We start from the raw sequence: 62,362 nt of genomic DNA, 5'->3' as shown, positions 1-62,362 counted from the left end.
TGGTTTCCTTTTTTCGGTTTTCGGTTTCGGCCAAGAATTTTCATTTCGGTGCATCCCTATTAAAAAGTCTTTGCAAAATTGCATTTAAAGGACCAGTGTGTAGATTTTTAGCGATATCTAGAGGTGAGACTGTGAATTGCAACCAATGGCTTAGTCCACAGCTTACCCCTCCCTTTTGAAACACATAGTGAAGCTATACGGTAGCCGCCAGAGGACAAGTATGTTATCATCTGAGACAACGCAGTGAAAAAAGTAAACTGTTTAGGGCTACTTCTATGTAAAGGGATCCTCGGCGTATGTAGATAAAAACGACTCATTTAAGATAATAAAAACAATACAGTTCATCACATAAGGTTTTTATACACCACAGATAATATAGTTATGTATATTAAATTGCATTTCTGTCAAAAGATCCTCCTAAAAGTAACACAATGCACCTATCCATTATGTCCAGTCATGCTATGGGAATCAAACCCATCCCCTTGTTGCTATCCAATGTCTACCAGTAGAGCTACAGAGACACAATGATTATGTGAGAAAACCTGACAGCAAACAATACATTGTGGAGCTCACACATTTTCAATAGGACTGTATGTGTGGTTATGCTTTGGGTATTTCGAAAAAGCTTTTGCGAAATACCAAAAAATCCAACTTAGGTTTTACAACAATAAGTGCTAATCCGTAAAATATTTGTACGTTTCGCTATCCATCTGTTACTGTACACAAGGATAAGGATGACAGGAGGAAAATACTTATATAAACATTGGATCCTGCCGTCCTCTTCCTTGCAGCTTTTGGAAGCTGATAGATTTCCATGGTGTAGTTGCCAAAGAAAAAGCAGTGATGCTGGAGAAACCATTGGAGACGATCCCAGACCTACAGATCAGAGTTTGCAAGTCTTATGACCAAACTGGGAACCAAATTAAACAAAGCCTTCTACATTGCAGGCATTATAAATTTACAGATTTATCTGGATAAAACCATTTCCTAACATTTGACAGGTCTCTTTAAAATTCCAAGGGCCTTTTAAATGTATACAGGGTTGAGATGGAATAAATGATAAAAAAAACCTCAGTGTGCATTTTGCACCCTTGATGCCATTTCCTTTTTGAGGAAGCTAATAGGTGCCAGATTGGGTGGTAAATGGATATCCTACGGACAGTACCATGGGTGAGGAAACTATTTGGTAAACCCACTGCTGCGAATCTGTGACACTAAAGCAAACCAAAGTGCCAAATAGAGTTGCCCCCATTTATCTGTAATGAGACCCCGAGAACTCATCGCTTAAACATTGTCTTTTGTCTGTTTAGTCCAAAACAATCTGTTTGGAAATCACAGATGTCTATAGCTGGTTCTTGTGTACTTTAAAATAAAAGTCCTACATGATGCCATTTTGCCTGCATGGTTCCACATTGAACCTTTAATCTAGTTTGGATCTTTTAATCTAGTTTGTTATTAGTTTTAACATTTGGGTTATTTCTGGAACTGCAGGAATCTTCCTTATTGAAAGTTGCTGCACGTTCACAATGTTGTTTTTCTGTCAAAAAGTCTGCAGAAACGCTAGGGGGTTTGTGTCATTGCCGACATGACCTACCAGTTCATTTCCACTGAGCTGTCTGCATTCTCCGAGCCCCTTCTCCCAGATAGCTGCATACCTCAGCCGTCCCGAATTATTTTCTCCTTATGAAAGCAAACAAGACCAATCGATTCATCCTCTCAGCAGGTAGAGGAGCCCCGCGGAAGGCCTGTCAGTAAAATCGTGAGCATCTGCAGGCATGAGAGATTGAAAAGGCTGTGTGAGGAGTGCAGGGCAGGCTTATGACTGACTCAAGGAGGTAAAAGGTCTTGGGCTCCATCGGAGGGTGACCTCCACACAAAGGACCAAACTGAGACATGGGATTTGTTTTGAAAGTACACAGGGTACACACACACTCACAGACATTAGACGTTGTATTATGAGGACCTCTTTAGATTGACGCAAGGATTTCCATACCAACCGAAAAAATTGCTATACTCATACAGTAACCCTCATTAACATTTGTAGCTCAGTTGGTAGACATTGAATTACAAGTGTAAAGGGCATGGGTTTGATCCCAATGAACACACAAACAGATGCTGTAAAATGTAGACTTTGTAATGCACTGTACGCTGCTTTAAATCAAAGCATCTGCCAAATGCATTAATGTAAATGCAAACATAAACTATTAAAAAGCACCTATTTCATTGCTAAAAAACAACGTTATTTTGTGTATTTGGTATGATACAATGTGTTTGCGTGGTTTATGTTTAAAAAAAACATTATTTTCCACATACCGTACATTTTTGTAGCTCCAGATTTTACTCTATTCCTGAAGTGCACAAATTTTAAAGCTCTGTGTCCCTGATTGGCCAGCTAATCTTTACGTTGTGTATGGTCTGAATTGATGTCAGCCGGAAATGTGACGCTCCTTACCATGTTTAAAAGATTCGCGCACAATGCAATTATAACAGGAATTAACTTACAGGCTTTGAGTCCGAAGCGGGAGGAATTATGATAATGTCGGTCTTGTCTACATCACCAAAACCAGGAAGTAAACTGTTGCCTACAATCTGTGTGTTTGTTGTAGTCCAAGAAAAGAGATTCATCATTTAGCACGTCATTTTTTACTTTGGGGTATTTACCTTTTCTATATCATTAACATGTACGAATGCACACCAAAGGAAATGTAAAATCGTGAATCGGACTATTGGTGTTCTTTTAAAGCGCAATGTGTATGTAGCCCTAAACAGACAAACTGTACTACAGAGTGCATTTCGTCCTTACGTTGTCTCGAATGACGACATATTTGTCCTGTGGCAGCTAACGTAGCTTCTCCTTGCGTTTTGAAATTGAGGTTGGTTGCAATTCGCAATCTCATCACTAGATGCCGCTAAAACCCCACATTACACCTTTAATAAAGAATTAAACCCAATCTAAACAATTTAAGAGCCTCCTTCTAAAAACAAAGATGTTTTACTATATTTGTGAGCACATTTTCAATCATTTGCCCATGAAGTATTGCCAAATCTGTACACACTGACACACACAGTAGATGAATCCAAGCGTGCCCTGTTGTGAATGCCGTCTTTAATCCTTTTCCTAGTCATCCTGCTCCTTTCGTTGTGGGCCACCGAGGCTGGACTCTCAGGAATCCCAAGAATTCCCAGACTGCTTTTTACCCTGTTCCCGCATGGAAACACTGGGCACAATGACAACATCGCCCTGTCTGTGTACAGGGTCAGAACCCCCTGAGAGCCTGTCTAATTCTGTGACACCCTTTTTTGATTTCTACTCAACTGTGATTTGCCAAAAACCTGTTGGTTATTGTTATAGTGACATACAGAGAGTACAGCAGAATCACGGGACAGTGAAGTCAAACAGATATGGTTTTGTTGTCTCTTAAGTCCTCGATGTCCTCGCATATTGTACAGGTGCTTTCTGTTCATTCATAGGTTAATCAAGAGACCTCCACCAGCAAAATGCACCTGATTGGTTCACTTATATTTCTAAATGTACAACGGACAAATCACACAGCGTAGCTACACGGTGAGGTGCACAGCTGCTATGTTTATGGTGTTTAGGTTTTCAGAACATTCTTTATTCAGCCCATAAGGCAACCGTAAAGCTACATTAAACACAGATGTGTAATTATCTTCACACGGAGAGCTGGATTATAGATTTATATTCAGAACATAGAAACACAAATTATATAGCTTTATTCTTGGGTCCCATTTTCTAAATTGTAAGGTTAGAAAAGTGCACAGCTTAAATTTAGAGGATTAACCATTACATAATTTTTGACTTAATAGACTTTTTTCCATGGTCATATTAATACAATTTTAATATTTCCAGAATGGAATGTGTCTTTACTGACTATAATTTCTAAAATTTTTAATTCAATTTGATTCTTTTGAGAATGAAATTTAAATCTTTTCTTGAAGGATTAGTCAATTTTCTTAAAAAAAAAAAATCCAGATCATTTACTAACCACAATGTCATCCAAAATGTTGATGTCTTTCTTTGTTCAGGCAAGAAGAAATTATGTTTTTGAGGAAAACATTCCAAGATTTTTCTCATTTTGATTGACTTTAATGGACCCCAACTATTAACAGTTTTAATGCAGTTTAAAATTGCAGTTTCAAAGGACTCTAAACAATTTAAAATGAGGCATAAGGGTCTTATCTAGCGAAACGATTGTCATTTTTGGCAAGAAAAATAACAAATATGCACTTTTAAACCACAACTTCTTGTCTTCCTCCGGCTGTGTGAAACTGAATGAGTGATTGTCATCCAGCTAATAAATCAGACCTCACGTAATTGCGTAATGACGTGGAAAGGGTCACGTGTTACATATATGAAACGCACATTTAAGGACCATTTTAAACAATAAACTTACACAAAGACATTAATTAGAATCATTCCACATACAACAACGTCGGAACGGTCCTCTTTCTCCACACTTGTAAACACTGGGGGTAGTTTTGCATACGTCCTGCATGACCTCTTGATGTGATGACGTAATACGTGAGGTCACGCTGGCGGAGAAAAACGAGAAGTTATGGTTTAAAAGTGCATATTTTGTATTTTTCTTGACATGAAATTACAATCGTTTCATTAGATAAGAACCTTATGTCTCGTTTGAGATCGTTTTGAGTCCTTTGAAACTGCAATTTTAAAATGCATTAAACCTGTTAAGTGTTGGGGTCCATTAAAGTCTATTAAAATGAGAAAAATCCTGGAATGTTTTCCTCAAAAACATAATTTCTTCTCGAGTGAACAAAGAAAGACATCAACATTTTGGATGACATGGTGGTGAGTAAATTATCTGGATTTTTTTAAAGAAAATGTACTAATCCTTTAATGAAATCTAAATATTTTCAGAAAAAATGTGAACCTTTTCAGAATCAAAACTGAATGAAAATTTTAATTGATTTCTTTAATGCAAATCTTTTCATAATCTTTACCCGTTCATTTTAAATATATGCAGTAGAAATTGAGATTATTTTCAGTAAAGATTGTTAAAGCATTTGACAGAGCTTCACTTTGATGCTCCGTTTGACATCAGAGAGAATTAAATATGAGGTCTCGATCACTCCTACTAGAAGGTTTATTATAAACCATGTTACCTGACACCAAGGCTAATAACTCCAAGTTAATAATGGGAACTCCATGTATTGTCTTATAACGAATGATTCCCTCTTTGTAAGATTAACTAAGAGGTCTGATATATTAGCTGGATGACAATCACTCATTCAGTTCCTCAGTCAGGCAGTGGGTAGGGTTTTTTTCTCTCTCTGTACTGGCTGGCAGGGAGCTGGTTAACACTGACACGGCTGGCTGGTTTTAATAGGGAGGTAGCGGAGAGAGGGCGAGGTACAGCACAACACATGCGACACCTGCAAGCACTTGACTGGACTACTAAAGAGACTGTGGACTACTAACGGATTAAGATAATATTCCCAAATGATGACGATGCGTAACGATATGTGAAAGTTGTTTATTTTAAGTTATTTACAAAGGCTATCCGGTTCATGGACATTGTACTTCAACTGCGACGTCTGGAAACTTTAGCAACTCGGAGAAAAACAAAAAGCGATACAAGCTTACAGACAAATGGACACTGACGCGTTTACTTGCGTTTTGCTACTGTTTTGTTAATATCGGACAGCTGTGTGCCACGGAATGTAACATCTGCCCACCTTAAGTTACCTGGACTCAAGTAAGTACTTCGTTTATGAAAAACTGAAAAATGTTGATCAAAGTCATGATTTATGTTTATATGTTTGAGAAAAATGAAGCAAATCAGTATATACATAGCTGTGTTGGCCTGATTGATACGCTTTATGAGTTATTTTGCGTTAACATTCATCTGAAGGTTGTTACCTTAAACCAGTCAGCAACCAAATAGACAGCAATTCTGACATCATTACCCTCCTATAGTAGTCGAAAACTGCAGCTGACGCGCTTTTGATGCCACTGTGGCAGACTCAATAATGATCCAGGGTCCGGTGTCTTGAGAGATGCCACGAGTTTCCCACATCAGCTACTCGTCCACTTCACAAACAAACACCAAAGTCGCTCAGGAATTGTCAGTTTCCCGTTAAAGCAAACTTAGCAGGCAACTTTCAAAGAGCACGTGCACTTTAATTAACCAAAAAATTTATATAGTAGCCTATATTATGCATTTACAGTCCTGACTGAAATGGATCTTTATATAACAGCTTTTTCTAATGCCTTATAAATTCAGATAAAGTTATACACTCTTAAAAGTAAATGTTTTAGAAGGCTTATTTCAGTGATGCCAAAGTTTTGGTTCCCCAAATACTTTTGAAAGGTGCTTCACAATGCCATAAGAGCTATTTTTTTGCTAACCAGTTCCATAAAGAACACAAGAATGTTCTGTTGCACAAAATATTTTTAGTAGTGATAAAGGTTTTAGGTTAGGAAAGAAATCGTTCAATAAAAACAGAATGGTTCTTTGAGGAACTAAAATGGTTCTTCTATGGCATTGCTGTGAAAAACCTTTTTCTTGCATTTTAAGAGCAAAGAACTTTATGGAAACATACATTCATAATTCAATTTGGCTATACATTTCTAAGCCAAATGAAAGAGATACCTAATTTTTTAGTAGGTTTTGTAGTTGGTACGTAGTTCAAGAATAGGTGTTTTAAGATCGAATTTCGTTTAAGATTAATTGGTGTGTTTTTTCGGGTGCTTGTAAACCTATTTTAGGTCTGTATCTAAAAAAACACTTGAGATTTCTGATAGTAAACTCTCTCCGATATAGTGTTCCCCACTTATAATGCTCTCAAAATCCTGACCAAAACATGAAAAGGCTCTTAGTGGTTTGAATTTTGAAATTCATGTCCTATGAAGCCGGTTAAATATAAAAAATGTATTTCACTACATGCTCCTTGCTTTAGAAACATGAGGATGGTGTTTGATGTCAGGTTTTAAGAAGATGTCAAATGGAATTGATTGGTAAATCGATTCTTGTGCCTGTGTGTAAATATGTTTCAGATTCCTTTGATGCATCTCATCAAATATAAACTTTCGTGTTAATTACCTGGGCCCTTACATGAGTAACCTCGTGTTGGTGTTTTTCTGGTCTCTTTTGTACTTTTTTAATTGCTTGCTTGGACTATAGGGTTCAAGCCATGTAATATTTGCACAACCTATTGAAGTTATTCATTAAAACCAACCTGATGCTTGAAAGCCTTGACCGTAGAATTCTGGGATCCATGTGGATTGTTTCTCATCAATAATTGAACAGTTATTGAGGCAGAAGAGGAAAGAAAGTCTGAAATCGATTGAGAGGCATCTTGCCCTCAGGGGTTCACTGGATCTGCCTTTATTTTGGTATTGTTGACCAGGCTTGGTGAAAAATTATTCTTGCCAATCATAGATGCACTGACTTATACAAGCTGTGTTGTCCATACTAAAATCTCCTTGCAACATTTATTTAAAAGAGGCTTTTTATTCTATTGACTATTTAGCTGTATGACATTATTTGATATTTGATTGTTATTTCAGCCTGATTTTACAGGATTTTGTGCTTACTTTTATGAGTTGGCTAATTGGTTAGAAGTGAATCATACAAAAATAAATAAAACCTAACCTGCTCCAAACTCCAACGTCACCACAGCAAAAGCAATCATACAAAAACGTATGGTTGTACGAATTGCTACCAATTAGACAACTCGTAAAATATGTACGAATTGCGTTTTGAGGTTTTGCTTAAAGGCATAGTTCACCCAAAAAGAAAAAATTCTACCAACTTTATAAATGTCTTTGTTCTGATGAACACAAAGGAAGATATTTTGATGAATGTTTGTAACCAATCAGAGGCCCCATTGACTTCAATAGTATTCTTTTTTCCTACTATGAAAGTCAATGGTGCCTTTGATCAATTTGATTACAAACATTCATCAAAATATCTTCCTTTGTGTTCATCAGAACAAAGACATTTATGCAGATTTGTAGCAACATGAGAGTGAGTAAATGATGAGTGAGTTTCATTTTTGGATGAACTATACTGTACATTTTGCCAACTCACCAGTATTTCTTAATGGCCTGAGGCCGGGATTATTCAGATTTAAAGCGCAAGTATTTGATGAAAGCATTCGGTGCATCTCACCTCATTTTTGACATATAGGTGCATTTAGAGCCTTTCGCGTGATTTGAGCTCATTTGTGTTTCCTAAAGAAATTTGTCCACACACAAAAAACTGCATTGACATTATAGAATACATAATATAAAACAAATAGCATCTGCAACAAATTAGGCTTGGCCACTTTTAACCGACTGGTCCCAAGTTTCAAGCAACTGTTATTGGATGTAGTCATTTCCCCAATTTAAAAACACGGGTGTCCTAGTTTTATAATTCAAAACAAACTTCAAGAAATGTGCTTGTGTTTTATTCAGAAAATATCACAGGTTTAATTGTATGGACATGCATGCATTTAAAGTGGGATTTCAAATCAGTAGATTTCGTATCCCTGTTTATTCACCTTTTTCCTTTTTAGATTTTTTATTTGTCATTCGGATGAAGCTGATGAGAAAGACTGAAATAAGACATTGGAATCAGTCACTTTATTCTGGTTAACAAACACTATGAGGTCATGTTTGGGAAGAGAATATGAGAGAACTGTAGGCTCATGTTTTATGATTAATGTACTTGGAAAGCTAAGAAGGAGAATCATGTTTCTATAAACAGCTCCTTAAAGACGCATAAATACTCGCCAGGATACTTTTCCAAACTTATTTCTAAGAGTCCAGATAATTATAATTAATACCTATACAAACATGTTGACATAATGTTCTGAGATTAATGGGTCACATTTGTCAGGTGAACAGAAAGTCTTAAAAAAAAATTATTGGCTATAATTTGCGAATTATTTATGTTTTTAGACTCCTCCCTTTCTTTGATTTCTTTTGATTTTTAAAGTTTATTCAAGTCAACCAGTATGCACAGAATCAGGTATTTTAACCCTTTTCGTACCGTTGGGGAAATAACTTATGGCTATTTTGATTTTTTTTATATTTATCATAAAAATTTAAGCTTATATCTCTGCATAATTCAGGAAAATGACTTTTTTCTGTTTTTTAACTGCTTTGTTCACCACATAAATTAAACAAATATCTCTCTTCCACACACCCCCAAACATAGAGAGGGATGCAATCGTGTACACTTCTCACCCTCCACAAATACAACAAGCCTCTTGAGACGGTTGTCATGACAGCGTCAGTAGTGCTGGGGGGTCAAAGTGGGGTCAAACCGGACTCTAGGGGTTGACGAAGGGGGGGAAGCTCTGGGGCACAAGTGATAATTTAGTGATGCTGTGTTTGAGATGCGAGTCTTCCACCTTATGAACAAGTGCAGAGTTTACTGTGGACTTGATCTCTGTTGCCTTGAGGCAGTTATTCACTCAAACATGAGTGAGATAATTTTTTGTTTGCAAGTGAAATTTGCCCTTAAGTTAAGATTTTTATTTTATTCAAACTTTTATTATTCATACCTTAATAATATGTAGGGATGTTAGGATAATCCTGTGGGCATTTACATTCTATTATTAGTATCATACAAGCGATCATATATCCTAAGACAAAAACACCTGACGTGACTTAATAACGCTGACCTCCGTTACCCCTCTCATGCCCCCGTCCCGGTCGTGGTGCCACAGGCCCAGGGAAAGGCACAATACGTGGGCATGAATAACGGCGAGTAGGAGTCTCTAATCCTTGCAGCTGTCAGCTCTGAGAGCATTAAGCCTCCATTCTGAAGATTCCTGGTTCTTGGCCAGCCAAAGTCCAACAGTGGTTTCTCTGATGACCAGTTGACCTGTTGTCTGAATGGATAAAAAAAATCATATTTTAAGTCACAAATGGACCAAAGATGCAGGGCATAATCTGTGATGTCACCCTAGTTTTTGTGATGCTTGTGGTTGTGTTCATGAAGACGAAGGGTATAATAAAGAATAAAAATAAATATGATGTCAAGTGTCAAGACATGAGTGAGTGAAGTAAAAAAAATACACTGGGTTGTTTCAAACCCTGGCTGGGTAAAATACGAAAAACTATGTTAAATACAATCCAAATCTATGGGTTAAACAAGCCATCATTTTTTGACAACGTTAACAATGGAAGCATGTAAATCTAGTGATTTTAACCCTATCCATCTCATTTCTAAAACTGCTTGTTATATTATCTGAGTTGTCCTTAACAAATCAAAATGCCAGCGAAACCAAGCGCTAATGGATTGGATCTCTTTATTCTTTTGATGCAGTGCATAACAACATTGCACCCCATCATGAAGTCGCCTGATGCTGGAAAACAGCTGCCGACTATGAATAGCTGGGGCCATGCTGGTGGGGGTAATTGTAGAGGAATTCGGTGTTTATCATGTAAATAAAAGAAGACGGGCTATCGAAACAGGTGTCGGTATGCATGGTGAGGGCCGTGTGCTGTTTGGCCCTCCTCTGCGTAAAGACCCTTTAATGCTCCTGCTCTCGATTTGTAACATTACAACATGCAGGAACCACTATGAGGGATTCTGGTTTTGCCAGAGGGGAGGGAAGCATTGTGGTGGGGATTAAAAAGAGAGACGGGTATGCATGTGTGTGCGTATGTGTCCATGCATTAATATTGCATGATGCAAGCTTTTGTTATTTCTATATTAGTGGCTCATTCTTTCCTGTGGAGACCGATAAACCCGTAATACATGCCGGGCTGCTGTTTATCCTCGTGTAAGGAAATGGTTGTCGATGTAGCCCGGCGACCACACAACATCGTCGCAGTGGACGCGTGAAGGTCAGATGTCGTCGTGGTAGCTGCCGGCGGTCACTTCAAAGAACTCCAGATAAGATGTTGGGAGCTTAGTGGCCTTTGAAGACAGGAGCTGAATCCGGTTCTTAAGGGTGGTGAAGCTTAGCCAATGACTCCAAAGCACTCTGCTCCACCCGCTTTAAATGTTGAATCCAAGACCTGCGAGTAGGAAACAGCCAAGAGTAGAGTTGGAAAAGGTCCATAGTTCCCTCAACAGTGGCGTACACTTAGCTCCCTGACACTAGAGAGCATATGTGCGTTCATGAAAACCTTCCCTCACATACTAAGCCCACAACGTGAACTTACTTTGGACCTGGCCCTGAGTAAGACAATCTGTTATACTTCAGTATTGGCCATCAGCCATGTTTGCAGGGTAAGACCAAAAGCATACTGCAAAAACTATGAATGATGGAAAGCAAAGGTTGAATCAAAACCTTCTGTTGATATTTGATACAGCCACAATATTCCTACTTGCCATCGCATACATTTCTAATGTAAACTACAGATTGCAGGGCACAGTGTGTTACAGAGGTCTTGAAGAAGCAATATTATGTCATTTCTAGCTAGATATGTATGTAAAAGTAATATATATCACTGTGGAAAAACACTTATATTTATTATTTGTAAATTATCACATATGTACGGCCCGTGGTAACCAGTTTTTCATCACACTACAATTATGTGGAAAACCAGACTAATACACATCATCATAAGAGTATTTTCAGTTTTAATGCATTTCCTTTGTTTTTCCAGGGACTTTGAAATCATGGAAAAATTAAACGCAAGCGATAAATCATATGGAGGCGACATTAGCAGTGATGTAATAATACCACAGACTACAAAATGTGCAATGTGTATGTGCAAAACATTTCAAATGAGAAAAAAGCTTTAGTTTCGATCATAACTGAAGATGAAAAAACTGCGGATACAAATTCAAAGCTTTCGCAGATCAGCTGTTCTCAGACATTATAGACTGGTAATAACAAAAACTTAAAATAAAATAATTCAAATAAAATCCTTAAAACATACAACCCTACAAAAGCTAAGTGCAGTAACCACGCAAACACTGAAATCGAGGAAATGGGACAAGATTGAACCAGGAAACATCAGATCTCACAAAGCCATTTAAATCCTTAACTCAGTTTTGACCAAATGCATAGTTACTGCGCTTTGCCTTTAGGGCAGCATAGTTAAATATACCTCGAAAAGCTGGTTGATAAAATGCTAAGAGTGCCTTTATTAGAAATAATCGTATAATACTGGTTCTCAGACTGGGGGCCCTGAGATGGTGAGTGGGGACCCCAGTTTAAAGGGATAGTTTGGTCAAAAATGATATTAAACCCATGATTTACTCACCCCCAAGCCGTCCAAGATGCGTATGTCCATAATTTTTCAGACGAACAGATTTTCTGTTATTTTAGAAAATGTTTTAGATCTTTCAGTTAATTAAATGTGAAGTTACAGGTTACACGTCCTTCAAGTCCAAAAAATGTGCATTTATCCTACCCCAAAGAAATCCAAACGCATCTAGGACAACTGAGAGGTATCGTAAAACTGGAAGTGCACATTAAATAGCGCGAGCTTTGTCAGATACTTCAAAATGCAAAATATACGTTAGCAGCCAATGTTAATCGTTAATGATTTGGGACAATTATGATGTTATTTCATATTAAACTATGTGAGTGGCGCTCTGTGGTGCGACAGGGATTTGAGCAAGTCGCTGGGCACCCCGGACAGGCGCCACCTGTTGACACTGGTGTGCATACACTAATAGAAAACAATGTGTTCGATTTTCGCGGCGCTGAGCTGCGTGTCCGGTGTGATTATTTAACTGAAAGTTAAATAATTCTAAAATAACTGAAAATGTGTTAGTCGGAAAAATGAAGGACATATGCATCTCAGACGGCTTGGGGGTGAGTAAATCATGGGTTTAATATAATTTTTGGCCGAACTATCCCTTTAATGACATTATATAAAATGCATTCATTTATCATAAATTCTGTGTAATTACACCTCAGATAAATAAGGCAACTAACCAACAGCACTACATTGTATCATTTAATGTTTTGTTTAATTCATATGTTAAGTTTTGGAATATTTTATATCATAATTTTTCTTTGGGGTGCCATGAAGGGATGCACCGTACACAAGAGGGGCGCACGGCAAAAAAAAATTTGAACCACTGTAACATATATAATGAATTCAATTGTACAGTATCTAACTGTGAATTATTAAAAAAAAAAATCACAAAATGAATTTATCTGATAAATATATCTCAGAAATAAGACTGGATGATTTCTTTCAGGATTACCAAAGAAGAAGGCAAAACCTTACAGTTTCCAGTTAATGATTAGTGTGCTTCTTCAGTGGTGGATGTTGAAACACGACCCTCTTGACCTCTTTTGCGCACTTGTTAGCCCCTGGGGGCTGTTTTCTAACTCAGTGGCAGCTCTATTGCTGAGCTAATGCTTCACGCTAATGAGCGTTAACATTGACAGCAGGCCGCATTAGCCCCACCCAGCTCGGAGAGCATTCACCGAGGTGATAGGGTTGACTGCTTTACCTTTTCTTCTTCACCTCAGCGCTTTAATTGCTTAGGCTAAAGCTCATGTTACGGCTCTCACCTACTTTTCTTCTTTACTCAGATTTTGTTCTAACTGAAAGTTGGTCACAAAATCTTTAGGAGCCTTGGGGCAATGCGAGTTAGCCGAGAAAATATGTTTCTGGTTCTCACTTTCTTCCTGGTAAATTGAGAGATTTGAAGAGGATTTTCAGTTCCTTGCTTAGCTTTGGCATGGTGTCAAATCTGTGAAAAAGTCTTTGAAGATACATGTATGTAGACTTGTTCATCTGCAGATGTTTTATGTTGTTTTACTCTTAATATATATAGATTAGTTGTCTCATTAGATCATTACAGATCAATGGATGGATAGATTCTTGGTAGCATTTTAAGTTAAACTAAAATAAAATAACTACGGCATATCGATTTGCTTGTAAAACAAGCACAAAACAAAATGATTAAAAGAGGTCACGCTGAGTGTTTGGATTGATACATTCTTATATGATTTTGTCATTGGCCTATATTTTTAATGAATAGAGTGGAAGTTTTGAGCCAAAGTTGAGTACACACAACCACCTCCAGCACCAGCCATGATTATGTGATTATCTCCTTGCACACAAAAAATTATTATTGTTTGCAGATGTACACTGTCAGAAAGTAACAGCTTCAGGATTGAGTGAGTTGGCAAAATGCAGAATGTCAACAGTATGACAACAAGCTCCTACTGTACCCATCTGATTTAAAACTATAAAACACCAATGTGCATCTGGGGATCAGGTGGCCTAGAAAAACATATCTGTCAAACTGCCCAGAAACGAGACACAAAACGATCAAACTCGTGCAGATTTCCAACCTCTTTGTCAAGCTACTCGCCAGAAAAAAGCAAATCCAAAAACAAGATGACAAGATGTTTTATGGTTGTGGTGACGTCGTGTGTTGACATGGAAATTAAGTCTCAAAGCAAATTAAGTCACATTGAATAAAAGTTCTTCCCAGTGGACACTTATAGTTTAACTCTTAATTTTTGAGGATCTCGTGTTTTTTGACATTCAGGGTTTAGCTATCATTACTCATACTTTCATTTAATAATGTGTCTTTGATTAAAGGTTCCTGGGCGCTGCAGTTTAAATGGAGAGTTTGAGTCTGAATAAAATTTTGGCCTGGTTTCAGTTGTGACTGGGTTTCTGTTGTGAATATTAGGCTTTTGTGCCTCATCATATTAATTCAGTCCTCATCCTTAGAAATTATTTTCTTTGTTTTATTAGCCCAGTAACTTGTGTCTCGCGTATTGTTTCCAAGCGCTGCACTTTTCAAAAATGCCAGCAGCTGGTGGGTTTTGTCCATTTATTCCACCCAGCAGGGGCGGAGTGGGACCAAAAATCTTCCGGGAAATTTCGTATACCACCGGCCCTCCGTGGTAAAAAAGGTCTTGTATTTGTAGTAAAACTACGGTAATACAAATCGTAATCAATCTGCAAAGAAAAAAAACATTTTCATAATAATAATAAAATCATCAAATCATGGATAATTTTCCTAAATGAGTAACTATACAAAATGATACCTGTTTGAAAGACGGAGATGCGCACCTCAATCAGCTATTACATAACAGAGCGAGACCAGAGATGAACTTTCTTTACATCTTTGAAAAACTATAAGAATTTTTCCTTTAAATATGATTTTTGTCATATAAAGTTTTGAGAGATAATAATGTTTTTTTCCACTGTTATTGCTCATTTATTTTAACGTATTTGGCGCATTTACCTCAGAGTTTATTTCAGTTATTTTGCTCTTTTTCCGGTAATAATAATACAATTTACATGCCAATCCTACTTCCTTGTCTTTTAATTCATTTCATTATGCTGTTATATTAAGTTATGTGGATATTTATTGCCATATAAGATGTTCATTGCCGTTATATACTCTCGACTAATATTCAAATCATATGCGGAATAATGTGTGCATCTTTAAATAACTGTAAGAATACAGTTAATCCTTAAAAAAAAAATTTGTCAAAGTTTTGAGAAATAATAATGTTGTGAGAATATTTATTGCCATATTGCAGTTGAATACTCTCGTCTATAATATGAAAATCACATAGTAGGAAATATATAATGTGATACTGCAAAGTTACCCTTCTTATTTTTATTTATTATATAGCCATATGGAGACAAACATTTGCAAATGTGCTGATTTGATCCATTCATGTACTGACCACCAAGCTAGAGATTTTAAACATCCTTAATCCACACTTACTATCAAATAGTCTATCTGCTTGATGGATCAATCCGACCGCATATGTACTGCAATAAACAGGCATTCGGCGGCGCGGCTTTTTACATCAAAGGCCGACAGGCTATGCCATTTGGGGAGGTGCCGTTCAATGATCCCCCTATATTTTAAAAAATCCTAAACATGGTTGGAACTGTCGAACAGGTTGAGCACTTTTATGTTGAGCAAAGAGGCTGCACAGTTTGACCAGCGGGAAGCGGCCGCACATCAAGCCACCGGACGGGGTTGCTATAACTCGCAATGTAAAACTATTATCAGACCGACCCTTTCAGCCTCAAAACACTACCGGCCCACCGGGAAATGTCCAGACTCTCCTGATGGCTACTCCGCCACTGCCACCCAGCACAGAGTGCCCAGAGTTAAAAATGATACAACTTGCAACAATGCTAAGCTTAGGGTGGCCATTTGTGCCAGTTTCGACGGACACGTCCCGGCTAGGATTTCAGGTGCGTTTTCCGGATGTCACATTGCTCAGTTAAAATACATTAGATAATTAAGATTTGTTTCTTTTAAGACATACAATCATTGTAGTTTCATTCTTACCTTAAAATGTAACGATTGCTTTTCTGAAACAGAACCCGAAATATTAAACCTTGATGACGTATGCGGTTGGCCAACACGACTTCCGGAGAACGCACCCGAAATCCTGGCCGGGACGTGTACAGCAAAACTGGCACGAATGGCCACCCTAGCTCAGCTCGTCAATAGTCCCTTTCACACACATAGTCTTTACTGGTAAATTGCAGTTAACAGGTCATGTGTGAACAGAACCTTTTTGGTAAATCAGTGCTGCCAATTTATCAGTAAGAGAGGTTGTACGATTACCAGTAATTTACCGGTAAGCGCTATGTGTAAACAAAAAATATAGATTACCAGCAGTTAGAACGGATGACGTCAGACCGTGCTGACAGCTTCAGGCCAAATTTCCACGTTTCTTCATGAAAGTTGTTTAAAACAGCTTACCATCTATTTGCTGAATTGCCGACATCCTTAGCACACCCTCCGTGAAGCCTAATGTGCAAACAGTACTGCTGTTTAAGATGCATGTTCCGTTTGACGTCGCCTAATACGGACTACCGGCACATCCGGGAACTTGACTGTAAATTTCGTCACCGCCCCTTTTTGGGGGATAAAAAGCAGCCCTTCCATTGGCTTCCATTCAAAATAGCGGAACAAAGCAACGTTTTTACACAGACGGCAGGCGTAAATAACTTATGAAATCACTCAGATTAAACATGTCGAGTATTTATCTGTCCACCCTGCCTGCCATGGAGCGCGAAGGATGCATTGACACGTTTAATTTGGTCAATGTAGAAACATGTCCCTTTCATTCTCACAGCGTCAAATTTGTGTAACAACGCCATCCAGTGATTGCTGGAAATATCGCTAAGCCAGTTAGTTGTATGACTCTACAGAAAAGTGCACTCATTACTCTAAATATAAAGACATAATAAATAAATACTAAGTAACTTTCAAATACGAAGTAAAATCATTCACTTGCTTCCCTGTTGACTCGATGAGGTACGAGTAAATGTCCGGGTAAGACACCTCTGGCCAATAGGGAGCGTTGTTACACAAATTTGATGCTGGGAGAATGAGGGAGACATGTTTTTATGTTGACCAAGTTGGACGTGTTGATGTGTCTTTCGCGCTCTGTGGCGGGCAGGGTGGACAGATAAATTACTCAACATGTTTAATCTGAGTGATTTCATAAGTTATTTACGCCTGCCGGCTGTGTACGAACGTTGCTTTGTTCCGCTATTTTGAATGGAAGCCAATGGAAGGCCTAGTCTGATTTCCCCCAAAAGTGGGCGTGAACCTGTTCAGAGACATTCTATGACGTTGCGCCGGTTGTGCGTATGCAATGTTGTTTGGTCACGAGCAACTTCGCAACCATCAGCGTTTGCCACAGATGTGAAAACAACAAAATACGGACAGTGAATATGAAGTCATAACCTGCCATTGTTTACAAATAACAATGGTAACTTCCGCTTTCTCAATGATGTGAATGATGTAAGACGGAACATTACTGCGTATGTGAATAGCAGTCACAATATTTTTGGATTTACTGGTAAATTCATTCTGGTAAATTCATGGTAATTTACCAAAATTACTGCGTGAAAGAGGCTAATGTCACTTTTCACTCAGTCATCCAATCACAGTGAAGGAGGGGCAACAACCAACCGGCTCATCGTACAACGACTGATAAACATAACAGAAGCATCATAGCAACCAAAATGTTGGCTGAAGAAATGCTGGCAAGTTTTTTGTCCACCCGCCATTTTCAGCCATGTTTAAACGCTTTGGTGTACACGCCTGCTTAGGGTAGGGACACACCAAACCAACGGCAACAAAACACTATAAGGTCGGCTCACGTTGCCCGCCTACAGACTGTGTCTGGATCCAAAGATGCCCTGATACACCAAACGGACGGCGGCCACGTAGCACGTTTGGTCTGCACTTGTATGATCTGAGATACTTTCCCTACTAGTAGGTGGCAGTGGTTGGCATTTATTACTCTAAACGTGTAACCAGAAGAGCTTGTGACTGCAGTGAGACAAACACAAACAAAGCAGCGCTCGCTTACCAGTTTAACAAAAATCTCGCTCACCAGAGATGGATTTGTGATATATCCTTAAAGTCTTAAGAGCCATGTGTTTGAAAATATTCACATTTTGGAATTAGAGATGCAAAAAATGAGATGAGCTTTCAGTGCGTTCCCTCTTGGCTTCATCATTTCCTTGCTTTGTCACTTCTATTTTTCTTCTGGGTTTTCAATCAGAATGATCCGATTCCCAGACGAGCACCATCGTCGATTCGGCCAATAAAAGGCAACAGTGACTTACTGTAGTGGACAGTGTTGAACACACTGAAAAACTAAGTCACACAACGCTCAAAACTGTCGTGTACCTAGCTTTACCCAGTAAACCATTAGAACCATTTTAATATTTTCCAATTATAAACCCTATAACATAATAAAGATGATTAGTTCTCTGTACCCTTTTTTTTTTTTGAAGATCACCAAAGAAGGAATACTTTAAAGAACAGACTGGACAGACATGTGAAGGCAAGTTGTCTGTCACTAAGAGATTAATGTGGAGGACCAACCCCAGTCTTAGAAATGAGAAATGGCCTGTCTACTTTAAAGGAATGCGTGGCACAGGGTTATCAGCTCTAGACGAACCTTGAGAGCTCAGACATGACCTGCTAACCGGTTATGATGTTTCTCAAAGTCTGTTTACTTACTGGATGAAACTTTAGGCAAGGCACTCATGGAAATGCACTTTTGTGTGCTTCATATAGACCCTGGGGGCTTTCATGTTACAGGAGGTTTAAATCGCCTGGTTCAAAGAGAATTTGCATTCTTTTCAATAATGGGGGACACAGAGGGTGATGGTCATGTGATCAGTCATGGCTTTCTTTATTCCTTGGGGTTCCACTTGGGAACCTTGCGAAAGGTCTTCCATTGTTGCAGGCCTTATGAATACTGTTTAATTTTTAATAATCCAGTGGTTGGGGTAAAGGTACGTTTCTAAAAATTGGAATAAACTTCTAATTGACCTTGACGTATAGCCAACAAGATGGGATTTCGTGAATCACACATTCTTACTTGTCAATTAGAGCTACTTTAAAGGGTCCACCGAGTGAAAATGCAGACATCAGTTCAGCAGGAGGGAGCCAATGCTGTTGAATCATTGAGGGAAAGTCTCCCAGAATCCTTTGTGTTAAGTCGCCCCATGACCTACTGTTTCCACACACCCAGGCGTCTTAATGGTAAATGCGCTGCGCTATTGGTTGTCTGTATTCATGCCTGCTGCATGGAAACTAATTTCCATTCGAAGAGAAGCTCAGCTGGAGAGAAAAAAACAGAGAAAGTGTAAGAAGTGCATGAATAGAGAGATACAGAGTTTTGCCAACTAGTTGTTTTATTATTTTATTTAGTCTATACTGTTTATAGTAAAGAAATAAGCAGACTCAAACCTAGTATAAAAAGTGACACTGGGGTTGAGCATCCATAATGTCTTGCAGTGTTTCATCAGTGTTTGTTTGTCACTTTTGACACAAAACTTGTGTTTCTTTGTGACTCAAATCATACTAGATGTTGACTTATATTAACTCATTCTCCGCCAGCCTTTTTTTAAAAGTTGCCTGCTAGCATTTTTTTGTGATTTTTACAAAAGTTTTGCAAAATGCCTTCCAGGAAAATTTTCTTCTAAAAATATATAAACATACAAATATATCAATGAAAGAACAGACCCTCTGCCTTCAAACAAACAATAAACAAACACACAAACAAACAAAACTGAAAAAAGTTTCATCCAATCTATATTTTTTTTCTCTGCTTATTTCTCTCAAAATTTTTTATTTTTTTTAGCAAAAAGCTGAAATAATTGCATTTTTGTAAAGGAATTTTGTTAGAGATCAGATACAGAGAACAATTATCAAAACATACACGGAGTGTAAAATTAATAAAAAAAATTTTGCTTTAGTTTTTTTATAAATTGGGTAAGTGTGATCCATCTAGTGGATAATCGCGGTATTACAGATTACCATAAATACCAGGGACACGTTTTTAAATGCAAATGTTTTCTCTTAATTGACGAGATAACTCGTCAATGGCGGGGAAAGAGTTGAGCCAAACAAGTTGAGATCACTTATGCATACAAAGTCATAATTTTTGTTGTATAGGTTCAATCGCACATTTTATATTACGGCACCAAGATGCTACACATAAAAAAATTCAGGGTTATTTTTAACTCGGTCAAAAAAGCTTGGGTTGTAATTAAACCTATGCTGCGTTGTTAAAAATAACCCAGCATTTTTTTTTTTTTGAGTGTAGTACATTTATAATATCAAATAATTGTATGTAACATTGGCTTTTTTATCACTGCTTTTGCTGCCATTTTATTAAAATAACACAGCTTACTATTATGTTTATAAACACACTTTTATCCTAATAAAGACCTGCTTAAATATCTACTGCTGGAAATCCCCAATTTAGATGATTCACAGACCTCCTCACCTGTTTTTTGTCTATCTCAGCCTTCTGCTATATTTCATCCTCCCTGCTGTTGAGCTCATCCTTTCACGCTCATTTTTAATGCCTAACCCATCATCTTTGACCTCTATTTATTCTCCGTCTCATTGTGTGTCCTGTCCATTTATGAGAACCTCATCATTCTGCTGCTCTGCGTGCAGGTGTGGCTGACTTATGCACACACATATACACAAACACACAGTGATAATGACACCCCTGTAGTCACTTGAGGGATATAATTAGAGAGCAGACATGTGCATGCTCTCAACGATAGGTACAGGGCTCACCCATGACTGCACCCTTACATTTACAGTGAATCTCAAAATAAAACGCAGACATGAGGTTTAGAAATACAGTAGTTGTGTTTTTGTACTGTACTGGCATAATTTTTATGTAATGTTAGCCTCGTGCAATATGCAACAGAACTAGCAAGATATTAAAATATACAAAGTATTGTTTAATGTATGTTTTAATTATAATTTTATGTATAGATAACCTTTTCTGTAACTAGGGGTGGTACCTTCAAATGTTCATTTTTGTACCTTTATGGGTATATAACACATTGAAATTTAGCTTTTGGGGTACAATATTATACCCTAAGGACATATTGTGAACCTTTTTAAGGAGCAATTTTGTGCCATTTAAATGTTAGAGGTTTAAAACATTTAAAGGAAAACACCACCGTTTTCAATATTTTATTATTTTCTTACCTTAACTTAGACGAATTAATACATACCTCTTTTTTCCAATGCGTACACTTAATCATTGTACACCGCGTCGTGAATGTGTTAGCATTTAGCCTAGCCCCATTCATTCCTTAGGATCCAAACAGGGATGAATTTAGAAGCCACCAAACACTTCCATGTTTTCCTTATTTAAAGACTTTTACATGAGTAATTACATGAGTAAGTATAGTGGCACAAAATAAAACGTGCCGTTTTTTTAAGCAGATAAAAAATGAGAACTATATTGTATGGCGGAAGAGCACTTGGGGGGGGGGGGGGGGCGTGCACACCAAGGCTTTTACGCCCGCGGCCCACGTATGTTTTCAATTGTTTCCAATGGAAGCTCTGCGGCCAGCAGCTAGCGGTTTTCTTCCGCGCTGAAAACCGGTGCTCTGCGGTTTTTCCGCGTCAGCGCTGAGCGCCGAGAGTTGAAAAATATTCAACTTTGGGTGAAAAGCTCCGCTCGTCAATGTCAGTTCTCACAAGGCCGTCCAATCACAGTGGAGGAGGGGCGGGACATTACCACAGCAACCAACCGGCTCACAGCTACCAAAGCGCTCAGCTGAAGAAACAGCTGGCATTTGGCGTCCTCAAGACATTTTCAACCGCATTTAAAAGTTTTGGTGTGCACGGCCCCTTAGTTTGCATCACTTCGATCTCCGGTACAGTAATATTGACGGAAGTTTGAGTGAGAGAGGGAGTAGTCAAGAGTGATGATGTTACTGCACGCCGTTGTCGAAGTGCTGGAAACTAAGTGCTCTTCCGCCATACAATATAGTTCTCATTTTTTATCCGCTTAAAAAATTGCTACGTTTTATTTTGCGCCACCATACTTACTCGTGTACCTACTTATGTAACAATCTTTTAATAGGGAAAACATGGAAGTGTTTGGTGGCTTCTAAATTCATCCCTGTTTGGATCCTAAGGAATGAATGGGGCTAGGCTAAATGCTAACACATTCACGTTGCGCTGTACAAAGTTTAAGTGTATGCATTGAAAAAGTATTTACATGTATTAATTCTTTTGAGGTGAGAACATAGTAAAATACTGAAAAACTGTGGCGTTTTCCTTTAACTGTACATTGCATTATGTTTTGTATACCCTAAGGTACCAAACAAAACATTAGGGTGCCACCCCATTGACAAAAAAAAGTTCAGTTTTAAACCTTTTTCTGACATGGTGGGTTGAAACAGCCTAGCTGTAGAGTAAATCTAGCAATGTGTTAGCAGTTTTAAATTTTCAACCACGCAACCGCTTTAAAATTTACATTGTTGTACAATCGAGTGTAATGTTGTTGCAGAGCAAAACAGTAAAAATTTCTTCAAAGCAATATTAACTACAGGCCTTAATTTACTCCATAAATCAAAAAACACTCTTCTAAACCCCATTATAAGTTCCAGAGGGAACCCGCGGCCAATTAACCTTCCAAGATGTCTTATAAATTGGCATCACGACTGAACGGCTATATTAAGTTAAAGTTATGCTGCCTTGTCATTGGCATTCCATACATATAAAGCAGCATTGTTCTAGGATTAGTGTCCTTGTCAAACACATGAACATTTTGATTATTAAACTCGCATTCATTTGTATGCATTGTTGTTACGTTATCCCTCATTAAGTATGTAAATCTGTGAGCGCAGCACGCACTGAAATGGCCCACCATATTTAATGCCTCAAAACAAGACGATTTTCTACAGATATGGAGGTACAAAGTCACTTTCAGACCCCTGTCGGCTGAGGCTAAGAGTTTATGATTTAAAGTACGACAGTGTGACATGGATTTGCTGTAGCTGTGAGGATTTGGCAGGCCTATTTAAGAAACCATTGCTCTCTGACTACATACTTCTCTAATCTCCTTTGGGCGCATTTCTCTACCGCTGAAAGACTTACTGCCCTCTCCCACACAATCTAACACTCTATTTTGGTATAAAAAGGCAAATAGTCCAAATATTTATCTTTTTTAAAATACAAATGGAATGGGGGAGATAACACAAGGGAAAAAGCTTAAGGAAACAAAACTGGACCAAAATAATCAGAGTTGCTATGTTTAAATACCTCCACGCTTGCTTGTTTATAGCCCTCACCGTGGATGGCCCTAAATGCTTTTTTTGTTAAAAGAAACTTACAACCCTGTGTTAGTGTGTGGAAACATTTCAGTAGTCAAATATTAAAAAGCAAACAGGCCACCTTTAGTGCTTTTGTTTCTTTTCGCTGGAGCCTCTCTGCTGAAGGTCAGGACCTTTGTGATTGTCAGTGACCTGTGAACAGACCCTAATTTAGGTCAAGGCTTTTCAGGGTGGGTGCTCCTGTGCTAACAAGACAAGTCTGTATTATAGGACTGAAACATCCTTTTATGTGCTGTATGCTGATTTATGAAAACACATTAAAACTTGAAAATCAAAATGATTTAAAAACAGTTCTTGTGGTTTTATGATGTGTTATCACAGCTTCGTCTCTGTTTCTCTCACACTTACAGATCTCAGTGGGTTGACTGCTGTCATTATGATAACCGTGATGCAAACCCTGCTTCTCATCATGAGTTTGTGTGTATGGGGTTGTCATGGCAACACCCGCACTACACCCCGGGTGCACCTGTCATATAAAGGTGAGAAATTAAACGTTTGTTTGTTTGTTTGTTGTTTGTCTGTATAAACAAAACATCCCTTGTTCGAGTCTCGGGTATTTAAAGGGGTCCTTGGTTATGATTTCACTTTTTGTGTGTAATGTTGCTGTTTGAGTATAAACAACATCTGCAAAGTCACAACGCTCAAAGTTCAATACAAAGGGAGATATTTCTTTAAAGGAATAGTCTACTCATTTTCAATATTAAAATATGTTATCGCCTTAACTAAGAATTGTTGATACATCCCTCTATCATCTGTGTGCGTGCACGTAAGCGCTGGAGCGCGCTGCGACGCTTCGATAGCATTTAGCTTAGCCCCATTCATTCAATGCTACCATTTAGAGATAAAGTTAGAAGTGACCAAACACATCAAAGTTTTTCCTATTTAAGACAAGTAGTTATACGAGCAAGTTTGGTGGTACAAAATAAAACGTAGCGCTTTTCTAAGTGGATTTAAAAGAGGAACTATATTTTATGGCGTAATAGCACTTTTGGGAGTACTTCGACTCGCCTGAAAAGTCCGCTCCCCTTCTCACTCTCATAATGGGAGAGGGAGGGTGTTACTGCGCCGAGTCGAAGTACTCCCAAAAGTGCTATTACGCCACAAAATGTAGCTCCTCTTTTAAATCCGCTTAGAAAAGCGCTACGTTTTATTTTGTACCACCAAACTTGCTCGTATAACTACTCGTCTTAAATAGGAAAAACGTTGATGTGCTTGGTCACTTCTAACTTTATCTCTAAATGGCACCATCGAATGAATGGGGCCAAGCCAAATGCCATCGAAGCGTCGCAGCGTCGCAGCGCGCTCCAGCGCTTACGTGCACGCACACAGATGATAGAGGGATGTATCAACAATTCTTAGTTAAGGTAATAACATATTTTAATATTGAAAATGAGTAGACTATTCCTTTAACAGAAATTGCTTCTCATAAGCTACAAACAAATGGCTGTATGGACTACAGTGAGCTTCTTCCTGGGTAAGTGACATCACGAACCCCAAAATGTACACACACCATGCAACAATGGGGGTGAGGTCATCTTGGGCTGCTTTTATGTTGTTGCAAGGATGTAAAGAAAGGATGACGCTGTTTGGCTCTCTTAGCCAGTTAGCGAAATGCTAATTTATTCTTATCTAATAAACGCCTACAAACACCTGCAAACGTCTTTTTAATCCCAACAGCAAACTACGAATGTTGGTGTTTACTAGCGTTTGTGTTATCAGTGTAAATTTATTCTTTGATTACAGCTTTTGTGTAGTGTTTACTCAATTGCTCCTATAGCTACAGGCATGCCAAACATGGTTATGTGTTTTGTTTGGCCACTATAGTAATGCCATGGTTTGCTTTCGGAATGTCTTAAAATTGTCTGACATATCCTGAAAATCAGATTTTTTTCATGTTTAAGTGCTATAATTGGGTCCCCAGTGCTTGTATCAACCTAGAAAATGTGAAAAAGAACAACCCAGTAACTTAGTTTTGGTAAACTATTCTCTGCAAGCATGTGAAAAATAGGTTATTGAAATTTGGCTCCCCTTGTGATGTCAGAAGGGGATAATACCGCCCCTTAACCACGACACTGCCATGTAGATATCAACTCATTTAAAAGGACACACCCAAAACGGCACATTTTTGCTCACAACCTACAAAGTGGCAATTTTAACATGCTATAATAAATTATCTATATGGTATGATGAGCTAAAACTTAACATACGTTCTCTGGAGACACCAAAGATTTATTTTACATTTTTAAAAAGTCTTGTGAAATGTCCCCTTTAAAAAATTATTTCAATTGGTAACATCTAAAAATTTTACTTTTTTCAACTTAAAATTTTAAAATTAAAGTGAAACTTTAAGTTGGAAAAGCATAATTTTAGCCACTGCACTCCTATTTAGTGCAGAGATCAGCTCATTTGCATTTTAAAGAACCCACCCAAAAACGGCACATTTTTTCTCACACGTACAAAGTGGCAATTTTAACATGCTATAATAAATTATCTATATGATATTTTGAGCTAAAACTTCACATACGTACTCTGGGGACACCAAAGTTTTATTTTAACCGTTAATTGGCACTGTCCCGTGAGTGGGACACCTACGTTTATTTCTATATTGTTGGAAAGGTCTAAGAATGTAGTTTTCATATTTCAAAACCTTTTAGCAGTAATAATAATGCAGTAACTGTAATTTATTCATTTGTGACACAAGTATGCAGCAAACCTCAAAGCAAACCAGCACAAACCTCAGTTTTTTGACAATTTTATGTATTAAAAATTATACTATATAGCATTTTTATTTATTACAAATAAATGTAAACTGCTTTAAAAAAAATATTTTCGCCTCCAGACACTTCCCTAAAAAATGTTGAAGTGTCTTCTTAAAAACCAAAAATTACCAAAATTAAAACCAAAATTAGGCTTCTAAACCAAAAAAAAAATGCCAGAGTTATATTAATTTAAAGGTGTATATCACCTTTTCACCAACCCCCCACTCAAAAAGGGCTGCGCCAGTTAAAGGGTTAACATCTTTAAAAAGTCTTATGAAATGTCCCTTTTAAAAGATTTTAAGTATTGAAAGGATGAATTGCATCATTAAATTCATTTGTGGAATTAGATTTTTTATTTATTTTGTATTTGCACTTCATTTCAAAGAAACTTTTAGGAACATTTCTTTCTAAGCCCTTTCTGTCATCTTCAGTGGCTTTTTAATGCATATGTTTTTACTGTTCCCCATGTCATACATTTTCTCCCTCTCTCTATCTCATTTTCTCTCTTCCTATCTTTCTGTGTATATTTTGAATCTGGCACCAGCATGCCTCATCTCCCAATTAATGCCCCAGAGAGGGGACGACCCATCATCGCCTCTGCAGGGGGATGTGTCACGGCGGGGCACAAAGAGATGCAAGCCGAGTGAGGCAGATGTTTGAAGTTTAAAAGTCAAATCTCTCACACAAAAGCATTTGCATTTTTTTCCCATTAAACACACAAACGTCGGTCAAATACCGGGCTAGAAATGATACAGCAGGATCTGTTGAAAAGATATTGTTTTATATGATAAAAGACACTTGGCACAGTCACTTGCAGACACATTCATAAAACTGTTTTGCCCACCCGTCTGACAGAAGCAAAGAAGCGCGACATGAGTTTGCTCTCAGTTCTTAGAAACTGTCACACACAAAGCCCAGCAGGTGTCTCTGCAGTAGAGTTTCATTACGGTGTGTAATCTGTTCAAAAGTGTGTGCGCACACACACATACGTACTGTCTTCTCTACTGGCTATTTTACTGTAGTACACAACCTGATGGCGTTTCAAACTTTGACAGTTAAGCGACCCGACCCATGCTTCTTGGTGGCACACTGATGTCAAGATGTTGGGGTTTCTTAAGTTTGGCGAAGAACAGAGATGATTGTTTACTCAGATTTCTTGGTCAGTCACACAATCAGCCTAAGAAGTGATTCACAACCCTGATTCACCAAAAATATCACTTGCTTTGAAACATGATTCATTCCTGTCAGCGTGTCAGGCTGGCAGTGACAATGACTGAGACAAGAGGTGAAACAGGGAGAGTCAAGGGGCATTCAGTATATCACACCTCATCATATCACTAAGACTAGTATTATAGAAGGTAATCATTTTGATTTCTCCTTTAATGGGTACCACCCAGTGACAGGTGGGGCATTTTTTCTAGCAGTGTATGTTTATCAGCGGCGGCTCGTGACTGCTCTTCCGAGGGGCGCAGATTCAAATATGTGTTCGGAGTGTCGTGTGTGTTGCTCGCGTTTTCAAAATATGCGTTTGTTGCGTCATGTGAACCATGTGCATCAGGTGTTTTGTCAAAATAAGTGCCTGCTGCACACAGGTCAAAATCATTTATGATAAAAGAGATGCTCACATTCCCAAAATACACAAAAGTCATTCCCTTAAAAGTAAACTCTGATTACGCATGAGATTATGCGAGTATCTTGCAAACGCGAGTGTTACTTTTATCATAAACCCCTTAGACGTGTCTGCAGCAGGCACTTATTTTGACAAGACACGTGATGCACATAGATTAACTCGACGCGCCGAACACATATCTTGAAATTACGAACCACACACATGATAGGCTACACACATGTTGTGACGAACTTCTCATCGTGCGCCCTCAAAAAAAGAAGTCACCGGCCGCCACTGTTGGTAGGTAACACTTTACAATAAGATTGTATTTGTTAAAGGTGCTGTGTGTAAATTTTAGCGGCATCTAGTGGTGAGATTGTGATATTGCAACCCCCTCAATTTTAAAACGCATATGGTAGCCACCACAGGACAAACATGTCTTCGTTTGAGACAACGTAGGAACAAAACACGCTTTGTTGAACAGTTTATGGGGGCTACTGGGCTACATTTAGGGCTACTGTAGAAACATGACGCCGACTTTCATGTAAGGGACCTGGGTGTATGGAGATAAAAACGGCTTATTCTAAGGTAATAAAAGCAATACATTTCATTATGTATGGTCTTTAGACATCATTGATAATGTAGTTATGTTTATTATATTGCATTTCTGTCATCTTCCTAAAAGTTACACAGTGCACCTTTAACGCATTAGCTAATATGAACTAATAATAAACAATACTTCTACAAAATGTATTAATCTATACTAATACATACTAATTGATTTTAAGATCAGAAGTTCAAACTGTTCACATTAGTTAATGTACTATACTATGTACTAACATGAACAATTGTCATTAACTAAGATTACGAAATGCTTAAAAACTATATTGCTCATTGTTAGCATAAGTAAACGCATTAGCTAACATGAACTAACAAATACAGCCTATCGTAAGTGTTACCGACAGGTTTATATTTGTCTGTAAAATATATAAGGTGTGTGTTTCAGCATGTCTGTGCACTCAAGTGTTTGCAATGGTGATTATGACCCTGGGTTGTGTGGGGTTATTATGTGCGTAGGTGACAGTGAGATAGATCCCTTTTCTGAGAAACTGGATCGGCCTGTGGCTCTTGAGCTTTATTATTAGCCTGTATGGTTGCTGTGTTTACTTCAGCCAAAGCACAGGGAAGCCCCCAAAGTATGACGGGGATCATTGCCATCAACCTGCTCCAAAATGCCACATAGACAATGTTTGGGAATTCAGCCAGCGTCATCCTACCTGAATCCCTTTCAGCCCCACAGCAGAGCTACTGGCTTTTTAAAGACTGGTAGGATCAGAAATACAGTGATTAAGGTGCAAGATCCAGCTTTGGTCTTAGCGATCCAGCTACTGTTCTAGGGATCTTAACCAAAACAATGAGTCCACAAAGGTTTTGCTCTTGACATTATGTCTTCAATATCATTCTTATTGCTTTTTTAAGTCCATGATTAATGATGTAAATTAAGGAAAAGAGCAACCTTCCATCTTGTGCTTTCTGTCTGGAACCAGGCCACTTTCCTAGAATGCCTTTTAGTTCAGAACTGACAGCACTGGTCATTTGTTAATGTGGGAAACGTCTAAGGAAAGGGCAAGGGGATACATTAATTATATAAATAAGAAAACCAGTGGGACCAGAAATAGAAATGTATGAGGTGAATTCTCATGTATAGTGCATCTTTATGCCCGAGATCTGCAGAAATGAGATGTACTGTACAGGCCAACACTGAATCTGATTCTCCAGAAATCATCTCATAACATTTTTAAACTCTCATCATCAGAGATGCACCGATATATTAAAGAGTAACTAAACCCTAAACCAACTTTTTTAGTTAATGGTCTGTAAGAATGATGCTTTATTAGTGCTGTTCATTGATTTTAGTAAGTTTTTTGACATTTGGAGAGAAAGTGTTTCAATACTACAATATATGGTGTAAAAACGTCTGAGTGCTGCCCTCTTCAGGTTGAACGGTGGCTACTGCAGTTGAATTTTCCTATTGGATGTTGGGTCCAAAAAATACCTCATGATGTAAGCAGGTTCAAGCTCACCACACACTTGTTACGATCTCACCACACACTTGGTATGAGCTTATTTCGTCCCCTCTATCTCCGTTGGGATCTGCCCATTTTTCTTGCATTTTTCAAATATTGCCAGTGGGTGGAGTCAGGCTCTGAGCAGGGGTTTAGTTATGCTTTAAAATTTTTCGGACGATAGTTTAAAACACTCCCGATAGTCATGGTCGATATCCTGTCAGTCAAAAGAGCACAGGAAACTGCAATGAATTTGAGCTCTGTGTATAGTTTCATCGGTCACATATGCGGTGGCGCGATTACGCGTCTGTTTCGAACTTTATTTCCAGTTTCTGTTTGTTTAATGGTCTGACTAGTTGCTGAAACGGAACTCTTAAACAAATACCTCGTCGAAAATAACAAATGTTTTGGTTTCCTAGGTAATCTATGTGTTGTTTATTTTGCTTGTTATATAATATAAACTACTTTAAAAGGACTTTGTTGCTATTTATTCTTAGCGGAGTTTATCGAAAGTTACGCGTTGACCACAAAAGCCGCTTGTTTATGTTGTTACTGCTAAAACCGTTTATAGAAAATGTAAAGAAACATTATTAGTTTAATGTTTAATATTAATGGTCATTACATGAATACATTTTCTGAATGTTATTCAATCTTCAGAATTAAGTTAATGCAAGTTAATATAACCACCAAACTATCGACATTGGTATTGGCATATATCAGCCAGAATAATCGGCTATTGGTATCGATGGAAAAATTTATAGGCGCATCTATACTCTATATTTATAATATTGAATACATTGTGGACTCTTGGGTGGTTGTTTATAAAATATTTTGGCTATATTGATAGATCAGTACAGTACTCTCAGCTACAAATACATGTTTTTATTTATTTTTCTGGCAAATGCTTTCACCCAAAGTGACTTACAGTGCATTTTGTCAGTATGTGTGTTCCCTTGGGATCAAATACTTGATCTGTGCATCACTACACAAAGCTTTACCAAATGAGCAACAGGGGCACATTTGAAGTATTGTGCAGTATTCTGCTGATTTACAGGCTGAGAAAATATTAAATAGTCAGCATATTCCATCTGGACTGGGACATTTATGCAGTTAGCAGACACTTTAATCTTGACTTAAGATATGTGTTTTATTAGGATGCGTGTTCCCTGGTAATCGAAGCCATGACCTTTGCTTTGCTGAAACACAATGCTATATAAAAAAGTATTCCTGGTGGTCATTTAGTAAAGTAATTATTACAAAATGTTAATAAAATTCATACTGTATAGCTGATTTTTCAACACTCGGCACGAGATGCTCATATAGTCAGATACATTTATAATGAGGTCATGTAGAGTTTTTGCTTTTCGTCTATAATCAACATTTCCTTCCCAGGAGAAACTTTTAAAGGAATTCCTCACCAGTGAGACACTTCAGCCTGACGTTATTTTCTGTGAAAAACGCTCTTGGTTTGTCTTTAACTCTGGCTTTGAACCAGTCTTCCATATCCAAGTAATGATCTTAGCCTTTAAAAAAAACTCTGATTTAACAACATTATTAAAAATCACATGTATGAGGATTCTCATGGCACTCTCTGCCCTCTGTCCCGGTCTACTGGAGTTCAGGCTGCTTTTTCTTTGGCTCACAGCCACAAATTAAAGCAATGTTTAACTACAATTAAACTAGTGTTTGAACACTGTCAGAAGCTGCACTGAGGAGTACATCACACTAGAAGTTCATATGATCTGCACTCTTAAAAATAAAGCTGCTTGAAAGGTTATTCACAGCGATGCCACAGAAGAACCCTTTTGGCTTCACAACGAACCATTTAGTCAAAGGTTCTTTAAAGAAGCATTGCTTTCATACGTTTTTATGAAGAACCTTTTTTCACCTGTACTGGGGGTCTTTGGTCCTCCTCTCTGTCTATTAAGGGGTCCTGGCCTGAAAAATGTTGAAGACCTCTGGTGTAGTGTAATGGTTATGAAATCAATTAGATGGTCAAATAAATTGTTGGGTCAACTATAATTCACTTACCTAAAGGATTATTAGGAACACCATACTAATACTGTGTTTGACCCCCCCTTTCGCATTCAGAACTGCCTTAATTCTACATGGCATTGACTCAACAAGGTGCTGAAAGCATTCTTTAGAAATGTTGGGCTGGCCCATATTGATAGGATAGCATCTTGCAGTTGATGGAGATTTGTGGGATGCACATCCAGGGCAAGAAGCTCCCATTCCACCACATCCTAAAGATGCTCTATTGGGTTAAGATCTGCTGACTGTGGGGGCCATTTTAGTACAGTGAACTCATTGTCATGTTCAAGAAAACAATTTGAAATGATTCGAGCTTTGTGACATGGTGCATTTTCCTGCTGGAAATAGCCATCAGAGGATGGGTACATGGTGGTCATAAAGGGATGAACATAGTCAGAAACAATGCTCAGGTAGGCCATGGCATTTAAACGATCCCCAATTGGCACTAAGGGGCCTAAAGTGTGCCAAGAAAACATCCCCCACACCATTACACCACCAGCCTGCAAGGCATGATGGATCCATGTTCTCATTCTGTTTACGCCAAATTCTGATTCTACCATCTGAATGTCTCAACAGAAATCGAGAATCATCAGACCAGGCAAAATTTTTCTAGTCTTCACTTGTCCAATTTTGGTGAGCCCGTGCAAATTGTAGCCTCTTTTTCCTATTTGTAGTGAAGATGAGTGGTACCCAGTGGGGTCTTCTGCTGTTGTAGCTCATCCGCCTCAAGGTTGTGCGTGTTGTGGCTTCACAAATGCTTTGCTGCATACCTCGGATGTAACGAGTGGTTATTTCAGTCAAAGTTGCTTTTCTATCAGCTTGAATCAGTCGGCCCATTCTCCTCTGACCTCTAGCATCAACAAGGCATTTTCGCCCACAGGACTGCCGCATACTGAATGTTTTTTCTTTTCACACCCTTCTTTGGAATAGAAATGTTTGTGCGTGAAAATCCCAGTAACTGAGCAGATTGTAATCACCTTTCTTTCCCATTCCGACATTCAGTTTTGAGTTCAGGAGATTGTCTTGACCAGGACCACACCCCCAAATGCATTGAAGCAACTGCCATGTGATTAGTTGATTAAATAATTGCTTTAATGAGAAATTGAACAGGTGTTCCTAATAATCCTTTAGGTGAGTGTATACTAGAGACTGTGTGTAGTTCGTAATACTTTATTGTTCCTTGAAGCCTAGAATTTTAGAAATGGTATAAACTCTTAACAGAATTTGTGACATATTGATTTATTGTATTTTTATATATCCATTATTGATCTGATGAAGATATGTATACAGAACTTGCACAATCAGAAGTTCACAACTTCTCAAGTGCTCAAATAATACTTTCTGCTGAATAATGAAGTCCTTTAATAACAAAATACTTTCTAAAGCACAACAATTTAGTAATGAATGAAAATGACAAGTAAATATGTAAATGAAACGTGACCCTTTGCATTTGTCATGACCTAACTATTTAGATTTCTGAAAACTATTATTTTGCCAAACGGGTCATGAATTCATAGAGGCAGAGCAGCTGTGTGTTTAGGAAAGAAGCTGTCAGGATGAACTCACAGCAGGAGTTTAGACGAGGCTCAAACTATAAACCTCCAAAAGAAATATACAGACGTGGATGCTTCGCTGTATTTTTCTTACAGTCTGTCTATTTTTCAGAGCAGACTGAACTAAAGTGCTGACAAAGCTACTAACTTGCCAGACTTTTCCAGACTTGTTTTAATGAGGCGTCCGTATTCACACAGGCAGTTTACCTGCCTCCAGCATTTCAATGCTTTGTAGATGCATTAATATTGCATTAAATCAGAGAGGTTGACAGTCATTTTTGGACTGTACATCTGAGTTTGGCTTTACGATATATATACCCATAATGTTTTGGGATGTGTCTGTGTTTGTTAAGGGATAAATCTAGATTTCCACTACATGTTAATTGAGAGGTCTGGCATCTCATTCCTCCCTACAGAATTGCGTAAGCTTATTTACAGGGTCTGTTAATCGGGGGCAAGTGTTTCCAACTCATTGTTTAACATGTTCTTTGGTTATCACCAGCTTGTCTCTGTTTATAAGACCAGAGATTATTATTATAACCACAAAATCTCCTCTGAGACCTGCTTAAGACTCACATGCACCTATAAGTTGTCATGACCTTCCACATTTATGTGTTTTGTGGCTGACTGTGGGTTTGGAGAGCAAACCGAAATAATTGAAAAAATATTCAAAATCCCATATTTTCAAATTAAACGCACTGCGAAAACAACCGTGGAAGGGTCTGTTTGGCTTTGGTTTTCTCAGAACTGAATGATTTCATTTTGATTCCACTATAATATAGCCCGAGTTATTCAAATCCCAATGCAGAACATTGGCACGGTCACAGTAGCTGGGTTTGGCAACCTAGAAATGTTTGGAGTTGGATGGTAGTGAGTGGAAATTTTTACTGCTTTTGTCGTCCATTAACGATGATGTTCTGAACGTTACTGCACTTGCATCTGACTCGTGGCACCACTGGCAAACTAAGCTCACACTAAGAGAGTCACTACTGTAACGGCCAGTTGGCAAACATCTGTACTTTATGCTACCCACAGAACATCTGAAACACACACCTACAGATACTTAAAAGACCATCTTATTTGTAACAGCTTTCAACTTTTTTTTCTTCGTAAATGACATCACTTCCTCTCTCTCTGTGTGCCACTCAAGTGACATTGATTCGTACGTGTTCAAAGGTCAAGGTCTAAACTGACGCTTGCAGGCCGTCAGGTGCTTTTTCCTGAAAAAAGAGAGCTGGCGTCTCTTGCCAAAAGATAGTGGATTTTGTGGATGAAGCCTGTTGGACGGGGATGAGAGAGTTTGCTGAGAATAGATCTGTGGCCCCGGTGCACAGAAAGCGGTCTGGAATCCCAGTCTGCCCCTGTGGGTCGGGCCAGGAAGATTTTGTACATGGCTGGAGGATCACCCACACAGCTGCCAGAATCACACATACACACACACACACATACACACACACACATACCCCAGGGTACTTCGCCACCTAGTTAGAGCCCTAAGGTGAACACCTTACACACACTTGTGGACGTACACAGAAATATATACAAATTCAAAATGTGTGGCATTTCTCCGGTCCTATATATGTGTCTATATGAGATCACATTTTGATAAGTTTATCTGCAAATGGGTGATTCTCACGAAACCATTGAAACACCACGGCACTAATGATTTTAGCTTTAAAATGTGTAATAGTAACATTAAAAAGCATCAGAATTAACAAAATACTGTGTTCTACCTTGCACAATGTGTGATTTCAACATAAGAATTTATAATTGTAAATTTTTATCTCATTTTCTGCTGAAATTCTCATTACCGCAATGTGTCCGGCTGTGTTTGAACATGCGTTATGTTGTAATTTAATCAAATTAACACAAAAATATAAAGAAAAAAAAGAAGTGGATGTTTTGCTAGACTACTTTAGATGACAGAAAAAATATTTACTGAATATTCATGTATAATAATAATGAAGAAAAATTAGGAAAATGATGTGTCCATGCCTGATTTTCTCATCCTCCGCAACACTTTTTGAGAACAGTTTAAGCACACATACAGAATTTTAATAGAGTTTGATTTTGAGTGACCAAGCACATGGACCAGTTACTTCAAGATGGCTACCAGGTAAGATCATTTTTTACAGTTAATTTGGAATATTGTCTTGTCAGAATGCTTACACGACATTTTGATTATCATTACCGCAACATATGCTTATTAAATGTTAATTTAATTAATAGAAGCATAATACTTTGATTTTAAATGCATGTGCAGAATCTCTAAATTATGTTCTTTCAGATTTGTCATGTCATTTTGAAAATATGTCAGTGTTGATGTTTTCTGACTGTTGCGGTAATGAGATTTTTTAGGACTAATTTTTTTAAATTATGTTACAAAAAGTGTTAAATGATAAGTAAAAGTTTTTAAATTAATGTTCCCATTTACTCCAGACTTTGTTTTTCAATGTCTGGTGGGAAAAAAGTAAATTTAAGCAATTTTTACATTTTCATGCTTGACATGTTTAAAACCAAGTTTTCGTGAGAATCACCCAAATATACATTTATGCATTTGTGTACACTTTTTTTCAGTGGGACATACTTTCTTTGTGTGTTCCCCGGGGATCAAACCCATGACCGATGCATATCTACTGTGTGTTACAGGAACACATACCTTTTAAATTCCTTGAACATAATCGAAATTATATTTAACCAAAATAAATAATGTTTTACTGTATTGATCAAATAGTCTATAAGATGGACATAAATGAAATTATTAAAACAAACGTCTCCAATTAAAATCCTACTTTTATTTACATTCAAAGCTATACTAATTTTGATAAATTAAACAAAATAGTTTCTACAATATCAAATCCCTCTTGACATATTTCAGACTCTCTAACTTTGACCTTCCTCTGACCGGCACCATGCTATTTCTGTTCATCTAACGCATAATGCCGGACATGCAGTGCAGCGTTCTGGTCAATAATACCTCTGAGATCAAAGTGGCGTTTGTGGTATGACGCTAACATGGAGTAATTTATAGATTTGGTCTGTGTCAGTTGTGCCGTTCCACTCCACTAAAATCACTTGTGCACTCCCAGAGGGCAACAATGTCAGCACGTCCTCATAGCTTTTATTTATGTTTAAAGTCAACTAGGTTTTTGTCATAACCTGCCGCACCTTTCAGAGAAATCACCCTATTGTTGTATGATGTATGTAATGAAGCATTTGTCACTTAAACTATGTGCACATGGACTGGATATTTGGAGTAGAATGCATTCTTTTGATTGGTGATGTGTCTTTGGGGAAATTAGTGGCTGTATGTGGCAGAGACAGAGAATAGACAGTTAGTACACTGGAGCACGGCGTGCTTAGACAGCTGAAGCCATCTCTCATCTCTGCACCTGCTCTGTTCTCCCTAGTGTACTCCCTCAGATAGAGAGAGAGAGAGAGAGAGAGAGAGAGAGAGAGATGGAAACCACCACCGCCTGCTGTGTGAAAAATATGACAGATACATACAAAATTGATCTTAAATCTGTATCATTTCTTTGAACATATTTTGTATATTTGTGGGTGATTTATGTGCATGTGTCATTCACACATTCATTTACACATGCAAATGTCCTCAAGTTTGGACACTTAAGTCCCATCTTTTTAATATCTCATTTATTTCTCCAAGACATCAAAAGATTAAATGGAGAACAAATGAAAAGTTATGCTTAAAGTGCCCATCTTATGACTGCTTTTCCACAAGTTAAATAGGTGTATTAGTTCCATAAAGCATGTTTCAAAAGTTGTTTGCTCGAAATAGCTTGTAGGAAAAGATTGTTACCCATCTCTAGGAGCCTCTGTTTCAGGGCATTTCAGATTGTGCCGTTTTGAGCTGGTCATTACATATTTATGAGCTGCTGCTCCTTTGATCACGCCCCACTACTAACGTCATGTGCGCGTGCATACACTCTAAAAAAACAAACGGTGCTATATAGCACCAAAACAATTGCTTTGGATCGTAACGATAGAAGAACCATTTAGTGCCATATAGCACCGGTGAAGCACCAGTGAAGCACCAGTGAAGCACCAGTGAAGCACCAGTGAAGCACCAGTGTAGAACCATATAGGGGCCATATAGCACCACATATGGTTCTACATAGCACTATATGGTTCTACACAGGTGCTTCACTGGTGCTTCACTGGTGCTTCACTGGTGCTTCACTGGTTCTTCACCGGTGCTATATGGCACTAAAAATGGTTCTTCTATCGTTACGATCCAAAGCAACTGTTTTGGTGCTATATAGCACCGTTTGTTTTTTAGAGTGTTGTGATGTAGCATTTTCAACAATAAACTCGTTTTCCCTGGACAATGCTAACATATTCCCGTTATAAAACATTTTCAAACGCATTATTTTCGCAAATTACAGAAATTAAGACCCGGCGGGGATGTATACTGCCTGTGGACCGCGTGCTAATTGCTAGAAGCTACACTCTAAAAACAAATGGTGCTATATAGCACCAAAAGTGGTTCTTTGCTCGTAATCATAGAAGAACCATTTTTAGTGCCATATAGCACCAGTGAAGCACCAGTGAAGCACCTGTGTAGAACCATATAGTGCTATGTAGAACCAAATGTGGTGCTATAGTGGTGCTATATGGCACCTATATGGTTCTACACAGGTGCTTGACCGGTTCTTCACCGGTGCTTCACCGGTGCTATAAGGCACTAAAAACGGTTCTTCTATGGTTACGATTCAAATCAACAGTTTTGGTGCTATATAGCACCGTTTGTTGTTTTAGAGTGTAGCGGGAGGTCGGGACCGTAAAGTTATAAGAGGCTCGGGGGATAGCCTCGTCAGAAAAGCCGGGTCGGTAATGCCTGGTCTCGGTTAGTTTGGCAAAAAACTTTTAGTTTGGCAAAGCACTATTACTTAGTTCTTGTAGAATTGTAAAATAAAGCCGTTAAATATTTTTTTACCTTTCGAAACCATGCTGTAAACTATCTAGCCTGCAAAAATATCTATATAGCCTACTGTTTACAACCAATTTTAACATCACTATACATTTAAAAGGTATAATTTACGGGATTAGCATCAATGTATGATCTCTGTTTTGAGATACAGATGCTCTAGCATCATAAATGTAGTATTTTGTGACAGAAGATGACAACATGCAAAATATAACGTGACTTCTTACCTTTTGTGTTGATACAACGATCGCAAATCGAATCCAGTCTGTTTCAGATGTGTGAATGATCCATGAAAGTCCAATAACCACGCGTTAAAACTTTGTTTTTAAAAGTAGGCGGGAGTATAATCCATAATATCCAAATTGCTGTTATTTCAGTGAGACATGATAACAGCATAGAGGGTATCAGCGAAGTGACTGACTGCTCTGTGCTCTCTCTAGCTCCCTGGTGGGTGGGAGTGGGGTGGTGGGCGGGAAAATTCAAACTGAATGTGACGAAACGGCTAGTTACGTAACAACCGAGCTGAGTTTGAACTTGCGCAATCTGAGACTCAAGGCAGAGGACATTCAGAAACCTGTATCTCACTCAAAACAGCATGAATGTATTTTTTTCCAAGTGTGTATGCGTGTGGGAGCATCAGAGACACAAAATAACACCCCAAAACCCAGAAAAAGTGAGTTTTTCATAATATGGGCACATTAAAAGCACACTCCACCTTTTTGAGAAAAAAAATCCACCTCCCCTACCATTTCGGAATCCATTCAGCCGATCTCCGGGTCTGGTGGTACCACTTTTAGCATAGCTTAGCATAATCCATTGAATCTGATTAGACCATTAGCATCGCGCTCAAAAATAACCAAAGTGTTTCGATATTTTGATGTTACGCGGCGCACAAAAATAGTCCATATGCATAGTAATAAAACTGAAAAATGCATAGTAATAATGGTAACTTTCAATAGCAGGGGACTATTTTTGTGCGCTGCGTAATATCATTGCGCCTCCTGCAGTCATGTTACTGCTGCAAAGTCCTTGATTATTACGCCAGAATGAGAGTATAGTTCCTAGCCGTATTGGCCTAGAAAATCGCACATTTTAATTTTCTGTCGGTCTTAGTAAACGATGTAACTACAGAAGAGGCAAGTTTTAAATAAGAAAAATATAAAAAAAACTCTTTGGTTTATGGTCATATCAGATTCAATGTATTGTGCTAAGCTATGCTAAAAGTGGTAGCGCCAGACCCGGAGATCAGCTGAATGGATTCCAAAACAGTAAAAATCAAACATTTAACTCTTGGGAAACTGGAAAATAAGCCTATTTGCAAAAAAAGTGGAGTGTCCCTTTAAGTCTCCTGTGTGTCAGATATTTCTCCTCAGAAAAAGACCCAGAAATCTCTCAAATGTCTCCATTTAGTTTCGGAAGACATCTCAACAATTTCAAAAACTCAACTCTGATTAAAAAATATGCAAAGATAAGTCAATATTATTGAAGATTTCAACATGAACTCAATACAATCTACATTATTTTACAGCTCTAAACTCAATGCATTTTGCCAATTGCATAATTTGTTTCTATTTATATTTCTCCTATTTGTATTTCGCACTTTTAAGAGAAACGTCTGAGACCAAGTTAATATTTAAATTAAACAAATCCAACAATTATCCTGCGCAAAAATGTTTTTCTGGGAAACCGGGATTGCTTACATTCTGAAACAGCATGTCAAAGTCATATGAATAAATTCCACCAGCCTTGGTCATGTGGCAGTACCTACAGATCTTCCTGTGTGTTATGTCAGTGCTATAAATGTGCATGTGCAGTGGTTATATGGATGAAGGACTAAAACATCCATCAGAATTAAACCGCTGCTCTTTTTGAAATGCATTTGTTGATGACCTGACCTGATGTTGTCTTTTTGTTTGTGTGTCTCAGAGTTACTAGAGACGAAAACCATACGGCCGTTCAGTTTTTCCTTCAACACCAGTGACTACCGAATCCTTCACATGGACCAAGACCAAGGCCGACTCTACCTGGGCAGCCGTGAATATGTGGTCTCACTGGACATGCAAAATGTTAACAAAGAACCCCTTATTGTAAGACAATGAACCATTTCTAAAAATATCTGTGACCCATTTTGTGAAAACTCAGCTAAGATCATTTTTGTAGTGATTTCTACATGATGTAAAGAACATTCTGTGAAAATAAATGTTATATCCTTGATATCTTTAATATTGACTGAGTACGATCATCATGTCCTATAAAATATTGTGGTACCATGTATGTTTTGCATTAAAGGGACACTCCACTTTTTTTGAGAAAGGCTCATTTTTCAGTTCCCCTAGAGTTACATTTTTTTAAACATGATATTATAGTCCCCTTGGGAATTGTCAGTAGCAGGGGACTATTTTCAGGCACTGTGTAATATCATTGCGCCTCCTGCAGTCATGTTACGGCACCAATGAGAGTATTCATAGCCATATCGGCCTAGAAAATCACAACTTTTAATTTTCTGTCATTCTTAGTACACGATGTAACTAAAGAAGAGTCAAGTTTTAAATACGAAAAATATAAAAAACTCTGGTTATTTTTGAGCTCGATGCAATGGTCTAATCAGATTCAATGGATTATGCTAAGCTATGCTAAAAGTGCTAGCGCCAGACCCAGAGATCGTCTGAATGGATTCCAAAAAGGTAAGATTCAAATGTTTAACTCTAGGGGAGCTGGAAAATTAGTTTATTTTCAAAAAAGTGGAGTGTCCCTTCAACAATTACAAGGTATTTTACAAAAGTGTGCGTGTTTACAGATTCACTGGCCAGCGACAACACAGAGAAAGGGGGAGTGCAAATTAACTGGCAAAGGTGGACAGGTACACACTTACACTCTTCAAATTTTTTACACAGAAACTTTTTACCAAATTGAACAGAAAACATTTTTCTTTTTTTCTTTCACTTGTGCTCTCAGGGTGAGTGCGCTAACTTTGTGCGCTTGATCGAGCCGTGGAACAGGACTCACCTGTATACGTGTGGCACAGGAGCTTATAAACCCATCTGTACTTTCGTCAATCGAGGCTGGAGAGCTGAGGTACGCACGCACGCGCGCACACACACACACACGTTAGCACCTTGGCTAATGTACTGGTACTGGTACAGACTGACAGCTGGGGCACATATTTTGATAATTTTTCTAACAGTGTATGATGTTTAGAGTACAGTCACACTTAACCATAGTAAGTCCCTTTAAAATGACCCCAATTGAAAAAAAATGGGAAATGCAAAAAAATATTTTTCTTTTTATTTGTCAAAAAAAATCAATGCATCTAGAATAGAATCTGAAAATTTCAATACAGAAAAGTAGGCCTGGTACTAGAGCACAAATGCAATGTAGAAAAGAGTCACAGTAAAACTTACACACACATAAAGACACAAACACACACGCACCCGCCCACACACACACACACACACACAGACACTCACACACTTGCAAATTCAAATCAAAGTTCTGTGGCATTTTGTAAAAAACAGACATTTCAAAATGCATCAAAAACTACAAAAAATTATACTATTTAAAATAATTTTTAGTTTTAATGTTCTTTCTAATGTTTATATATATAAATACATTTACAAAATGTATCACTAAAGTGGTGATTTGAGCAGTTGGCCACATCCAGTGAAATGAATGGGTCTCTATGGGCCTCTGCTTGTCAAAACGATTTATTTTCTAAACTGTAATTCTTTAGTGTTTTTTTTTTCGAAACACCAGATGACCAAATTTAACACATAAAATCTAGATTAATATCTAAAAACAAAATAAATAATATTTAGATCATAATTTACAGTATGTGAAATTTTCATTAAAAATTTATATTTTACAGACAAGCTAATGGTGTAGTTGAGGAATTGAGTGGTAAACAGGTACAAAAGTACTTCATATCTCCAACAACACAGCATTAATGTATAGATGGGAAGTAAACAAAAAAGAGATATTATTTGTATAATTAAAAATTTATATATTTTTTGTAATCACTCTTTTTATTTCTGGGGTCATTTTTACCCCCAAGGAACTCTAACCCATACAGGAAAATCGGGGCTTATGAGGGTTAATACATTTATGTGTGTGTGTGTGTAGGAGTATCTCTTCCGACTTGTTCCTGGATATGTTGACTCTGGAAAGGGAAAGTCTCCGTATGATCCCCGCCAGGAAAACGCAGCAGCTCTGATCAGTAAGATTACCATTACTGTACCTCCAGCTCTTTCTATTTTAATGAATGCTTTTTTTCAAACTGGTTGACCTTATTTATTAAGTGAAACACAAAAAAAGTATTTTGCAAGATGTGTACTGTTTTTTTTTTCTGGTAACTTTATGGTTTTATTCTGTCTATGAAATCCAGGCAAATGTGTCATCATCTTTTTTTGCGAATATAAGCATCAAAGTCAATATTAATGATATCAAGGTTATATTTCTTTACATTTACGTAGGATGATTTTATGAAATCACAAAAACCGACTTTGGCTGGGTTTTCACAGACAGGGTCAGCTCACATCACTTTTATTCTGTCCTTTTCAGATGGGAATCTGTATGCTGGGGTACATGTGGATTTCATGGGTACAGATCCAGCCATCTTCAGAACTTTAGGGGACCGACCCGCTGTCAGAACAGAGCAGTATGACTCTCGGTGGCTTAATGGTATGTGTCCAGATAAGTCAAGTGGGATTTAAACTTACAACAAATATAATCTCTACTTTAAATCCTTTTATCTCTCCATCAGAGCCTGTGTTTATAAAAATCCAGAAGATTCCAGACAGCGCGGAAAAGAACGACGACAAGCTTTACTTTTTCTTCCGGGAAAAGAGCTTGGACGCATCGGGAGGCAGCGCACCGAGCGTTCTCGCTAGAGTGGGCAGAGTCTGTCTGGTGAGAAAATCCAGATACGTTCGTCCAGCTAGACTTCTTTAAAAATCTACTTTAGTTTTGTTATGCAAATCAGTTATGATAATGAGATTGGTTTAAAGCCTATTATTTCATCTGTATGTGCGCTTTCCCTTCAGAATGATGATGGAGGCCAAAGGTCATTGGTGAATAAGTGGACAACGTTCCTCAAAGCACGACTCGTCTGTTCTGTCATTGGTGCCGACGGGGTTGAGACTTACTTTGATGAACTGAGTAAGAGATTTCTTTCTTTCGTTGTGACGTATATCTGCCTAATTCTGTCTCATTGACTGATGTGTGTTTGTTTCGCAGGAGATGTTTTTATACAGAGGACACACGATGAGCGTAACCCCATCGTGTATGCTGTGTTCTCCACAGCTGGGTGAGTAAATCTCTAGTCTGTACTAAGCCTTGTGTTATTTCAAAAACCATATGATTGTTTTCTGCGGTGGAACACAATAGGCAATAAGGCAAAGTATTTAATGCAACGTCCAGACTGCTTGGAGCTCGAAAGTCTGGATCAGTCGTTTCTTTTGTTTTATAGTCAGTGGGACTTAAATGTCTCAGTTTCACAGAAGGAAAAAAAATCATACTCTTGCAGAGGAATGGTGACAGACGTTTTATATTTAGGTGGATGTTTCATATAATTCAGATTTCTGTGTTGATGTAAATGGATTATATTTCTCTCTCTCTCTTTCTCTCCAGCTCTGTTTTTAAAGGTTCGGCTGTGTGTGTGTACTCTATGGCTGACATCAGAAATGTCTTCAATGGGCCTTTCTCTCACAAACATGGTCACAACTACCAGTGGACTCCTTACACTGGTAAAATCCCCTACCCTCGACCAGGGACTGTAAGTTTCCTTTATAAATAAGTGATATCAATGAGATGAAGAATATCTTATAAGTCATTTTTTATATTCTTTTTCTACCATTCTTATTTCTTCAGTGTCCCGGAGGAACCTTCACGCCTGATCTCCACACCACTAAAGCTTTCTCAGATGAAGCTGTAAATTTTGTCCGTGCCCACCCTCTGATGTATCAACCCATATACCCGATACACAAACGCCCTCTGGTGGTCAGGACTGGTGTTGACTACCGCTTTACCACAATTGCTGTGGACCTGGTGGATGCTGTGGATGGAAGATATGAGGTGCTTTTCCTGGGCACAGGTTAGAAATGTTTTACCCCATGAGATTTTTCATGCTTTATTTAGGTTTATTATGCACTTTATTTGGCACTAATCTTATCTAGTGCTGCATCACGATTAGTTGCGACTTGTCATTTGCAGAATAAAAGTTTTTGTTTACATAATTATTATACATAGTACACACATATATTATGTATAAATACACACACGCATGTATATAATTAAGAAACATTTGCATGTGTATATACATGTTTATATTATATATAATTTATATAATATATAAAATAAATATTTATTATGTAAGGGATAATGTAGAGGCAGCCGGTAGTTATCGGGAAATAAGCCCCGACAGTGTATCACACTGAAAGGGCTTATTTCGCGATAACTACAGGCTGCCTCTACATTATCCCGCTTATTACACGGCTACTTGCCACATAAGAGAAAAAACTGGACATGAATATGAATTTGAAACATTTTATTGGCATATTTGTTTTAAATTGACATTTTTATCCTTCCGCGAAACTTTGCACAGATGCATAAAATGATCGTAATACCTTATTAAGATCCTCTGCTTCATACTTGTCTGTCTCCATTTTTATTCTGTGTTAGCCAGTCTTTGAGAAGTTTTAATGCCCATTCTGTTTTTTTTTTTTTTTTTTGGTGTTGGCTTCGTAGCTGTCATGCTCTATTTTGTCAAGTTCAGTCTCAGTACTGTAAGCTCTCTGTGTCTTGTCGTTGTTCGTTCTTCTATCCACTGTTTAAATGTTTTGTTTTTTCCGTACATGTTAAAATTAATGTCAAAATTTTCTATTCTTAATTGTGGTTATCCAGTTTTTGTCACAAGATGGCGCCAAACAGTAATCTTTGTTGGCGCGGAGGGATTTTAAACACACAAGTAGTACCGGCTATTACTTTGGAGCAGTTATTATTTGAAAAGAACGAACCTGCAAATGTCTCAACTGACCAATCAGAATCAAGCATTCCAGAGAGCCGTGTAATAAATAAATATATTTTTTCTAAAAATTATACTTGTATATGTGTTTATTCATATAAACATAATTATTATACACAGTACACACACATATGTTATGTAAACAAAAACTTTTATTCTGCAAACGTTTAGTCGCGACCAACCGTGAGGCAACACTACACTAATTATAAAACATCAAAGAAATAATCTGATTTATTTCTGGTGATCTTTAGATCGGGGAACAGTACAGAAGGTGATAGTCTTACCAAAAGACATTAGCACAACAGAGGAGCTTGTTTTAGAAGAGGTCGAAGTTTTTAAGGTGGGTTTATGTTTGTGCTTGCCTTTTTCCTGTTAAACGAAAGTTTGTGTAGATATGACCCTATACAGATCATAAGCATGTTTCTTTTTCAAATGTTTTAGACACCAGCAGCTGTCAAAACTCTGAAGATTTCTACTAAAAGGGTAAATTAACAAAGTTTATTAAAATATTATGTTTTTTATTAAAAAATGTTTTTTATTTTTTAATTACTGTGCAATGTGTGAACATGACAACCCTACAAAAATACAAAAAATCCACCCACTTAAAAAACTCCATTAACCCAAAGCAGCCTCATTAGGTTAATGTTAATGTGACATCTTACTGTCAAAGCCCCACCCACAGCCACTAACTGACATGTCATGTACTACCATTGTTTCCACCCTTAGCTAATTGTACTGGGGTATTTTAAGCTGAAACTTCAAACACATTTTGGACACACATGACATTAGACCTTGTAAAAATGGGCATAATAGGTTCCCTTTTAAGGTGGCAGGTTGTGGCAGTGAAGTTAAAGGGATAGTTCACCCAAAACCAAAAATTCTGTCATCATGTTCTCATCCTCATTTTGTTCTACACATGTATGAATTTCTTTTTTCTGATGAACACAAAAGAAGATATTTTAAGGTAAACACACAGCAGATAGTGACCATTGACTTTCATAGTTTGAAAAACAAATATTCTGGCATTCAATGGGTACCATCAACTGTGAGCTCACCATCATTTATCACAATATTTTTTCATCATTTATCAAAATACTTTTATAATACAGTATTTGTCTTCATACTGTGGAAGTCAGCTATGTGCTTACTATCATTTATAAAAATATCTTCATTTGTGTTCATCAAAATAAAAAAAACTCATATAGGTTAACATGTGGGTGAATAAATGATGACATAATCTTCCATCCTGGGTGAACTATCCCTTTATTGCTTTGTGATGTAAATATTAATAATGTTGATCACTGAAGATCTAAATGTGTTTATAAATGTTATGTCTTTCTTCTTGGTGATTTACAGCAACAGTTGTACGTGTCATCAGAAAGGGGTCTTACCCAGGTGTCCCTGCACAGGTGTGCTGTTTATGGTAAGGCCTGTTCGGACTGCTGTCTGGCCAGAGATCCATACTGTGCCTGGGATGGAGAAACCTGCTCTGCTTTCACCCCAGCTACAAAGAGGTCAGAGCACATTCATTTACCCAGTTGGGTGACCCTAACTGGTCTGCTTAATGATTAAATGTTATTTATATCATAGTTAACAATTCATTTACAACACATTTATATGACAGAACTACACTGTCTAAAAAAATATGGTCAAAAAGTTGTCCCTAGCTGCCACTGGTGCAGTACCCTTTAAGAAAGTCCTAATACACACTCTAAAAACAAACGGTGCTATATAGCACCAAAAGTGGTTCTTTGCTCGTAATCATAGAAGAACCGTTTTTTGTGCTATATAGCACCGGTGAAGCACCAGTGAAGCACCTGTGTAGAACCATATAGTGCTATGTAGAACCAAATGTGGTGCTATAGTGGTTCTATATGGCCCCTATATGGTTCTACACAGGTGCTTCACTGGTGCTATATGGCACTAAAAACGGTTCTTCTATGATTACGATCCAAAGCAACAGTTTTGGTTCTATATAGCACCGTTTGTTTTTTTAGAGTGCAGTACCGTATCTTCCGGACTATAAGTCACACTTTTATCATAGTTTGGCGGGTCCTGAAATTTATAGTCAGGTGCGACTTATACGTCAAAATTATTTAATATGAACCAAGAGACAACATTAGCATCTACAGCCATGGGAGCTCTATGCTGCTTCTGTATTTATGTAATTCAATGGATTCAGTGATGCGAAATGACTTCGGCACCTTTTGGAACTTGATTTGGCTTATCGTGTAAATTTAGCCTATTCAGCCTCCCAGGTATGTTCTGTATGCTATTGTGTATTGTGTAAATAACTGTTTATGTTACTTTAACATGTACGGACACCTATTCAGGCTGCTGTTTTGTGCTATTGTTTATTTGAATAACTTGCCTTTACAGATTAAATGTCTGTTCTTCGGCTTGGATTTTGTGAAATAATTTTCTAAAAAAATGTGATGTATAGTCCACTGTGACTTATATGTTTTTTCCTCTTCAAAATGCATTTTTGACTCATGCGACTCCGGAGCACTTATAGTCCAAAAAATACAGAATGTATCATTTAGGTACAGGTTTGTGTACATTTTGTACCAGTATGTACCTTTGAAGTACTTAGAGGTACATATTGGTAACAAAAACTCTAAAGATACATATGAGGTATTAAAGGATTAGTATTTTCTTTAAAAAAAATCCAGATAATTTACTCACCACCATGTCATCCAAAATGTTGATGTCTTTCTTTGTTCAGTCGAGAAGAAATTATGTTTTTGAGGAAAACATTTCTCATTTTAATGGACTTTAATGGACACCAACACTTAACACTTAACTCAACACTTAACAGTTTTTTCAACTGAGATTTAAAGGACTCTAAACGATCCCAAACGAGGCATAAGGGTCTTATCTATCGATTGTCATTTTTGACAAGAAAATAAAAATATGCCCTTTTAAACAACAACTTCTCGTCTATCTCCAGTCCTGTGACGCGCAAGTGTTGGGGTCCATTAAAGTCCATTAAAATGAGAAAAATCCTGGAATGTTTTCCTCAAAAAACACAATTTCTTCTCGACTGAACAAAGGAAGACATCAACATTTTGGATGACATGGTTGTGAGTAAATTATCTGGATTTTTAAGAAAATGGACTAATCCATCAACGTGAACTCTTTGGGTACAAAGATGTAATTTTTAAAAAGGTACCACTCCAATGACGACTAGGGACCATTTTTTTGTTTCTGACAGTAGACAATTTGATCAATGTGATCTGCTTTTGTAGAAGTTGACATTCACTGTCTGACTCTTTTGCTCTGAATAAAATGGATAAAAGAAAAGACAAAAGAATATTTCACAGTAAAACCATATAATTGGCTAAAAGCTCTTATTTATTAAAATCTCTATAATTGAATGTTTAGGAGAAGCAGGAGGCAAGATATCAAACATGGAGATCCATTACGACAGTGCCGGGGCTTTAACGCTAAAGGTTTGTAAACAAGCTTGTATATAATAAAGACAAATCTAAGTCTGTGAGATATTCAGATGTTTGACCACAGCTCTTTCATGCCCCTCTCAGTAGAGAAGCGTCTGAGGGAGACGGTGCAGTTTGGAGTCGAAGGCAGCAGCACGTTTCTGGAGTGCCAGCCGAGGTCTCCTCAGGCCACAGTCAAATGGCTTTACCAGAAAGACGGCAAGCGGAAAGCAGTAAGGCGCCAGTTCTTGCGTTACCATCCTCAATGAAGCTGAAGCTATTTCACTTCTGTTTCTTCCACAAATGCATTGCTAAAATGTTTCTGAACTTGACAACTAGAAAGTTTTTGAAAAAAATGATAAAGTAAAAATAGATAAAAATCTAAAGTCACATGAGGGTCACTTCAAAAAGTACACATTTTTACTTAAGAAAGTCCAAATACAATACCTCAAAGGTACATATTAGGACATTTTAAAGGGTGCCATCTCACAAAACTGTTTCTTATTAGAATAAAGAACAATAAATGTATAATAACAATGTTGGGGAAAGTTACTTTTAAACTGTTCCCACACAGGTGTGTACACATAGAATGCATAATGTGACTGTTTAGATTAATTCAGTACATATATATATTTATATTTATTATTATATTATTATATTTATTATTATTATTATTATTATTATTATTATTATTATTATTATTATTATAAATATATATATATATATATTTATTTTTATTTTATCAAATTAATTCAACTAAAAAGTAACTTGCATTACTTTTTTAAAAGGTTACTCAAATATTAATGTGTACATTTAAAAAGTAATGCATTACTTGACTCGTTACTTCAGAAAATTAATATTATTGCGTAATGCACGTTACTTGCAATGCGTTACCCCCAACACTGATAATAAAGCCCCGACCCTAAACTTAACATCACCGATACAAAAGCTGGTCATACAAAATGTAAATCAGATTTTACAAATTCATATGAATAAGCCACCTTGTATAAATTGGCATGAGATTGTTTTGGAAGGAGCAGTATCTGTCACAGCATTTTATAAAATCACTAGAATGAATTATTTTTTTTTAAAGTCTATTTGGCATGAAGCTTCTGTGAATATCAGTATCATACTGTACATCATGTATTTCTTTTCCCCCTCAGCTTAATCGAGATAAAGAAATCTTGAAGACAGGTCACGGCATCCTGATGAAATCTCTCACCCAATCGGATGCCGGTCTCTACCAGTGTCTGGCAACCGAGAACAACTTCAAACACACCGTGGCCCGCATCTCTCTTCGGATCCTGGATCGAGAGATCGTCGATGCGCTAACTGAGACGGACATCCCCGTAGAACCAGATCACCGTCGCCATCATTCCCATCATCACCCTCCACCCCCGCCCCCGCCTCTCCAGACCCTCCCACCCCCTCTCCAGTCCCACCCACAACCAGAGGTGCGTCTCATCAACCAGTACTGCCAGTCCTACAGGCAACAGATACAAAGCCAGGCTCACAAACCCAAGAGGAACAACCGCCGGCACACCGGTGAACAGGAAGAGGAGGAACCACAGGATCAGTGAGTGGAAAAGCATCTGGACACCACCAGTTCATCCTTTGACTTTGTCCCATTCACTGTGTGAACAATGTGTCTCTCATCACATCATTTATTTGTTTGACTTGTTCAATTAGAACGTTTTGACGTACAGTACCTCTCCCAACCAGTTCCTGTCTGGACGTGACATGCATAGCCCCTCATTTGTACTATGTTGAGGTTTGAACAACACAGTGGTTAAAACAACTGCCAATAAATTCCTAAAATATCCAGCTAAACCAGCAAAACTACTGCCATATTATGTAAAATATAAGCTATTCCCACTTAAGGTTGCATCGATGACTTTAGTGTAAATATTATTAGACATCAAATAATAATAATAATATAGAAAAGTATTTAAGATAACACAGTATGGCTTATCTAAACCCCCCAGACCAGAAAATACAGTAGTGGAAAGGCAGAAGAGGATCTTTTGGAGACAGCGTTTGACCTGAGGATTATAGGAATAACTTATATTATATAGATTGTTAATAGGTTTAATGACCATTGAAGTTGGTCAACTCTTTTACCCTACAACTAAAATGAGCAACTTTCATTCTGCACGCCAAACAATGTTGGTGCATTGGTTTTGACTGCATTGGTGCAGTGTGTAAATTCTAGCGGCATCTAGTGGTGAGGTTGCGAATTGCAACCAATGTCCCAGTCCACGGCTCACTCCTCGCTTTTGAAACACATAGAGAAGCTACGGTAGCCACCACAGGACAAACATGTCAACGTCGGAGACAACTTAGTAAAAAAGTTTGTCCGTTGAGGGCTTCTGTAGAAACATGGAGGCACAAAATGGTGACCTCCATGTAAGGGGGCCCTCGGTGTATGTGCATAAAAACGTCTCATTTAAAGGTAATAAAAATATAATGGTTCATTATGAAAGGTCTTCATAAACCACTGATATTATAGTTATTTATATTATATGAATTTCTGCCAAGAGAGCCTCCTAAAAGTTACACACTGCACCTTTAAATAATCAAAATGAAATTGGAAATCATAACTGTTGGTCTGTAGATTTAAAGGGAAAACATATTATTATGGTTTTAAACAACCAGGACTAATTTCACTAACTGCAATGTGATTTGATAATTGCCAGAAAAGGTAAAGGTTTTCAAAGAACATGACTGTGGACCAAAATAAAAGTCATGACGATTTAGTATTTGTAAAACAAAAAAGATTTCATAGGTATTGTTGATCAAAATTTTTCTCTTCTGATAAATAAAGTCAGACATGCTATTTTATAAGCTTTAGTATGGAGTATAATTTGGGATACTTTGCCAATTTTTTGCAATTTGTTTATTCTCAAACCACTATAAGCAAGCTGATCTTTTCTTCTGTATACTGCTGTATATAGGCATAAAACCAAGCTTTTCAGTCTGATCTCCGCTGTCTTTGACTGTGGACTATTACGATAGTCGGACCACTAAGCACATTCTCACTGAGCATTGCTATAAACCATAATCAGCTTTGCTGTATTTTGTATTCCATGATTTGTTAATGGTAAAATGTGGTCAGATTTTTGCTTGTGTATACACGGTATCTGTGCTTTTTGTTGTGTGGCAATGACACATGTAAATAGAAAATGAGTGTTCAGAGAGTCACTAGTCAGGATTAACTCATTTCTTATATTCCTCATCTCTCCTGTGACCCCCCCATACCATACAACATATTTATTGTAAGAGTGTACATATTCATGTAAGTTGTGCTCTTTGGTGATGGGACAGGGCTGGTTTCGGTGGAAAATGTCATTGTATGTATTGTTAATATTCTGGACCAGGGCACACAGAGAGATGCTGAGAGAAAAGAGGTAGATGTTTTTGGAACGGTGATTGTAGCAGATATAAGAGTTTTTGGATAACTGTGGCAAATGTTGTTTAACACGATGTTGATCAAAAGATTAATTTATACAAATGAAATACTATTGATAATGGTTTAAATAAAAAACAAAAAAAGTTTTAACTTAAGGTTTTACTAATTTTGGGACACATCTGCAGAGTATTTAAAGCCAGAAATGTCTACCTTTTTCTAGCACTATCCACAATCTAAAAAAATAATGTGTTATTTTTTACACAGTTTGTGTCATGCCATTTAACACATGTGTTATTTCGTGTTAAAATAAATGAAAGGGACAACACAAGTTGTGTAAAAAATAACACAAAATGTGTTGTTACAATAATAACACAGAGATGTGTTAGTTAGGGACAACACATTTAATGTCTAACACAGAATGTGTTGTTTTTAACACATCTGTTTTTAGAGTGCATAAAATATCACTAGCACTGAATAAACAGGACAGGGGTGAAGAAAATTATCTTCTGAAAACATAAGAAGCTCAGATGCAAAAGCCTCTAAATGCCACATCTGTCAAAAATGAGATCATGATATTAACCAGTGGCGGCTCGTGACTGCGCAAATTCAAAATATGTATTCGGAGTGTCATGTGTGTTGCTCGTGTTTTCAAAATATGTTTTTGTTGCACATGCGCCAAAACCGTTTATGATAAAAGAGATGCTCACATTCAGAAAATACACGCAAGACACTCCCTTAACGGTAAACTCTGATTACGCATGAGATTATGCGAGTATCTGGCAAACGCCAGCATCTCTTTTATCATAAACCCTTATCTGCAGCAGGCACTAATTTTGACAAGACACATCACTCGACACGCAGAACACACATTTTGCAATTACGAAACACGTGACGGGCTACATACATGTTGTGATGAACTTCGCATCGTGCGCCCTCGAAAAAAGAAGTCACCGGCCGCCACTGATATTAACCGAATGCTTTCAGCATGTATTATACATTCATCGAAAACTTTTGCTTCAAATGGGCTTAATCCCACCCTCCGGCAATTCAGAAATTCTGGTTTATGGCAGAATATATTAAGAGTCTGATTAAAAAATGCTCATTTACAAGAAACATGTCAGAGAGGGTTTTGCATCTGAGCTCTTTATATAGTTTGTCCACTGATTTCAGCATCATGACTTTAAGAGCCTGTTTTTCTTTAGGGATATTTATGATGACTATCTATATAAATAGTTCAATAAAACATTTGGTGATTTTTACCCTAGACATGTGGTGTGAACATTTTCAAATAATTCAAAACCACATTTTCTCCTATTCATGTAGATGTTATTGTGCAGAATGATACCCAGGTAAAATTCAACACCACATAAAGTTTATTGTCCTGTTGTGTTTTTATGGTGTTGGTTATCGAGCTAAACAGATTTGTCCTAACTACGTTTGCTTCCTGAATATTTCCTCTTTGTATTCCCAGACATTTGTGTAGTTTTACGTTAATGTGATTATTTGTGATAAATATTATTTTATTATGGTATTGAAGTATGGTTGGGAGTTTTAATAGGTGTTTTTTAAAGCAATAACAATAAACTGCTGTTTTTGTTTTTAACCAGTTATTTCTTGTTTCTTTCAACTTTACCACCTACACATTCATTGATAACAAAAGCCATGAGCATATTTTTTATATTTATAGCCACATTTGCTATATTTATGTGGTTTTACAATTTGATAATAAAATGACATAATCTGATGTCAAGTTAACATCATATATCTACAGCTTAAAGGAATAGTCTACTCATTTTCAACATCAAAATATGTTATCACCTCAACCAAGAACCGCTGACACATCCCTCCATCATCTGCGCGCGTGCACGCAAGCGCCGGAGCGCGCTGTTCGATAGCATTTAGCTTAGCCCCATTCATACAATTGTACCATTTAGAGATAAAGTCAGAAGTGACCAAACACATCAACGTTTTTCCTATTTAAGACGAGTTATACGAGCAAGTTTGGTGGTGCAAAATAAAACGTAGCGCTTTTCTAAGCGGATTTAAAAGAGGAACTATATTTTATGGCGTAATAGCACTTTTGGGAGTACTTTGACTCGGCGCAGTAACACCCTCCCTCTCCCATTATGAGAGGGAGAAGGGGAGCGGACTTTTCAGGCTAGTATGCTCGTATAACTACTCGTCTCAAATAGGAAAAACGTTGATGCGCCTGGTCACCTCCAACCCCACCTCCGATTGGTACCATTGAATGAATGGGGCCAAGCCAAATGCCATCGAAGTGTCGCAGCGCGCTCCAGCGCCCACGCGCACGCACACAGATGACAGAGGGATGCACCAACTCTTCCCAGTCAAGGCAATAACACAGCTCAATATCGAAAATGAGTAGACTATTCCTTTAAAGGAATAGCTCAACCAAAAATGAAAATGTTGATACAGACATGTATCAATTTCCAAGCCGATCATGAGGCCCATTCACTTTCATAGTATTCTTTTTTCCTACTGTGGAAGTCAATGGTGCTCAAATATGGTTTGGTTACAAACATTGCTCAAATTATCTTCCTTTATTAGAAATTAATACAGGTTTGTAACAATATGACAGTGAGTAAATTCATTTTGGGTGAACTGTCCCTTTAATGATTTCAGTTGAAGCATCAGGCTTCGGTTTTAATGGCATGAGTTTGTAAACAGAAAGCAAAAAGAAACATTATTCGTCCCACTCCTCATCTTCGTCATCATCACCACCATCATCATCCTCGTCTTCTGAAGAAAAAAAATTATAAAAATAATTCTAAACACACCGTAAACACAATAATGTTCCATTCATTCTTAAATACGTTCGATGAATTACCTGAAGAATGGATAACTTTACTCCTTTTCTGCATGACCAACATCAAAGCTCCTACAATGCCCTCAGAGGACTCATCTTGAGGTGAAGGACAAGGATCTGTATTTTCGGACACCTGAGACAAACACCAGATATAAGCTTGGTTAGAAACAGCTAATGCTGTACTAAAGTCCCATGCATGACTAATCGTTGACATTTACATTTATGCTTTTGGCAGACACGCGATTTACAGTGCATTCAAATTACATGTGTGTTCCCTGAGGTCTGAACCCTTCACCTTTGCAATGTTTACATTTATGCATTTAACAGATGCTTTTATCCAAAGCGACTTACAGTGCATTACATTTCTTTTTAAACAATATGTTTGTTTCCTGAACTTCAGACTCATGGTCTTTGCGATGCTGACGCAATGCTCTACCAACTGAGCTACAGGAAGACGTTATGTGCTTATACGTGTGACATACATTCTTTAACATTCGTCCACGGCGAATTTCCTCCATTAAGGTTCCTCTTCCTCCGCCACCAGATGGAGGAGCTGGAGCTGAGCTGGTAGGGCTGCTGGGGAAGCTGGGGGCTGAAGACGGTGGAGGTGGAGGAGGTGGGGGAGGAGGGGGAGGTGGTGGACCTCCACCCATAGGTTTATGACTTTGGTTGGGGGGTGGTGGGGGTGGAGGCCCAGGGCGACCTCCAGGTGGAGCAGGTGGGGGTGGGCAGCGATTTGGGGCTCCTGGACTGCGTACAGGTGGCCCTGGACGTTGAGGGGGGCCTCCACGGGGTGGAGGAGGTGCAGGTCCGGACCGAGGGCCTCCCTGGGCCATTGCATCTGTGAAGGAAACAAAGATCAGCAAATAATAAATGGTGAAATTCTCACATTTATGTCTAATAATTACATACGGTGGTAAATTTTAAACATATAAACGTGTGAAATTCAGGCTAGTCTTATAATCGAACTATGAGACTTTAATTTCACTCTTTGACATGGTCTTATATTAGCGTTATCAAGGTTGGATTTTCACAGAATCTTCAGAGCTTCATAAGATGATTTTATGTAGAAAATTGTAAATCACAAAATGACTTTAGCTGGGTTTTAACAGGCAGGATTATATATTTGAAAATGAAAGGCCTAGTTGTAGGGTTTGATTTGTGATTAGCTCACCATTTCTCCTCATTTCCTCTTTTACTGCATCAAGTCCTCCAGATTGCTCAATGAATTCATAAATGATCTTAGATGTTTCTTTATCTGTCAGCTGTGCGTCACTTATTCCAGCAGAATTAAATAGCTTCTTTAGATCAGGGTCGAGATTGTTGGTCTGGAATGGGGAGAGTGAATTGATCCTTTATTAGTTAATTTGTTTCTCTTAAATAAAGAAAATGCTTTGACTATATTGTTTGTTGTCATTTTTACCTAAATCAGAATAAGCATCAAATATTTTAGGTGACTGAATTAGATCTTTGGGTGAACTATCCCTTTAAAGGGACACTCCACTTTTACCGTTTTGGAATCCATTCAGCTAATCTCCGGGTCTGGCGTTACCACTTTTAGCATAGCTTAGCACAATCCATTGAATCTGATTAGACCATTAGCATCGTGCTCAAAAATAAGCAAAGAGTTTGGATATTTTTCCTATTTTAAACTTGACTCTTCTGTAATTACATTGTGTACTAAGACTGACGGTATATTAAAAGTTGCAATTTTCTACAACCCCAAAACAGAAAAAGTTGGGACATTGTAGAAATTGTGAGTAAAAAAGGAATGGAATAATTTACAAATCTCATAAAATTATATTTTATTCACAGTAGAATATAGATAACATATCAAATGTTGAAAGTAAGATATTTTGAAATGTCATGCCAAATATTGGCTCATTTTGGATTTCATGAGAGCTACACATTCCAAAAAAAGTTGGGAAAGGTAGCAATAAGAGGCCAGAAAATGTAAATGTACATATAAGGAACAGTTGAAAGACCAATTTGCAACTTGCTGAATGGATTCCAAAATGGTAAAAATCAAATGTTTAACTTAAGGGAGCTAGAAAATTGGCATATTTTCAAAAAAGTGGAGGGAAAGAAAAAACTTACATCAAAACCAGAGTTTGGATCCCACCCAACATGAGTGATGTGTCTTATGAAAGAGGAGAAGCACAGTAAACATCAACGTCAGACAAAAAACCCAAAAATACAAGTTTCTAGAACCTCCCAGGTAACAGTAGACTCTAAAGCGTATCTGCGTCTGAGTCTGCTGCTGTCTGAGATCTTACTTGAATCCACTTGGAGCACCAATATCTGCTTTTGTAAGCCTGGGGCCTTTCTTCTTTCCCTTTTTGTCCTTCTTGCCTATGGAGAATGAGGCTGCTGAGGGTGTGACCGGAGGTGATCGGTACCTTGAAGCCACTATGTCTGGGTTCTGGATGTCCACCGTTGGTATTATACTTGGCTGTGAAACTGGACCTGTTACACATATAACAAATAAAAATGACTCATCAAACCACTCTTTACTGCACATAGCATGTTCATGGATATGGCAGCACTTGAATTTTTTAATAGATGTTAGAACTTTGTGTTATTTTTGACTTACCGTTTGTTGGAGAAATTTGATTCGGTATCTGTCTTTCTGTTAATCAAAACATTATGTGGTTATTTGGTAAATTTAGATTAAGGATTAAATTTAAAGGGATAGTTCACCCAAAAATGAAAATTCTGTCATCATTTACTCACTGTCATGTCATTGTAAACCTGTAAGGAAGATATTTTGAGGAATATTTGTAACCAAACTGATCAGAGACCCCATTGGCTTCCATTGTATTCTTTTTCCAACCTGATCTCACATATTACGTGAAATATTCACAAAATGTTTTATTAATTTTTCCGTGTCATTGTCACGTATATCCGCCACTTTACGTGTCCGTGCCACGACTTTCTTTTCATGTCAGCCTCAAGTATTGGTTACTCAACTGCCCTTTCCATTTGCATTGTCGCTTCGGTTTGGGGTTAGATTTGCCGTTTGGGTTAGGATGTCACTTTAAGTATTGGTTTATAGCGGAGAGCGGGGGCGAAAGTACATTTTTTCAGAAAAAAGTATTTTTAAAAGATAATGTTATAGACAGAGAAATATTTTTGCTGTGGTCAATAACTCACAAGTGTGGTCTATCAATACCAGGTGGAATTTTGTAAAAATGCAAAACGACTTCAGTATAATTAAACGTAAGTAGTGAATTGTTACTTTCGACCCCACCTGCAGGGACAAAAGTAACACAAGTAAACAAGAAAAAATGTTGGTGTTACACTTGTGTTTATTAAATATACATGACTATGACCTTGTTGATATGTAACTGCAAACATATTTTGTAATTTATCTTTGTAAAAATATTGAAATTACATTTTCATTTTAAATTTCAGTTTTATTAAATGTTTCAAAAGAATAAAAAAAATTAAATCAAATTATTTTCAACATATACAACAGTATTAGCAGCGGGACAAAAGTAACAAGTGTTACTTTCGTCCTGACAGGATCTCCTCACATTTAAACCCGATTTACTTTTATTTCGAAAAAGAGAGGTCAAACTTCAATATGTGTTAGAGCACTAAATAACCTGTAGATTGATCAGTACTTTAACACATGAAACCAGAAACACAATGCTTTATAATGACCGCTTTAGGAAATTACTTATCATGGTTAAAAACACCTTTCTGGAACTACACGCTGAAAAAACGGTGAGTAAATAACGCAATATTTGTCAGCTCTGTCAGAGGTTGTGTGCCTAAAAGGATGTCATAGTTTGGAATGCAATTTTTATCAGGGCTCGGAGAAAATCGCTTTGTTACTTTCGTCCTGCGTTACTTTTGCCCCGGTTCTCCTCTACTATTTTTTCGTATGCTTTTTAAACCATTGTCGCCTGATATTAGGGTTAGAGCTGGGTTTGGGTAAGGATGTCATTTTATGTAACAGAAAGTCAATCTAACCCCAAACCGAAGCGACAGTGGTAAGAAAATAGGAAAAACAGTTGAGAAAACCAACATGTGAAACCGACACAAAAAAGTTGTGACACGGACATGTAAAATGGCGGAAATACCTGACAATGACACGGTAAAATGAGCAAAACTGTTATGGTTTGGACAGATGAACCCAATAGCGGACGATGAAGGGGTTAACAAAAGACTTTAATATCAAACAAGACAAAAACAAAAGCCCACGTGGGGGCATACAGCATAGACAGACACAAAACACTAGACTAGACTTGACAATAAAACTCTTGACTTGACTAGACAATAACTAGATATCACACCGACAATACAAAATGAACCTGCACAGAAACAAGGACAAGAGAACATTATATAAGAGAAACTAAACAAGATAACGAGGAGGGAACAGGTGATGGGAATAAGTAATAATTAACAATAAGCAGGAGGACGAGAGGGCGGGGACAAATGACAAGACACCGGAGGCACATGCCACAGGAAACAAGGCATGAGCGTCCACATAAGGCCTGGGACTGCCAGAACCCTGCCACCATGACAAAATACAAATACAACACAAGACTTCAAGGCAGAGTTCTAACACAAAACGTTTCATGACCATTTCACGTAATATGTGAGATCAGGCTGTCTTTTTTCTACTATGGAAGTATATGGATCCCCGATCAGCTCGGTCACAAACATTCCTTAAAATATCTTCCTTCATGTTCACCAGAACAAAGAAATGTATACAGGTTTTTAACAAATGATTTTAAATTTTGGGTGAACTAACCCTTTAATATAGGCGCATACACTGCAAATGTAGTCCACACATACCTTCAGCGGGAGCATGTTGTCTTTTATCTACAATAAACAATTCACAAAGACACATTGATAAAAATACACATGACCTTTTTTAAAAGAACAATATACATTATATGAAAATGGCAGTAAGTGACCTTGGCGGTTTGTTCCCCGATTAACCTTCTCTTGAACAATGCCTCTGAAAAATTCAGCTTCTGTTTCACTGGCAAAGTTCAGACCTACAAGGCAGTCCTGTGACACATGCATCTTAACTTTAGATTCAAATACATCCTTTAGATACAAAATAACATTCAAGTTAAGCTTCTGTGAATATAAAATCCCCAGAGAACACATCACTTCTTAAAAATAAAGGTCACAATGTCTATGTCAAGCAATGAGAAATGAGATAAACTATATCTGACTATACAGATTGAGACTGTTGAGGAAGTCTGTACCCACATCTGCAGTAAAGCTGTGGAAGAACTGCGTCGGGCAGGAATATGTGAACGGACTGTACATCTCCTGCTCCCAAATCATTTTACCGACCTGAAACAACCAAAGACAGAAACAGTTGAGTTGCTTTGACCTACTGCTTGAAGCAGAAGTGTGTCTATATTTAACTTCAGCTTGTTTGGTCATCTCTGGACAAGTTAAAAAAGTAAGTAGACAAAAATCTGAAATCAGGATTTTTGGTCCGCTTTCCCAGAATAGAAACACTATGCATGTCAGCTTGTAGGACACGGCATATAAATAGCTTTAAAATACAATGTCAGGAAAAAATTGTTCCAAGCTGTCAGTAAGGCAGTACCCTTATGTATCATTTAGGTACAGATATTTATTCATTTGGTACCAATATGTAGCTCTGAGGTACTAATGTGAACTCTTTAGGTACATAGGTGTACTTTTTATAAGGGTATATCCACAGTGTAAACTGTGATAGCTTTTTTTCTAACAGTGTAACAGACATTAAACACTGACACTAATGTGCATACATGTAGTCTTAATATTGCAGAAAAGAGTAAAAATGTCTAACCTTGATGTCAAAAAGCCGGAAGAAATATGAACGTTTCGCATTGTCCTTAATAAAACACACGACTCCTGTATGTTGGAGGCTCCATTGGTTTGGACTGTGAGGAAGTGCCATGCACAGCTGAATAACTGCTGTGGCCATGCTCTGCACACACACAAACATAACAAACACAATGCATTGACACTTATACACGTACATTACTTTTTTTTTTATTGGTACAGGTAAAAAGTCAATGCTCAGGCAGATGTATCAGCATCCTCTGCAGCAACAGGAAGTTGTGCTCAAACAATATTTCCTGTCACTTTCCAGTCAAACTTAAATCTCATATACCAATCTCAGTGAAAATAGAGTCATGCCATCTTATTTCAAGATATATATATTTTTTAACTAGTGCCGCTAGTGGTTTTCCTCACCAAAAGGGTGAAACTGATAACAAAACTGAATCCGACTGTTAAAATCGGTTTAGTTGTTAGGTCTCAGTGGTGTCACAAGTATTGTGGCCATCCTGTTCATTCTGTAAACAGAAATGGAAATGACATCCAAAGCTGCTGTAGATGTCAAACATATGCATTTACGTTGACCTTTAACTGACATCAAGACTAACAGCGTTCCCCTCTTAGGCCTGTGCATCACATCCCACCTCGGAGAGCTTGTATGCGCACACAAACCTTCTCAGTCATTTAAGTTAAACAAAACGGGGTTTCACCTACCACGCATCTTCTTCCTAAAAGCTCTACCAGACGGTCATTCTCCTGGTTGCTGAGGAGAGAACTGGGCACGTTATCCTGCCCTTTCATTTTTCCTTTGCTCATCTGTCTTTCAAACGGACCCTCGGATCCAGGGACTTCACACCGGGGCCCCGGTTCTGTTCACAGCGTCCGCAGAAGCAGTCTAAAGCCTTTTTTTCTTGGACAGACCTATGGTTGAAGGAACCGTCACTTCCGTGTTTTGTGATCTGATGTGAACGCGGCTCAGTAAAGAAGAACAGGAAGAGCAAAACCACTGAGCAGATCTTTTTTATGTGCTTTGAAGAGGCACGTGTTTCTTAGCTCATATGAAGGAGGGGCAACTAAGGTTGACATTTCTAAGTGAAGTCAACTAAGTGAAAAGTGTACATTTATGTTGATATACTGAGTTGATTTTACTGATAACCCTTAAGTGAAATAATAACACAACTCTTGTAATTACATAGCTATACTACATAGTATTACATAGTTATTATTACATTATTACATAGTAATAAAGAAACATTTTGATTGGGTCATATTATATTTGCATGTAAATGAAACCAGTTAATTGATAAAAAAAAATAAGGTTA

General features: G+C 37.7%; 2 protein-coding genes across 4 annotated transcripts; one reads left to right on the top strand and one right to left on the bottom strand.

Moving 5' to 3' along the window:
* The first annotated feature begins 5,333 nt into the window (after window positions 1-5,333).
* sema3gb (sema domain, immunoglobulin domain (Ig), short basic domain, secreted, (semaphorin) 3Gb) lies at window positions 5,334-54,017 on the top strand. 2 transcript variants are annotated; one of them, XM_055168481.2, is made up of 18 exons: window positions 5,334-5,738; window positions 23,932-24,060; window positions 40,477-40,637; window positions 41,348-41,410; window positions 41,506-41,625; window positions 42,670-42,763; window positions 43,108-43,227; window positions 43,310-43,455; window positions 43,590-43,704; window positions 43,783-43,852; window positions 44,176-44,320; window positions 44,416-44,638; window positions 45,820-45,908; window positions 46,010-46,051; window positions 46,925-47,082; window positions 48,953-49,020; window positions 49,114-49,238; window positions 50,169-54,017. In XM_055168481.2, exons 2-18 carry the CDS (start codon window positions 23,958-23,960, stop codon window positions 50,583-50,585), a joined length of 2,259 nt encoding a protein of 752 aa, XP_055024456.2. In that variant the 5' UTR covers window positions 5,334-5,738; window positions 23,932-23,957; the 3' UTR covers window positions 50,586-54,017. The 2 variants fall into 2 exon arrangements, with proteins under 2 accessions (XP_055024456.2, XP_055024455.2); XM_055168480.2 differs by having other exon boundaries at window positions 5,336-5,738; window positions 49,111-49,238.
* Window positions 54,018-54,960: 943 nt separating this feature from the next.
* Window positions 54,961-62,043, bottom strand: wasb (WASP actin nucleation promoting factor b). 2 transcript variants are annotated; one of them, XM_055169011.2, is made up of 12 exons: window positions 61,755-62,043; window positions 61,048-61,188; window positions 60,474-60,560; window positions 60,170-60,266; window positions 60,048-60,074; window positions 57,835-57,870; window positions 57,518-57,707; window positions 57,339-57,381; window positions 56,416-56,569; window positions 55,724-56,082; window positions 55,263-55,374; window positions 54,961-55,171 (listed from the first exon to the last, which is right to left on the bottom strand). In XM_055169011.2, exons 1-12 carry the CDS (start codon window positions 61,854-61,856, stop codon window positions 55,119-55,121), a joined length of 1,401 nt encoding a protein of 466 aa, XP_055024986.1. In that variant the 5' UTR covers window positions 61,857-62,043; the 3' UTR covers window positions 54,961-55,118. The 2 variants fall into 2 exon arrangements, with proteins under 2 accessions (XP_055024986.1, XP_055024985.1); XM_055169010.2 differs by having other exon boundaries at window positions 54,961-55,174; window positions 61,755-62,042.
* Window positions 62,044-62,362: the final 319 nt, after the last annotated feature.

The sequence above is a fragment of the Misgurnus anguillicaudatus genome, chromosome 5 (assembly GCF_027580225.2).
Source record: "Misgurnus anguillicaudatus chromosome 5, ASM2758022v2, whole genome shotgun sequence".
In the NCBI taxonomy this organism is placed as follows: Eukaryota; Metazoa; Chordata; class Actinopteri; order Cypriniformes; family Cobitidae; genus Misgurnus; species Misgurnus anguillicaudatus.
This window is presented reverse-complemented; position numbering and strand designations above follow the sequence as displayed.

What these genes read in the sequence shown, in the direction of transcription:
- sema3gb (XM_055168480.2), top strand. Translation starts at nt 23,958, where the DNA reads ATGATAACCGTGATGCAAACCCTGCTTCTCATCATGAGTTTGTGTGTA. An exon ending in GAGTGGGCAGAGTCTGTCTG is followed by an intron (nt 43,456 to 43,589) that starts GTGAGAAAATCC and finishes CTTTCCCTTCAG; the next exon opens with AATGATGATGGAGGCCAAAG. An exon ending in GGTGCTTTTCCTGGGCACAG is followed by an intron (nt 44,639 to 45,819) that starts GTTAGAAATGTT and finishes GGTGATCTTTAG; the next exon opens with ATCGGGGAACAGTACAGAAG.
- wasb (XM_055169010.2), bottom strand. Translation starts at nt 61,856, where the DNA reads ATGAGCAAAGGAAAAATGAAAGGGCAGGATAACGTGCCCAGTTCTCTC. An exon ending in ACAACATGCTCCCGCTGAAG is followed by an intron (nt 57,871 to 60,047) that starts GTATGTGTGGAC and finishes TTTGATTAACAG; the next exon opens with AAAGACAGATACCGAATCAA. An exon ending in TAAAGTTATCCATTCTTCAG is followed by an intron (nt 55,175 to 55,262) that starts GTAATTCATCGA and finishes TTTTTTCTTCAG; the next exon opens with AAGACGAGGATGATGATGGT.